The following is a 72,089-nucleotide window of genomic DNA, read 5'->3' as shown; positions in this document are numbered from 1 at the left end:
AGGGGTCACCAGTGTAGGTATATTAAAGGGAGATTGTCATCACCCATGGAACACAAATTCATTAATTCATTCATCATAAGTACTAATATAGGACAGGCACATAACATTTGGCCAAATGTAATTAACAGAAACATCCCTGACAGTGATGCTGTCGCAGAACATTTTGGCTAATCAGTTAAAACACTCGGCTAGGTGCACAGCATGGGCACATTGCACATACTCGAAAGATTCCCAATGGATGTTGTATGAGAGGCACAAATGCACGTTATAGGAGTTCAGTGTTAAAAAAACAGCCACATACGATGATTGCTTTCTGTGCAGCGCGGACAGAACATGAAATGGCGGGATAAAGGCAGAGCTTAGTGCCGGCTCTTAAAAAGGCTGTACGTTTTTGGTTTCAGTTGGCAGTCAGTGATGTGAACACAGCATGTGATACCAGTCTGAGACATCCCGAAAAATGAAAGCCCTCTGACGCCGGGAACAGACTGTGATATTTTAACTTTTGTTCGAGTTTCCTCTCCTCGCTGACAGCCCTATTTTCAAATGACTTTCTCGATAATGACAGTTTTCACAAGTACAGAGAAATGACTTCCAAAAACACTATTTGTCATTCTGCCTCTCCAGCTTCTGTGATTCCACACTCACAGGGGGCGGATTAATAGCAGAAGGAGCTCCTCATGGGGTGCTGAGCTTATTTTTGGCTATTTGGGGTAGGCTGCCATAACGTTTGGTCCACATGAGGGATTCACACCAAATTTGCATGCCCCCTTTTTCCCAATATCATGAGAATCCTAAAGGTACCCAGGGTTTGTGGATCCCCATTAAGGGAATCAAAAGGGAAGGGAAGCAAAAATATAGCAACATGGTCGGTCCGCAGGGAAAAATGGGAAACAAAGTGCTTGGGAAAAAGTATATAATTTATTTCCTAAAAAGTGCATCTAAGAAAGGTTGGCTGTGCTATAATCACCATGTTCCTAGCGTTCCGGAAAATGCAGAACAGGCATGGAAAAAAACTATGCTCACCACATTTTTGGCATTTTTTTAAAGGGTAGTTCATTTGTCAGAATTTTTCTACATTCAACCTACTTCCAATGTATCATATAAACCGATGTGAAACCCATGTGAGATGTCGGGAAGCTATACATTTCTGAAAGGTAGGCAAAATTCCGAATTCAGCAAGTGGTCATTTGTGTAGATCCCTCAAAGTTCGCTCAAAGAAAGTAAAAAAAGCCATTTGTGACAAACGTTTCATCTGTAACTTCGTTCCCAATAGCCAATTAAAAAAAACATTACAATGATACATCTGCTAGACTCTGGTTCCAGGGACATATAGAGTTTGTATGTTCTCTAAGAACCTGAGAAACCCAGAGCCAACAACTGGGCTGAGCCTTACAATGGTCTTTAGGTTTCACCTGCACAGCGCAGTCTTTTGTGTTTAATAAAAAAATAAAATAATCCTTAGATCCTGCCCTCAGGCCACATATTTCTTACCATTTGTAGGCTTTGCCTATCACTCTACTTTTCTTGCTTGTGACTGGTCAGCAGTCACTATTGATGTAATCAGGCAGAACTTACTCTCTTTTTTCCTCTGCTTCGGCTGTTCCCTGGAGACTGTACCAAGTATCCTTTCCAATTTGCGGTCAGTGGCTGCCAGCTAGTGGCCTTCCACTGGCTGCATGCTTCAGAGGTCTTTTTTTTCTTTTGTACCTCAGTCTATAGGGTCCATGTGTTTGTTTAGTACAAACTCAACCAAACATAACAGAGCGCTTTACATGAGCATCAGTTGTATTTCAGATGGAGAGGGAGAGATTACGTGATTTGCCTTGATTTACAGCAAATTTTGAGCTGACGGCGAGACTCAAACCCAGTTCCCCAGCTTCAAAGTTGCCTGCTCTGGTAATTACGCCACATCCGCTCTCATTCGCTTCATTGTCTAGTTCTGCTCCCTCCCTCCCTCCTCTCCTGCACCTTCCATGTTGTCCATTTTAACCACTGTTTCTTCAACAGAGAAAGATAAAAAAGTTCCCAAAACCATGCCTTCTTCTTACCAGTTTCATTCTCTTAACATTAAGTGACATGACGAAAGAGTGGCTTTAATCATTGAAACACTGAGTCTAATTTGAAGTCCCCTTTGAAAGGCTGTGATGATTTTATGTAGAAGAAGGATTCCCATAGCTGCAGTTGCCACCCTGTACTTTGGCAGGTGTGGAATGCCCCCCTGGTCTGCTGCATCACCTGTGCACCTTGTGTGTCTGGCAGTGACAATGGGAGTTAGGATGTGTGTAGGTGGGCTGGTTTCTTGTGGACTCCATGCCCTCTTGGATGTTGGCAGCCCCCAGTCACGCAGGAGAACACAGAGGTGTGTCACCTAGGATAGCTATGGAGAGCCCAGTCATCTGTTTTAAGTAAAGTTTAGTTTCAAGAAAAGCATGGATGGAAGCTCAGAAACACAGGACTCTACATGCTAACATGATTCAGTAAGACTGTTATCTGAAATCTTACTCTCCTGCCCCCAACTCTTTCCCGTTCATTACTTTTGAGCTAATATTTTAATCTTTTCTGCTCATTCAGCGCATTCATTATTTGTTTTTGTTGTAGGCCGTTGTGGCAATGTGAAATTTTACCACAACTAAAAGTGCCGGAGGAATGTTTCATGACGTACTGCAAAAACCATGAAGTCACACAAGGTGACGTACCAGGATCCCAGCTATTATTAGTGCAACAGGCACAGTTGCACCCGGCCTTGGTATATGACTGTGTGAGGGCCCACTGCACTTCAATCATGTTGTTTTTTAGGTTTCATCTGCACAGCGCTTTTGTGTTTAATAAAAAACGAGCATTGGCAAAGCCAATAGGTTTTGCCTATTGTCCATGTCATGCTGCTTTTTTTAACTTTAAGTTATACTGCACAGCAGCTCAACTGCTCCGAAATATGTATAAAAAAACAGTGACAAAGTAAATAGAATTCACATAGGCGGAACCCATTGGCTTTTTCAATGCTTGTTCATTGTGTCATAAGAATAGAGCAATTTATATGGTAAAATATGAAGACTGAAAATGGGCACCAAGGAAACCTGTGTATTTCAGAATCACCCACCAGATGCTCAGTTGAGGAGCAGTGGTTGCTTGTACATCTCTGAATTTATGGGTACCCATAGAAGGATGTGATTCAGAGGGTATTTTGCAAAATGTCTTCTTTCTTACACACTGATTTTCATTTAGAAGGCACAAATACATAGAAATCCTATTGGTAATAACAAATATTCTACTATTCTATAGTGCCACACATCTCCCAATAAAAATGGTACTACACCTGCGTGGCTTGGCCTAGCACGTTTGACACAATACACCAGAAAAAACTGGCCAGGATTGCTGCAGATTTTGGGCTCTAGCTCAGCCGCCACCCAGGAATCTCCCAACCCCAGACATTTCTTAACACTAGACATTCAGGAGAGTCCAAGGTGGCATGACTTGCATGGCTCTCACCAGGTAATTTTACCCAGAATCCCTTGCAAATCTTGAACTTTGGCTAAAAGCACAGATTTTCCTCATACCTCTGTGACAGAAAGTTCTAGAATCTGTTGGGAGCCACAAATTTCCTACCACCCAAATTCCCTTAAGCCTCCCAAATGAAATGGTACTGCACTTGTGTGGCTGGGTCGAGCCCCTGCAACAGGAAGGGGCCCAAAACACAGATTAGGCACATCAACTTTTCCCACTAAAATTAACCTGTTGTTTTTGCAGTTTGCTTGGCTGTGTATTGTGGAGCCTAGCTGAACCAGCCCCTAGGGAAACTTCCCAAACTGCACGTTTCTAATTACTAGAGACTCAGGAGAGTCCAAACTCTCACCAGGTTTTCATACCCAGCAGGCCTTGCTAACCTGAAGAAATCCTGCTAGAGGATTTCAATTGACCCTGGTTTGATTTTTTCCTGCCACAGGCACTAGGACCAGCCACACAAGTGGGGCAGCATTTTTAATGGGACAAGCTGGGTAATGCTGAGTCGTAGGAATGTTGTGTATTCCTGCTGATTTTGGAAGTTTCTATCACAGAAATGTAAGGAAAATGCATGAGGTTTGCAGGCCATTGTGGGTAAGGAAGTGTCATAGGCTCCATGCAAGGCACACCACTCTGGTCTCTAAAGGTGGTGAAAGCAGCTACCCCTATCACTGATCTCTCCATGTATGGTGTTGGCCCACCCAAACAAGTAGGGTACCGTTGGTATTGGGATACACGTGGGACCTCTGGGCAGTAACATTTTGTGGATCCCTGCAGATTCTGAAAGTTTCCAACACAGAAACCTGATGAACATTGTGTTTTTGGCTAAACTTTGAACTGATGATCGTTGAGACAGATGTCTGAAGTGGGATGGGTCCCCTGTGATGGATTTATTAGGATGATGCGCTGTCATCATATGTCCCTTTCGTGTCACAACTTTGAAAGATTCAGTATCAAAGGGAGGATCTGTTTTTACCTTTCACTTTTGTTTGGTGAGAACTAGATCACCTTTATCGAACACGACCACTTGAGTTTGACAACGTCGATCTGCTCACGTCTTCATATGATGTTTCCAAGCAGCACCTGTAGCATAAATCACATCATCGTGTAAGGTTTGCTAAGGGTTCCACTGTGGTAGTTTGGTTCTCATGGCTCTCCTGAACATCAAAGAGGCAAGTTTCTCACTTGAGCAGAATGGGGCATTGACTGATAAGCATGGAGGGCTTGTCATAATGCCTGACTCAGATCAAGTTCCTCTATTGATGCACGTTGAATCATCCTTTTCAGGGTCACCATAAATTATTCCACGACACCTTTGACTTGAGGCCACAAAGGTGTGCTTTTCTAATGTTTGCTGTTAAAATCAGCTAAAAACTCTGAACTCATTGCTGCTGATCGGTGGACCATCATCAGACTTCAGAATATCTGGTATGCCACCCACTGCAAAGATGTTAGCTTGCCCCTCAGTGACTTTGTCATGGGTTGTGGATTACGTCTTCTACCAGAGGAAACTTGGTATGTTCTACAATAATCACCATAAGGTGACGGCCATTAGCCAGAGGCCCAAAGAAGTCAACAGCAATTCTTTCCCAGATGTGTGCAGGGAGATCACCATTGCCAGGGGATCCTGGGTCATCTTGGGAGAGAGGCAGTTACATAAATGGCACTCCTTTAATTCCCTCTCCACTTTTTCGTCTATGTGAGGGAACTGCACGCGATCCCTCAATGCTCTCTTGGTGGCCACAATGCCCTGATGGCCTTCATTGGAGAGTTCAATCACTTGCTGTCTCAAACTCACGGGTATGAAAATCCGGGATCCTCTTAGCACAATCTCTTCTTTGGTGACAGACATTTCATCTCGGACATTGCAATATTTTTTAAATTCCAAATTATCACTTAAAGGTCGAACACTTCATCTCCAGGACTGGGCTGCAATAATGTTTTGAAGGGCACACATGTCCTTATAAGCATTGGTAGCAGCTATGATCTGATCAATGGGTGCTGAGCAATGAAGGAGGTGCTGAACAATGAAGCTGATGTACTCCTCAGCAGTTTTCAATGTTAAACTGTGTGTAGGGGTACTCGTAAAAAATAATCAGCAGGGTTTTGATTTTTGCCTGGCTTGTGCACAATTGTATAATCGTACTTTTGTAGATACAACCTCCTCCTCTCGATGTGAGGGGGAATCTTGGCTTTGGGATTGCCAAAAATGGTGAGTAATGCCTAGTGGTCAGTGACAATCATGAAATGCTTTTCATACAGAAACACATGAAAACGTTCACAGGCTCATACCACCGCCAGACTTTCCTTTTCCTGCTGGGATTTGGCACTTTCTCTTTCAAACAAACTTTGACTGCCACAATGTGTCATTGAGCATTCATATGTTCGCTATGCTGAGCAAGGATAGCTCCTAACCCCACCAAACTCACATCAACAGTGATTCAGTGTGAAGTTTAGGCTCAAAGTAAGTCATCTCAGTCATGTTTTCAATTGCATGTTTTATATTTTTGAAACTGCGCTCATATTCAGGGAGCCATCGAAACTAGACATTTCATTTTCTGAGGTCTTGCAAAGGGGCATTCAATGTGGCAAAGTCACAAATGTATCTTGAACAATGACTGGGCATGCCCAAGAAAGGCCTTTCCATGGTGACATCTTGTAGAGATCTGGTTTTCTGATAGTGCTCATGCTTTGTAAGAATCAGGAGTCATGCCTCCATCAGAAAATACATGTCCAAAAAGCCTGAGCTTTGTTGTGTGAAATTCACACTTTCCAGGATTTAAGGTGAGGCCTACATCTGTAAGTAATTGACACACTTGTTTGAGGGCTTTATCATGCTTCTTCTGTGTTGCACCAAATTCCAGTATATCATCACTGTAATTGAAGGCATGTATGACAGGCTGAATAATCCTACATATTGGAATATTTCTGTGGCAGAGGACACTCTAAAGCTTAATCTTTTGTATTTAAATAAACCAGCATGATTTGAAAAGTGGTAATATGCCTGCAGTTCTCTTCCAGTGCAAGCTGATGGTAGCCCTTGTTCAGGGCAAGATGGGAACAAACTTTAGCTCCATTCAACTGCATGATCATATCTGCAATGTGCAGACCAAGATGTCTCTCTGGCTCTCTCTCTTTCTCTCTCACTCTCTCTCGAAAACTTTGTTGGCTTGGTGCTTATCCACGCAGATGCACTCTGCACCTCCACTGTCCTTTTTCGGCACCGCAATACCCATAGTGTAGGACCAGTAGAGCACTCAATAATGTCATGTTTCAGCAAAGGTTTGAGTTCCTTCTCATCCATTTCTTGTAGGTAAAATGCTATTCTGCGGTGTGGCTGTGCGAGAGGCCTGACTTCTTAATTAATGTGAAGTTGCACCTTCATCGACTTCAGCCTCCTAGACCATGAAACAGTGACGGGAACTGATGCACAACTTCAAATTGTGTTTTTAAGTTGCTATTGATGGCTATCAGCCCCATGTCAAAAGCGGTTGTAAAGCTTTGTAGCCTGGGGCCTACACAGATATCTTCTTGTGCCCCAGGGTTGCTATGAATGTTCCTAGACTCTGGAACGGTATGGAAGCAGCCCATGTGTACACCTTCATACTTGACTCTTTGAGTAGGGGTACAGGCAATAGACTGTGAAATTGTTCAACTAGCATGATGTTGATCGATGCACCACTACCGATTACAAAGGCAACCGTTGACTTTAGGTTGATTTTTTGGGGCACTGTTCTTGCAATTTCTTTTGCTTTCCCAGCTCACTTGATGCTGCCCTTCTTTCATCTTCCTTGCAAGGGGCAAGGCCCACTTGTGCATGTCATTCTTTTTTATCTATGATCATTGCACATTCACCCTCTTTACTGTCACTCGATGTCGAGGAACTCTTGCAGGACGAACTTGATGATGATCAACATTGCTTAGTTTCGACCTGTTGAAGTTGAGGTCATTTATTGTCTTTTTGGGTGTGGTGAGACTGCTTCCGGAACATTCTGTCGTCCATCTTCTCTACATGTTTGTCCAATGGCTGGACATTTATTCTCATGTGGAAATGCAAATCCACATCGGAAACACAGTCTTTCTTTATTTGAGGATGTCGAATTACAGGCAACTCGTTGGCGCTGGTATCTACTCTATACGACCAAATCCGATTCACCTTTGGGTGTTTCCAGTTCCATGTAGGTGGCTCGCTGATTGGCTTGTTCCTCAGATCTAACAGCCATCAATACCTTTTCTAGACTGAGGATCAGTTGCAACATTCTTCTTCTGAATGAATTCGACACACAAATATCAATGACTCTGAGGTGCATGGCTGCTTCATCATTAAATTCACTAAATTTGCAGTGTTTGATGGGTACATCAAGTCTTTCAACAAACTCATACGTTTCACCAATTTGATGTCTGTCTTGATTGTAAAGGTACCTTTCATAGTCGACGATTGGCATTGGGTTGAACTTGGCTCCTAGTGCTTCTTTGATTTGACAGTAAGACATTGTCTCAGTCTATGAGAGTTTTTATCACTTCTTTCACGCCTTCACCAGTGAGATTCTTTAATTATGAAATTATTTTCTCATCATTTGTTTCTTCGAGAGCATCTATGAAATCATCGAAGGTGTCAATCCATGTGGTCCACTGGTGCCAATGCTCTTTTTTTGGTATAGAATGGTGGCGTTGTCGCGTAGGCTCTCATTATCCTAATGAGACTACTGGACTTTGAGCAGCACGATCGTCCACAATGTGGGGGACTTAGTCTGACCCACGGTGAATGACGCTTGTCACTCCAAATCCAGGTTTTGCTCCGGCTAACTAGCAGTGCCTCATCTCTCCCAAATGGTAGAGACAATTGGGCAGCCGAGCGCATGACATATCAGTACTTCTCAGGGAAGTCGTGGTCACTCAGGTCACAACCGGTTCTCTCATACACAGTTCAGTCTCATATATAAATGACAATAAAGGCAGTATAAGTTTTAAAGATTGATTTAATAAAATGACTGCATTTTGGATAGCAAAGCGTGAGCTGCAATAACCAGGACTACACAACACAGTAATATTAAAATAGGGACGAGGAGAGTGAAACACAAGAATAAGGCTATCATAGTGTCGCTAGATTATTCTCTCTCTAAGTTATATTTCGAGCACAGCATGTTAAGCTCTAAGCCTGCCTTTCAGGATCCCCCGGGAGGACATCAACCCTCATACCTGGGCAAAGGCCTATAATCTGCGTCAGCATCTGCAACGAGGAATTCAGCATACAGTTGTGGTTCCAAGGCTGGAATCTCCCTCTTGACGTATACTAGGACTAGAAAGTGTTTTTATAACTAACACAGCAAATGTTCTAAGAAAATGTCCCTACGTAAGGATGTGTATTTTCTACGAATGTTGGAGACTAAACTTCTACCACGTTTACCGGCAATGTCCCAGACTGTAGCCTTGACTGAAGCACAGGACGATCAAGAATGCATTGTTTGAGAACACAGTGCTGAATGAAGCTAAACAGTGTGATAGAAGAAATAAAAACAAAACTGTAAAAACTGGTTATTGTAAAATAACAGTGCAAAGCTGAATAAAATATATCTGGGGCAAAGTGCACAGCGGCCTAGTATGTAAAACTAACGTGCATGGAGCTATACTTAAAATGGCTACACAACAGCGTAGGTTAATAAAATGCAGCAGAACCATACTCCACATCTCTTGCAGCAGCTACGGGAAGCCTTCACTGCCTTGAAGACTTTTTGAGCTGTACTGAAAGCCCTGGATGTCAACTTCCTTTGTCTTTGGCGGCTTCTGGGAACAACATCCTTGTGAGCACAACTCCGGTGTTCGCTTTCAAGTCACCTTACCTGATTTTGAGGTTGCATGGCTGGTGAATAAATTCCATTACTCGTGCCTGGTTGTCACTGCCTTATAGCATTATGTCTGGCTGTCGCTGACTTTGAAACTGTACTTGGTTGTCACTGTCTTCTAGTATTATTCCTGATTGTTGCTGCCTTTTATGTTATACCCGATTGTCACTGCCAATAGCATTTTTGTGTATGATCGATTGTTCAGTGTTGTGGCGCAGCACCTTCTTTTTTCATTTGCCTGGTTGGCAAGTCTTGGCAGCCTTTTCCAACAGCGCTCCCTTGATGGGCCTTCAACTTCTCCATGAGGGCTCGTATTGGCTGGAGTGGCGCTTGCACTCCACATATGCCAACTGCAGGCTTCTCTGTTTCAGCTTGGGCACATGTGGCATGCACAAGCACTTTGTTGTTTCTTGCAAACTCTCTGGGAGAGCACTTCTGTTTCTTCTGGGCCCGTATCCCCAACTCGTCGCTAGTGGTCACGTCCACCCAAGCCCAATAGCATAAACAAAAGCACAACAGACATGGAGCTCCTAGTTAACCTCTTTAATTATCAGCATACAACATGTAACTAACTCTCAGTATCTCAATAACTATTGGGACCACACCCTGACACCTCCCAGATCGATTACGTAATTTCCTTTATAAGTCTGCCCCTAGTCACAGGGTCCTAACACGTACAGTTCTAAGACACTACAAAGTCAAACCAGTCTGGGCTCCCTTGGTTGTCTAGTTTTCAGAAATGTGTGGGTTTGGTAGGTTTCACTCAGTGAGTGGCGCTAAGCTCCAAAATTCACAGCTACCCACATTGTGAAAACAGGGTGGTGCTAGGCCCATTAACAAAAACTGGATTCCATTTTTATGTGGAAGCACGTGGGAATGATGGTTGATAAAAGCTCAATCTCAATGGCATTGCCCCGACTCTTGAAAGATACCACTTTATTGCACAGTGATTCCAATTATACCTTTAGCCCCTCCAAATATACTCTTTGTGAGACAAGGAAATGTACATTATTTCCTAATCAGTGTGTTTTACATTTTTTGTGAAAACCAGCAATCTTCCACAATGCTTAAACCAAAGTGGCCTTTGTCTTGTCATACATAAGTGGGAACGTGGACTACTGAAGTTTTCTTTTGACAGAAAGAAATTATTCTTTACTTCATATTTTTCTGATTTTTATGAGCTATTTCATAGGAAGACATATATTGGTTTTCTATATACAGAGTTGTTTAATCTAAAACAGGGCCATCAAAATGTACTCAGTTACACTGAAACATTAAATTGATTGACACTGAGACTAGGTGGCCAGAAGGAAAGATTACATCTATATTTTGTCAAGGCATTTGCAGTGAGGTGGAAGATGTCTCAGTATAGGTGGTTAATCCTCCTACCAAATGTGATGAGCAAATAGAGTTAGTGGTACAGTTGGATCATCGTTTGTTGGAACGTAAATCAGAAAACTATTGACTTAAATCAGAAGAAAGCAGACTATTGGAAACTCCTGACCCAATGTTATAGGTGGTATTAATTTGGCTATATCAAAGAAGAGAGTAAAAACTGCATAAGTAAATCCAAGACATAAGTGACGTTGCTGCTGCTTAAAAATGTGTTACAGCAGGTGGAAAGCTAAATTTCACAACAAGGAAAAGAGCTGCCTTTTGAGGAAATATCATAACTTAGGTTTAAGGTGGGTTGTAAATACATTGCAGTCAGATGTGGCTCACGTGATAATTCCTACATAAGGTTTAATGAGGTTCCATAGGCAAATTATTTCTGTGGTTTGTTTTGGGAATCCTCAAGAAAATAAATATCCTATAGGTGCTCCCCAGTTTAGTTTAAGGTGATTCTGAGTATGCCATAGTTAGCCCTACATAATCATTTATAACAAGTGGGCTGCCAGGACAGGGCAGGTAAATTCGAAATATTGTCAGAAAAGCTGTATGATTTAAAGGCCATCAATAAAGAACTGTCCCTCCATGGTCTTTGCAGAAGTGGACATTTTCCCAGTTGTGGGGTGTACCAATTCTTTACTGCCTGATTGTGTGGAATTTAGTGAAGGCTTTGACAAGATAAAGGGAAATGTGTTACTTTTGCACAGACATTATGATTGCATGACAGATTTAGACACAAGTGCACAAATTCCTTGTAGTCAAGTGTATACCATACTGAGTCAGAAACAGAATATCTCAGAAAGTTTCTAGATGACAATTTGTCTGAAGGTTTTATTAGATGTTCAGAGTCTCCAATTTCTTCATCATTATTGTGCATGGAAAAAAGAGACAGTTGAGGCCATGTGTAGATTACTGAGCTCTCAGTAGAATTTCTGTGAAGAATCGTTACACCTTGACTTTGAAATCTGTTTCATAAGATCAGAAAATATTCACTAAGTTAGATGTAAAAGGTCCTTCCTCTTTAGGTTAGGTCATAGAGGGTGAGGAGAGGCTGTCTGCTGTCTGCACTAAGTTTGGAATGTTAGAATAGCGGATCTTGCCTTTTGAATTGTACAGTGCTTCCTCAGATTTTCAATATTCTACTGATGAGGTATTGAGGGCTTGTTAGATGTATTCTGTATAATGTGTTTTGTAATGTCTACCTAGAAGGTACATTCACACCTTAGAAACTGAAATTTCACATGTTGGGAGAATGTTGCAATATTTAAGGGAATCTCACCTTTGTTTGCTAAAATTGATAAGTGCCAATTTCACACCATTAGTGTATTTTGTGCTACCTCATTACACCAGAGGGGTTAAGGATTAATGAACAGAAATTGGGAGCAATAGTGTGATGGGCCACACCCCTCATCAGTTTATGAAGTTCAGTGTTTTGGTCTTTACCAGTTAGATATGAGGTTTACTCATTCATTTTATGACATTTTAAGGTCCATCACTAAGTTACTGTGGAAAGGAGTACCTTTTGTTTGGCTACTTGAAGCAGAACAGGCATTCAGTTTTTGAAAGAATGTTTTTTCTAGTTTTCCAGTTTTGCAACATCCTTATGTAGAATGCCCCTTCCTTATTGAGACAGATGTGTCTAATCATGCAATGGGAAATGTCTTATCTCACAGAGATCCAAGTGCAGGCCAGGTTCATCCTGTAGCTTATTTTTCACATCAATTTGCACCTGTAGAGTTAAATTATAGTATCACTGACAAGGAACATTTGCCCATTATGAGATCTTTTGAAGAATGTAAATAATCTTTAGTAGGAACCAAATATATTATAGGAGAAGATACAGATCACAGAAATGTACAGTTTTCTTGAACCAGCTCGGGCACTTTCCCAAGGCAACACATATGAACTTTGTTGTTTCTCCATTATTTTGTGATAAACTATATAGCAAGTACTAAGAATGGGAAGGTTGATGCTTTAATAATTTCACACCAGTTGCAGGTTGAAGATCAAGTGACTGACAACCCACCATTAATTGTATCTCCAAAAGGACTGAGAAATCATTCAGTTGCATTAATCAATGTAGATTAATGTTTTATAAAAGTATGTACAGAAAGTCAACGGATAAAGAAGTTTGGTTAAAAGAACAAGTAAATAGACATGGAAATAATGGATTGTTCTATCATGAAAAAGCTGTTTAAGCATCAAATCAGTTAAGACAACGGACAATGAGCTGATGTCATGATTGAAACATCTCTGAATAATGCTATTGCTAAACATTTCTGTAATTGTTTGGACTCTGTCATCAGTAAGATAGTGTTTAGTGTCCAAGTCTATATTCTTATGTTAAAACCTGTATCCCAACATGTTGAACTTGTGTCTAAATCAAGAGATGACATTGTTAAACCAGTGGGGTTGTTGAGAGCTTTGACTTTCCACTTAGACCTTGACATAAGGTATAACACAAAGCATTTATGTATTGAGAAGTCTTTTGCATGCAGGGTCATCATTCGCACCTATTTCCTTTGGGTTAGTCTTCATCAACATCCTTTCCTTCTGTGCAAGAACCTTTAATCAAGTTAATATATAGCAGAGCTCTGAACTAGAAGTCTTGAAAAATATCCAAAAATGCATTTAAGTTTTATGCTAATCATAAAAACATCTGGTATCCCTGTATGTTGTAAGCAGGGAATTTGCATTAGAAAAATCTTGTGGTGCCATTTGTGATGCAATAAATTGTGAATTTAGTTACTTTAATATTAAAACGGCCTCAGTCTATGAACATTCACCCAGTCTTTCATGGGTCTTTGTTAAAGACTCCTCTTGTAAAACCAGATCTTGCTTCATATCATTTTCCAATTAACTTGAATTCAGAAAATTAGTATGAAGTGTGTAAGAGTTTGGATGTACAAATGTGCAATTATTTGATTGATTGGGCAGATTTTGGTTTTGAAGGGAGAGAATGAGAACCAGCTTCCAATCTTCATGCTCCATGAGGTCATTCACCTTTCCTGGTTCTACTACTGGCTGGTATACCTTAGCATGTGGGCCTTTAGTGTGGTCCATGAGATACAGAAAAAAACATCACTTCCATTTGATCCATTGCACAAAGTTAGTGCAAACCTGTCAGCCTCCAGCCATATCATCTCATCAGTGCTAATACAAGTCCATGGTTCTTAAAATGAAGGGCCATTCTACACAGACAAATACTTTCTCTGCATCTGGTGAAAGTGTAATCTTGTTGTCAGCATCGTTTCTAAATTGCCATGGGAAGTGGTGTAGCAAGCAGCAATTATGGACAAATCTCACTTGAAATCAGAGATGAGGTTAAAGTTTGAAGTCTTGTGACCAGAATTATTGCCAGGATTTTCATTTCTGTGTTAATTAATTAGATTAGTCTGTCATTGGTGCAATGTAGGGGATATTTGCCCAGTTTTGGAATTGATGAAATCAGAGCACCTTTGGATTTTCAGTGAATGCCATCATCTTGTTCAGCATCCTCGAATACTCTGTTGTATCATGGACAGTTGTTGCTTTTCAATTGCGTAATACTTTATGGGAAGCCCATTTTCTAGCTAAGCCTTTCCTGACTTCTTTTGGTTTGATCACATTGAGTATCTATTTTACAGCAATGCTAGTTACACTTGCACACTTGCCTCGGTAGTCAGGCTCGGTAGGTTAAATATTTCAAGAATTCATTTGCATGGGCTGTGTCCTCATCTTGTCTGTCGTGTAGCTTCTTCTTTGAGCTTGTCTGAATGAGTAACTGGGTTGTTAGTAAAGTAAAAAATGATCGGAGTCACTGTGTGCTCATAATGCATCCATTCCAGGCTGGCTAGTGGGTATTCAGCCTTTGATGTAATTGTTTTTCCAGCTCTCACAAGAGTACCCTGTCTAAGCCTCGAATATATTTCCTTACTTCATCACTGAATCCCTGTATCCACCTGTATTCTTCTAATCCCTTTTCTTTGTTGCCCGAAAGTGCAAAGATCTCATTATAGATTTCTAATCAAAGCCTTTACTGGCACCCCTCAAACCTGATCAGAAGTGACAGGATCTCCATTGTCCTCAAGGTAAGATTTCACATTTGCTTGTTGTAGCTTTTGGTCTACTAGGTCTCTCTACTTCGTGGTTTTCAGTTTTCACCTCTTCAGTGGGTGGTGATCTAAAGTCAGTTGCACAGAACCATGATGAGAGATGCCTCCAAACTAATGTTGCTCGAAAGCAGGCCTGGGAGAAATGTGGGGCTGAAACAAGAAAACAATCTGTTCTAGTAGACGTATCCTGTACACAGGAGAAGATTGTGTGCAAGTTTACCCTCGGTGGGCCAGTCATGAAGGCTCAACCAATCTCCCAGCATACTTCTTTCGTTATTACCAGCTATAGCTGGCCTAGTGGTAGACTGAAACCAAAACAATCGACCATGGTGCAGTGTCTCTCTGAATGAAAGACAGAATTGTATGAGGATGATAGAAAATCTCTGCAGGTGGGGGATTTCGGGAGGTGCGTAGACAGAAGGGGATCTTAGTCTAGTTTAGAAGCATATCCCCTTCCATAAGGTGGGATATATGCAGCCCTCCCCTAATGATAGAATGTGTTTGTATGCTACTAGGTTAACATATTATTGGCCATCCTACTCAAACTTGGAAAGGGTTAACATCCAAGTTCAGAATAAGTGCGGAGTAATAGAGTGGAGCTATTACCCCTTACGTTTTTGCTCTGAAAGCACTCAACATTCAATTGAAAAAACAAGACAGCAATGAGGGGTTACAGACCAGTCTCTTAGGATTAAGAGCTATGAACAGCAATCAAATAAACGAAGGAGGCTTCTGCCCTGTTCAGTTGCCATCTGCTGCTTTCTTCTCTTTCAGTGATGATCTGGATTTGTTCCTATGTCTGGATTATGTAGTATCCTTAAGATTATGTCTGTCTGCTCATCTCCAGCCTGGACAGTGAGGGGTCTTAGCATCTGCAGGTATGCATTGTGCCATTGTCACTGATGTGATTAGTAGAGTTGCTTTACACTTTGCATTCATCGTCTGTGAAATATCCACTACAGATAAATTGAGCAAGTCAAAGTGGCACTCTAAGTCAGCAGGTTTGTAGAATTCTTTCGATGTGCCATCTAGAGTCACCAACATAGTGGCCATTTCAAGCAGGCCATATTGAATGTCTCGTTTCGTCCATATTGGATGGCGTGCCAGGAACTGTTCTAGTTTCAAGCTTTACTCTTTCAAATATTCATTAGAGATGGAAACGTCATCATTCAGCAGTTGGAAAGGGCCACTATCATCCGCCTGACATCCTCCTGGCCAAAGAACCTAAAAAAATGGGGGGTGACTAATCCTTGTCAAGCGACTTGTAACGTGCGCAGATACTCCCAGGAGTGTTCTAGCACTAAACACCTTTCATAGCGTAATAAAAGAACGTATCTGCATGGAAAGCCATGTTTTCAACCTTTTTTTTTTTTAATCTGCCATATTAACTTGTGTGCGGAGCTCGAGAGGGAGATTATTCCATGCCGCTGGTGAGTGTAAGCCACCGACCCCAACTCTAGCACAGCGAATTCTGAGAATACCAGCAAGTAATCTAATGGCAGACCACAGGGCACTTGAGGGGGTGTAGAAGCTAAACCCTAGTGTAGTATTCTTATTAGGAGTATAGCTTGTTTCAACTGTGATGTAGCTTGGAACTCTTCTTGAGGAGTTCGAGTAACTCCTTGTTCCACTCAGTGCAGTTATTTCTGTGGACGTGGAGCTGATCGGAGGCCTCGGTCGTGGGTTCGTTTGTTATAGGGATCTTTTCCAGAATAAATCTCATTTGTCTCAACAAACCTCATATGGACATCCTGTGTTTCCTTCGACTACACTACATTTTGGTACCAGGAGTGGGGTGACGCAGATTATCCGAACGACAAACTCACCGGCGAAAGGAAAATATAAATAAATCTGAGGACAAAAGTAAACGTACCTTCGCACTCTGAAGATTAAGAGGAGAACTGTGAGTTTTTATTGTGTGTGGCTTATGTCATGGAGTACAACTTTCGTAATTGCGGCACAGTATTGAACTTGTTGTTTTTTTTAAGGTGCACGCGCTCTACGTTCTACTTGACGCGCGTGCATTTTGATTTGGCGCGTGCATCATCACACGCGTCTGAAGTGGTGCGCACATTCAACCTCTCGCGCACCGCGCACTGCATGTGGATGTGGAGCTGATCGGAGGCCTCGGACGTGGGTTCGTTTGTTATACGGATCTTTTCTGGAATAAATCACATTTGTCTCAACAAACCTCATCTGGACATCCTGTGTTTCCTTTGACTACACTACACCTGTTCTGAGATGAACTGCCCTGGTCTGGTAGAATGCCCCACTGACCATCACTAGTACATTGAACATGATTCTTTTCCTGATAGGGAGCCTGTGGAGGGCACGTAAGTGGGGAGACATATGTGTTTCTAACTGGCAAATTCAAAAGAAGTTGAGCTGCCGCATTCTGGACCACCGGTAGCCTGTCAAGCAGGCATTCAGGGTGACCAAAATTGAGGTCATTCCCATAATCCAGCCTTGAGGTTATCAATTCCTGGATGACCGTTTTTCTTTTTCTTGTCAAGAATGAAAGGTACTGTAAGAACTTTTTAAAAGAATGCAGTAGTCCAAAACAAGTGGCTACCACAGACTTGATTTGTGGCATAAAGGACAGATTATTATCAAATTCGACTCCTAAATTCTTAACAGTGCTTCCAGTGGACCTGGTGGGTGGCCATCTTTGGGCCATAAATTCTGCCGTCTTTCGGGAGGGGGCGGGGTATTACCGAAGAATACGATTTATGTTTTATCTGCTTTGCACTTGAGTTGGTGTATGGCCAACCAATGGAAAACCGCAGTCAAGCAGGCTTTAATTGAAGCTCTAGGGATCTGTTCTCCCTTCCCACACAAGAACACCAGCTGAGTATCATCAGCGCAAGATTTAACTTTTGCCCCCAACGCCTCTGCTAACTGGGCAAGTGGAGTGAGACACACATTAAATAGAGTTGGGCTCAGAGTGGAGCCCTGGGGAATGCCCACTGTCACTTCATGAGGCTTTGAAGAGAAAGGAGGAATCCAAACCTGTTGACTTCTGCCTGATGAAAAAGGAAGCAAGCCAGTCCAAGGCTCGACCCACCATGCCAATGGATTGAGGACGCTCTAGAAGCCTATTTTGCGGGACTGTGTCAAAGACTTCTGATACAACTAACGTGATCAGCACTGCCTTTCCTCAAGGTCTAAAGTGCCTTTGATGTATGCTGCTACCTCCTTTAGCACTGTTTCTGTACTGAAGTGAGCTCTAAAGCAGACCTGGCTGAGATGGAGCAAGTTGTTGGTTTCCAAATAGTAGAAGAGCTGCTGATTAACATGCTTTTCCAATATTTTAGACAGGGCCAGAAGTAAGGAAATAGGCCCTTAGTTGGACTGGACTCCTGGGTCTGCTTATGGCTTCTTTAACATGGGCAAAATCTTAGCCTGTTTCCAGGGCATGCTACCGTAGCTTTTGTCTGTGACGCATTAAGCACCTTATTCACCAAAGGGTTAATAGCAATAGTCCCTAAAGCTATCAACTTGGGAAGGCACCATGGATACCTTGATTCAAGGTTACTTAAGACTGTCAAAGATCTTGCCAAAAAAATCCAATATGTCTTTCCTTACTAGCTTCTCCAGTAAGCCATAAAACTGCACATTATCTCATCTGGTTTTTGTTGTGGACAGGAGGATTTGACAGCCAGTAATTCCTCAATATTTCCATTAAGACTGTGGGTTTTGCCATGGTGAGTTGAGTGACAGGTCTGCATTTGTTGTCATGTGTTTCAGAAAAGAGAAGCTGTCTGCAAGGCTTCTGATGGGAATGCAGTGTACCCACTGTCTCAGGCGAACATAGATTATTTCGTTTTTCATTGGAACTGAAGTGTAATTGTACTGTTGATACACAAGGGATACAGTGATGTCACTGTGCAGTTGCTATCCATGTGCCTTTCACAAATGATATGATGATCACAGGCCCTTCTGTATATGACTAGCTGCTTGAGCAGAATGCACCACCTAGCAAAGAGTAACCCTTATAGGTGTTGTACTCTTGTGCTTTCCTTGGGAGGTGAGTTACCCCATATAGGCTCAGATTCAATGTGATGGAATCACTTAATTTTCTATTCCACACAGGGAGACAGACCATCCATTGGTGTCTGTCATTCTTTCCTTTAGGTCTTACATCTCTCAATTTAAGATGGCCATCATGGAGATATACAGTAACAGCATGCTGACCATTTCAAGATGGTCACCAGCAGTAGGATCAATTGTTCTTTCCCAACTGTGAGGGTTGTTCCGCAGGCGTGCCACCTATGGCACCATCACTCCACTCAACCTCTCTTGGGTCACCACATTATGCCTGTCCACCAGTCTAATCAGCCTTGTCCATCCACAGAGGTAATCCATGACAGAACCAACAGTGGCACTGAGCACCGGCCTGTTTCATTGCTGGACTTAGGTCCTTCAATCTTATAGTGCAGTGGTTCTTAACCTTTTGACTTCTATGGACCCTAACTTTATCATCAGTGGAACCCAGAGACCCCCATTGCATCATGATTGGAATCTGGGGACCACACTCTGAGTCATTACTGGAAGCCAGGGACCCCAGCTGAAACATTGTTGATGCTTTGAACTGCAAAACAATACCCATAAAATACAGAAACAAGCATTCATCAATCACATACACAAATGATAACACATTTTATTTAATTTGCAAATAAATATAAATTAAATTAATAAAATAATTTTAATTGAAAGGTTGGAGCTTTTCTAAATTCAATTGAAGCCACACATTATCCATTCTATATTCTGTGTGACACACTTGTAGTGCTCCTACCAATCAATCTGAGAATACTAATTTCATTTTGGGCCCCCAATTTCAAATTTCTTGGCATTTACAGTATGTTTTGAAATTTTCACTTGTACTTTTAGTCACTTTATTTATATACACTTTGTTAATTTGTTAATATTACTTAATTTTCTAAGCAGTCGAGGAGGGTTTGTGGACCCCCAGCGGGCCCTGGACCTCTAGTTGGGAATCACTGTTCTCTACCTCATCCTCCTGCACACTATGCAAAAACCTCAGCGCAGAGGTAAGTGTTTCATCTTTCTCTCTCTTCTATCACTGAATGTTACTTCTGTTAGTCAGAGTGGTGCCTTTGTGTTGGGTCTCTTGCCCATCTTGCAAACATATGTCTACTATTGGATCCCAAGGTGATCTGACCAATGTTTCAATGCAGATGCACAGTTTTCTCATCAATATTTTATTTGAAAATGTTGCAGTGATATTATCAATGATGTCATAGAATATGTCATGAGAGATGTAATATGTGCGGTAATTAGCAGGGCATGGAGAGGGTGCAAGTTATAGTTCCCTCAGAGCACGAGTTATAGTTACCTGATATAATTATAACTAGTGAATTTCTGTGTTTTTTTAGTCTAAAATGTTGTGTTGTTACTGAACATTTCTCCTAACTATAACGTTGCTTTAACCTCCCTTTTTTTAACGTTTTGTTACCCTACGTAAAGAACACCAGGATTTGGCTGCAGTTAGCCAACCCCACCCTGTGAGGTGGCCAACACTCCCCCCCCCCCCTTGCAGGCAACCAGCCCCACACTGTGCATGCCCTTTGGCTGTGGAAAACCGTTGGGTGGACCCCTGGCAGCAATCCTCATTTGGTACATGGCCCTCGACCATGGGCAATGGGTCATGGCCACAGGCAGCCAACCCCACACTTCCCTATGGCCAGCTCCTGTGACCAACCCACCAGAAGGCAGCAAACCCCCCTGCAGCCTGCCAACCCCACCACACGCCACGCATCGCCTTTTGTGATGCAGCGTAGGGTTGGCTTTTGGGCCCTGCGGACCACATCCCTCAGGGCTAAATTCAACAAAAATGGAAGGGGGGCACATCCTCCCAAAGCCGTAATAGGCCCCAGGGACCCTATGCCCTGGGGCCGAATTGCAGAAAAAAGGGGAGAGAACCCCCCCCCTACACAAGCCTTATCAGGCCCCAGGGACCACATCCCCTGGTGCCAAATTGCAGTAAAAAAGGAGAGCGGGCCCCCTCCCACAAGCCTTTTCAGTTCTGAGGACCCCATTCCCTTAACCTATATCTGCACCGAACATCTTCCTTCCTGGGGCCTGACGCGCCACATTTTTTTAAATACACAGGAGCCCGCGCATTTTCTAAAAACAATTGCTGCAGATCCTCTGCAAATTCTCAACAAAATAAAAAAAACACTTTTGGCCCGAGGAGGGGTCAGGGTATCCCTACTCTGCCCGCTATGTCTTTTTTCTCCCTTTTTTTAAGGACTTGGTCCTGAGTCCTGCATCCTAAGATGGCTGCCACCACTCCCAGCAGGAGATCTGTTGAATCTGAGGAGGCTTTGCGTCCCTAGCTGTTTTGAGCATTAATTGCTACTACGGAATGGATTTACACCAAATCATAAAAAGCATTCATTCTGGACCAAGATCTGGCTTTCTGCCACATTTGGTGTAATTCTGTGTACTGGTTTGGGGTGTAGCGGTGTCTAAAATTCCAATGGAAAAATGAATGGGGAAATGCGTTTTGGGACCTCTCTTTTTTCTCAGCCCCCTCTTGATGGATCACCCTGAAAGTTTCCATGGACAAATTAGTCAAAAAGTAGCACTTTCTGGGAACGTTTTGTGGTGATTCATGGAGAGTCGTCAAATAGCACCAAAGCCCAACACAAAAAAGACATTTCCTATGGAAATGTGACCCACATACCCTATATATATAAATGTATATATATATATACTGTATATATATATATATATATATATATATTCACTGAAAAAACAAAGATTACAGAGACGTTAATGTTAGGCTCATATTTTAAATGTTCGAAACCATAGGAATTCACCTGTTAGAGTTATCTCAAGTAACTATAACTCGTGCGTTAAGATTGCTATAACTTTTGCCCCGCAATGCACAGTTTATTTGTCAAACATTTTACTCCAAATATTACTTTGATAGTATCAATGATATTATCAAAGATGTTATGAGTGCCGTAACTTGTAATTAGCAGTGCATGGCGAGGGTGTGAGTTATGGTTACCTTAGGGCACAAGTGAATTTCTATGGTTTTTATTCTATTTCCTAGCTATAAAGTCCCTTTAACCTTTGTTTTTCTTCAGAGAATTTCTATGTTTTTTTTTTAAAGGAAAGTAATTTTCATTACTATATGTTACTCCAACCACTGCCTGCGGCCATGCCCTGTGGCCAACCCCTCTAACAAATCAAACCTGCGCTGCGCACAAGCAGGAGTTGGGCACAGGACTGCATGGCCGGGTCTGTGAGTGGATGTGTGAGTGTCTGACTGGGTCTTTCAGTGAGTGTATGAGTGTCACTGGGTCTCTGAGTGAATGTGTGAGTGTCTGACTGGGTTTTTCAGTGAGTGTATGAGTGTAACTGGGTCTGTCCGTGGGCCTGTGAGTGGGTTATGAGTGACTGAATAGGTCTCTCAGTGGTTGTACAAATGTCTGTCTGGATCTCTTAGTGCGTGTTTGAGGGTCTCAGTGGGTTTGACAGTGTGTGAATGTATGTACTTTTTTATTTTTTTTGCCAGGGTTCGCAACTCAGTCACGGCGTTGCGCAGAGTGCCACGCTGAGCGCTGTGAAGGAGTTGCAACTCCACGATCTTGACCAAAAGAGGGCTTTTAACCTTTTTAAACTAATAAGGGATCCCTGAGACACACATTAATAAACCTCATGGGGTCAGAGTACCTCTATCCTGGCCCCTTCTTTTGTTTTCAGCCTGTAATTCCATCCCCAGGGACCACGCTCCAGTTCATAAAATGGCAGCCAGAATTTTCTGCACAGGTTGCGACCAGCTAATCACAGTACTGTTTCTGCTGCAAGGTTTTGCAACACTCCACAAAGGAGTCGTGACAGGTCCACCTCCCAATATATACAAATTTGTTTTTCACTTAATAACTAAAAAAGCACTGACCTGATTTATTCCATATAACAAAAAGGACTCATGCTGGACCAAGATCTACCTTTCTGCCAAACTTGGTGTAATTCCGTCCAGTAGTTCAGGCTGTAGACGTGTTCAAAATCCCTATTGAAAAATAATGGGTAAAACGCCTTTTGAAATCCCCCCTCTTTTTTCCCTGCCTGTTGGATCACCCCAAAACTTTCCAGACAGACTCTGAAGTGAGCGTCGTATATTCTTGGAAAATACTGTGATGATTCTTTAAACATCGCTAAAGTCAATAGCAAAACAAAAAACAATTTTTCTATAGAAACAGGCCCTAACTGTAACAACCTACAGGCGACCTTCCCTAGGTAATATGTATATATATATATATATATGTATATATATATATATATATATATATATTCACTTAAAAAATCAAAGGCTACAGGGTTGTTATAGTAATGCTCACATTTTAAACATACAAACCCATAGAAATTCACCAGTTATATATTTATATATTTATATTATTAATTAATTACATTTATATATCAGGCTTTTAAAATTAAAATTAAAACTAAAATTAAAACTAAAATCAAAATCAAAATTAAAATTATTAGGTATAAGTGGGCAATATGTGGACATCAAGAGTAAAAGGAAAAAGGAAAAAGGAAAATTGAAAAAGAGAAAGAGAGAAAAAAATAGCATACATGGGATTTGTTTTGTATTCAAGAATTGTAGACTGTGATTACAATTAATTAATTTTTTAGTGTTCACAGGTGTCCAGACTATATTTGTGATAATGTATTATAATATGAGAGAAATATATAATGTCACATTTTTAGTTCATAGTTTATTTCAAAACATGCACAGGATTAGGAGTTTCTCATTTTTAAGTTAAAATTGTGACGTTATAAAATGGCCGCTCCATTTGCACTTCTCTTGAGCTATGCAATGAACATCAAAGAAGGACTATATGGTTTAAATAGTTGAGTGTAAAATGTCTGCCAATGTCCTGTTGAAGGCTTCGGCCGAAACGCGTAGACATTTGGTTGGGACAGCGTGTGTGTCTTTTGAATGGTGGGCACATTGTCAATCTTCTTTTTGTGCCTTTTGTACCAACTTTTGCTGGTGTGATTTACCTGCAATCTAATCTTTTTTCAATAAATAGCAGCCGATTAATTTATCGATAATAAGTGGTTTTTTGAGTATTTTACCAGCTGGTATTGAATGATGTGCAGCCCTTGGTGTGCGATTTAAATACACCATTTTTCTGGATATTTTTGTTCCGCATTATGTCTGGTTCGCGGTAGGGCTAGCACGCCGCTTGGAGTGCGCGTGATACAACGTTACCAGACTTGCTTTCAAAGGAGGATTCTTCACGCTGCACCGCGTCGTTTGGATACATTGTAGCTCCCCCGTAGAGATTGCTGTTGCCATCGTAGCAAATCTTTCCCCCTTGGAGGTAAGGAGGATTGGTGCCGGGGGTAGCCGAGATTCATTCATTGGTTGTATTACGACGCTCGACTCGGATAGACTATTATAGTCGTACATCCGAATCATTCATTTGAACTGTGTCATATTGCACAGATTTTTTCTGTGTAGCCAGCGCTGCGAAATACGAACCACTAACGTACATCGGCGTGCTTTGTGTTTCTTTGAATTTTTCACACACGCTGTCCGTATAGTAACGGTCCGGCATTTGAGTTTGGTTGAACTCTATTTATTTTTGTTTTGGATTCTAATTTTTGAATGAAGCGTTTGATTTTTTCTTTCTTCTTCGTTTTTTCTATCTGGAACTCTGTATTGGGACTGATTCTGAATAGACGACGGTTTTTTCACATATTTTTACACTGGTAACCTGGGCCTCTTGGTACAATTTTTTGGACTCATTTTATCAGTTTTTGAATTGTTTAATGCATCATGGCGAATCGGAAAGCCCTGTGGGAACAAGCTGCCACTACTCTATTTGATAATGTTTCTGGAACCTCAATGCCTTCGGACTTATCTACATGCACAGCAACCACCATTATTTCTGAACTAGAAAAGGCAAGAATCTTAGAATTAAAAAAATGGTGGGAAATGACCTCATTGACCAAATATATACAAAATGGTCGTGTGCCACGAGGTCTCAGAATTCTAATATTGCCTACCCTGGGTGATATAGATCCTGATCTTCTAGAACAATGGAGAGCGCATACATCTGAATGCTCAGTTAAATTGATGGACACTTTGATTATTCAATCAAAACGTCGTATGGAAGAACAAACCCATAAAATTGAACTTCTTACTAAAGAACTAGAAAAAATGGGTACCTCCTTAGAAATACAACAATTGTTAATGAAGATGGAAGAACGTATAACTAAAAAAGAGGATGAAATCAAGCTCCGCAAGGCCTCTAAATTCAATAGAGACAAGAAAGATTATGAAATAGGTAGAATTTATACATTTGCTCGTAAATATAATACACTTAGAGCACAAGACAAAGTTATGATGATGGACAGTCCTAATATAACAACTAATACAGCAGAAGACAGCTCGGATTTGAGCTCATCAGCTGACGAAGCTTCTGCTAATAAACTGGATTTTCACGGGGAAATGAGACTACTACGATCAATCACGCCACAATCAAACAGAGGTCGAGGACGAAGTCGAGGAGGTTCAAGACGCGGAGGGGGAAGAGGCAGAAATCACAAATATCAAGACTAGAGAGGACCTTTCGATCTGACAATTCCAATATCATTGTTAATATCTCTAAAGTACAGCTCACCTCTAATCAGGAGCGAATTCTAAATTTAGGATTACGTTTTTGTCCTGATAATCATTGGGATTATGTTGACACCAGAATAGAATTGTATAAATATACACGTAAGTTGCGGCTGTTGAAATATTTTTCCAAGACAACACAGGCCACTACATCTTGTTCCAACATTAATGTAGACACTTTATCTGGTTTTCATGTCAATGAAGCGCCTGATTTAGTAGAAATTGGCAGGTTGGGTTGTTTGGATGATGTTAGCAATGATATAGGTGAAGACAATAACACTTTGACTGATATGGGATTTGTTACTAATAAGACCGTTGCCAGTAGGCTTAAGCCCTCCAGCAGATTTAATCCTCAATTACCGACTGGTAATATGATTGATTTGTTCTATGAATTGGTAGTTGATGACGTTGATCGGTTTCGGAATGATTGGAAAAGGGTTAAAATGAAAAAAGCCCAAAGAGTGAATTTCTCAGCCTCAGATTGGAAAGATCTAAATGAGCTTAAATCCAATAACACAATTATCATCAAACCCTCCGATAAAGGACGGAATATTGTTATTATGGATATTAATAGCTATATGAAGGAGGCTAATCATCAACTTTCCAATAAACAACATTATCAAAAACTAACTACTAATCCTACTAATGAATATCAAACCATCTACTGGGAGATGCTTGATAGCTGGCACACTAAAGGGCTAATTGACCAAAATGAATATCTTTATCTCAAAGTTTTGTTTCCTAGAATCCCTTGTATTTACTTTCTACCAAAGATTCATAAAAATACAAAACATCCTCCTGGTCGACCTATAGTGAGTATGAACTCATCCCTATTAGAAAATGCCTCCCGTTTCTTGGACCTTTTCTTATGTCCTTTTGTCACCGAATTGCCGTCTTATCTTCGAGACACCAATGACTTTCTTGCTAAGATTCACAATGTTCCATGGCAACCCAACTATCTATTGGTAACCATGGATGTGACTGCATTATACACTTCCATCAAGCATGAATTTGGCATTCAAGCATGTTGTCACTTCTTGGGCACTCGTAAAATTGAATTTCTTCAACATACTAACATGCTAATTAGCATGTTAAGATTTTGCCTCACCCACAACGCCTTTCTATTTGACAATCAACATTACTTGCAGAAACAAGGGACTGCAATGGGAGCTTCATTTGCTCCTACGTACGCCAACCTTTACATGGGCTGGTGGGAAAAGGAGATAGCTTGGTCTGACTCTAATGGTAAATACATGGAACAAGTGATACTATGGGTCAGATATATTGATGATCTCTTTCTTATCTGGGATGGTGACGAGATTTCTCTCAAACAATATGTTGATATCTTGAACAACAATGAGCTGAACATTCACTTAGACTTGAAATATAGTGCACAAACTATAGAATTTCTTGATGTCCAGATCTCTATTGAAAAAGATGTCTTACAGACAACCATTTTCCGTAAACCAACAGCCTGTAATTCAATCTTGCATGGCAATAGTGGTCATCCAAAAGCTTTGAAATGGAGTATTCCATATAGTCAATTTTTACGGGCTCGTAGAATCTGTTCTAATGATGATTGCTTCAAGACTTAAATCATGACGATGACACAGAGATTTTTAGAGAGAGGATATCCTTTGAAGATCCTTAAAGATGCACACTTGAGGGTCTTGAATATGTCTCGAGAAAAATTGCTTTTCAAGCCTGATAACATTCATAATCAAGATCAAAATAAGGTATCATCACCTAGACTGTTCTTAGAGTTTAATTCTCAACATTCGCATTTAAATAATATCATACAGAAAAATTGGCATGTTTTGAGACATGATTCTGCCATCAAGGACAGTATAGGTCCACATCCATGTATCACATATCGCAAAACTCAATCTTTGGGTAACCATCTTACCAGAAGCCTATTTCAGAGTCCCAAAACTAATATCTCATGGTTGGCTAAAAAAAGCTTGGGCTTTTGGAAATGTGGACATTGTAAATCTTGTTTGTATGCACAGAATACTCAGACATACACCACGTTCGAAGGAAAAATTTGTGACATAACTGAACGTATTACATGCAAAACTGAATACGTTGTATATGTCATTGAATGTGGGTGTCGCAAAAAATATGTGGGCAGTACCATTCATAAACTGAAAGTCAGGTTCCTGCAACATCTCAGAGCCATTAAGAATCATGATCCATCTTATCCTTTAGCTAAACACTTTTGGGATGTACATGAAGGTAACTGTAGTTCCCTAGCATTTTATGGTGTTAAAACCATTGTGGCCCATCCCCGAGGAGGCAATAGAATTGCACATTTGAGACAAATGGAGTCCAAAATTATTTTACTTTTAGGTACAGAACACCCTTGGGGTCACAACTTGGACGCAGAGCTTCATGTACATCTGTAAGTTTTTAGATTTTCCCATACAGATATATATACATTTTTTCACATTTTTTCACACATAGATTTTCTCCAATAGAAAACATGAAATGAAATTGATGACTTTTTTAGAATATTGTGTTTTGTTAGGATCCTTACTGATTGACTTTATCATTATTGTTATTATTATTATTATTAGCATGTTGCCGGACTGAAACTTAGTGTATTTTGGTAATAATTTTTTATTAATAATTTATTCACTTTTAGGGTGTTATACTCATTCATTTTATTCCTATACTGTTGCATAGGTCTTTGGGGAGGATAGCGGCGCACATATACATTCTCCTGTTGCTGAATTTGTGGGGTTTATTTACAATTTCCTAATCGATAACAATTTGACCTATGATATGGATCTATTAATTAATCTCTTCAGATTCCTTTTAGAATATATTAATTTATAGGACTATGACTAATTTAATGAATTATGATGATGAATATCCATTTATTTATTTATTCCACGTTGAAATCCCTTTTACCTGTATTTTATTTTGTATTTTTAGAATTTACTGAATTTACTTTATTTATTTGTCATCATTTGTCATCCATTTATAGCCTGTATATGGAGTGGATGTATTGCAATCAATTGGCAGTACATATATTTATATATTTATATATTTATATATTTATATTATTAATTAATTACATTTATATATCAGGCTTTTAAAATTAAAATTAAAACTAAAATTAAAACTAAAATCAAAATCAAAATTAAAATTATTAGGTATAAGTGGGCAATATGTGGACATCAAGAGTAAAAGGAAAAAGGAAAAATGAAAATTGAAAAAGAGAAAGAGAGAAAAAAATAGCATACATGGGATTTGTTTTGTATTCAAGAATTGTAGACTGTGATTACAATTAATTAATTTTTTAGTGTTCACAGGTGACCAGACTATATTTGTGATAATGTATTATAATATGAGAGAAATATATAATGTCACATTTTTAGTTCATAGTTTATTTCAAAACATGCACAGGATTAGGAGTTTCTCATTTTTAAGTTAAAATTGTGACGTTATAAAATGGCCGCTCCATTTGCACTTCTCTTGAGCTATGCAATGAACATCAAAGAAGGACTATATGGTTTAAATAGTTGAGTGTAAAATGTCTGCCAATGTCCTGTTGAAGGCTTCGGCCGAAACGCGTAGACATTTGGTTGGGACAGCGTGTGTGTCTTTTGAATGGTGGGCACATTGTCGATCTTCTTTTTGTGCCTTTTGTACCAACTTTTGCTGGTGTGATTTACCTGCAATCTAATCTTTTTTCAATAAATAGCAGCCGATGAATTTATCGATAATAAGTGGTTTTTTGAGTATTTTACCAGCTGGTATTGAATGATGTGCAGCCCTTGGTGTGCGATTTAAATACACCATTTTTCTGTATATATATATATATATATATATATATATATATATATATATATATATATATATATTCACTTAAAAAATCAAAGGCTACAGGGTTGTTATAGTAATGCTCACATTTTAAACATACAAACCCATAGAAATTCACCAGTTATAGTTATAGTTATCTTAAGTAACTAAAACTCGTGTCCTAAGGTAACTATAACTCGTGCCGAAGCCATGCACAGTTTTTTTGTCAAAAACGTTTACTGCAAATATTATCAATGATATTATCAAAGACATCGTAAGTGCCGTAATTTGTGGGGTAATTAGCAATGCATGGTGAGGGTGCAAGTTATAGTTACCTTAGGGCACAAGGTTTTGTTCTGGTGGGTCCCTGTGGGACCCCAGCAGCAGAGCTAAGGGCTCAGGGTGTCCGTACTGTGGCCCCTTTCTATTTGTTTTGCATTTTTAACTGGGACTCAGCTCAGGCCGAGTCCCAAGATGGCTGCCAACACTTCCCGGTTTGAAGTGGCAGCCAATCAGATCTCAGTACAAGATCGGAAGGGGTTGTGAATCCTTTGCGTTCCTAGATATACAAATTTGGGTTTTCTTCAGTTTCTCAAAAACCACTGAACAGATTTACACCAAATAACAATAAGGGCTCTTTCTGGACCACGTGCTACTGTTCTGCCAAATTAGGAGTAATTACGTCCAGTGGTTTTCGTGCTATCACTGTTCAGGTTTTCCTATGGGAATTAACATTGGAGATGCTCTAAGTCTTCCCCTTTATCTCGGTCCCTGCTTCATGGATCACCCCAAAACTTTCCAGACAACAGCTTATGCAACTGTGGAATTTTGGGGGAAATTGTTGTGAAGATTCGTAAAGCGGCGCCAAAGATATAGGCAAACAAAAAACAGCCTTTTATATAGAAGCTAGGTCCTAACTATAACTACCTAGTGGCGACTATGTATATTTATTACTTATATATAGAATATGTATATATTTATTACCTGGCGGTGGTCGCCAGTAGGTAGTTATAGTTAGGACCATGTTTCCATAGGAAAAGATTTTTTTTATGTGCCTCTATCTTTGGCGCCATTTGATGGATCTTCACAAAATTTTCCAAAAGAAGTGTGCCGGTAATTCTTGTTGCACATGTAAAGTTGCAGGGTGATCCCTCAAGCAGAGTCCAAGGAAAAGGTGTGGGTCAAGAAAAGTGTGTTTCCCATGTTAATTCCCATAGGGGTTTTGGCCACGACTACAGCCCGAACTGATGGGTGAAATTACCCCAAATTTGGCAAAAACCTAGGTTTTGTTCAGCAGATTGTGCTTTATGTTATTGGTGTAAATCCATTCAGTAGTTGTTGAGAAATGTAAGGAAATGCAAATTTGTAAATCTAGGGCTGCGGTTCCTCCCCGACGACTTTGCAAAGAATAACAAGCTCATGCAGGGAAATGCACAGCTTTAACCAGGAAGTGTTGGCAGCCATTTTGGGACTCGGCTTCAGTGCAGTCTTACGTGCTTGTTTTTACGTAAGCCCCCGGGTGGGCCAGGTCCCAAGGGCATTCCTCCTTTATCAAATTAATGGGGGGGGGCACACGTGCCCCCCCATGGGCAATTTTATGTCCCAGGGACCTCCCTGTGGCTTTTGTTAATTATGCTCGGGGGCTTTGTGGACCCCCCAGGACCCGGGGACCACCACCTCCCGGGGGGGCACAATGTAAAAAATACATAAAGGACACGGACGGATCATCACCTCCCCAGGGTCAAAAGTGAAAAAAACATAGGGGGAGCAGCACAGTTCCCCCCGACCCTTCTTCCCCCCTCCCGCCGGCCCAGGGGATCCCCACCTACCGGGGCCCAACTCTATTTTCAAAAAATGAGGGAAGGGGGCTCAGCTCCGAGGTTGTCCATTAAAACAGAAGGAGGGGGTCCACGTGGTCCCACTTCTGGAGCAATAATGGCCCTGGGGATTGCCAACCCCAGGGCTGGCTCCTGCTGTGTACCAACTTTTCAAACACTCACCCCTAGTCACAGATCTGGGTTTAATCCATTGTTCTTTTGCTCACAATGTCACCCTAGATCAGGTAAATGAGTATGCACTAATGAATAGGTTTCATGACATTCTTGTGTTTGAGTATGAACTGAATCCCCACATGAATGAATATGCACGAAATCCTAATTATTATAGCGTCCTATGTAACTGCGTATGTACTGCGTATGTTTCCATGTGTTTGGATGTTTTTTTAGTCCAGGTGCATTGGACGTTTGTAGTTAGATGTGTATTGAGCCAAATAACATAGATGTGTATGTTCTTTGATGTGTGTTGAGTCCAGATACTGTAGCTGAATGTGCAATGAGGTCTTGTTCCTCTATATGGTCATGTAAACTCGGTGATTTGCAATACCCTTATTATGTAAAGCAGAGGTTACTTTATCCCATCTAGTACCAGCTTTGTACGTCATCTTGGCCTCGTCCTGGTTCATAATGTTAGCGGGTGCAAGACTGAACACAACTCTATACCCTTCTGCCTGGAAAAGCCATGACCTGGGAAGACCATGGCCAGTTAACTAGAATGATGTGACCGCTGAGACCAGACCTTTCATTAACAGATCTGGATCCGAAACTCTCATCACATGCTTGGCTATGAACAGGGGGACATTGTTTGTTTGTTTTCCTTGCGTTATTTAATGTCTGGCCTTAAGCACTATTAGGGCGTGGAAATGATGCGAATTCGCCACATGCTCAAATTAGCTAATGCCTTCCGGGGTAACACAGCAGCAGTGTCTGCTGCACTAATGACAGGCTCCGGATACCTTCCCCGAGTGTTTGGTGGAATGTCCCGAGAAGAGAAAAGTGTGTGTTTGGAAAATGCTCACCTGTTTTAGCTGACTGCCTGCTTGCCTTCCTTGTGATTATAAACTATCTATTTACCTATCAGTTTTATTTGTTTATTTCACGTTTTTTTATAGGAAGATAGGAAAACAGAAATGGCAACAGATCAGAAGAGCTGAAATGCATAAGGCATATTAGAGGTATGCAGAGGGATGGAGATAAGCAACAAAGGGCCTGATTTGGAGTTTGGCACTCCATCTCAAATGCAACAGAATGCCCTCTGCATCACACTGAATTTCTTCCCTCCTCATTTAGAGTCGGATGGAACTGAGGTACATCGGTGGCGGAGACTTCTCTGTCTCAGTTGCTGACATACACCTTGGACGGTCCGATGGAGTAAGGGCAGTTAGAGCTTTTGTCATTTAAAATTACGTTCCCACTATAGAGTGAGCTGTCAAATGAACAGTTTTCACTGTCTACCTTCACAGGTAAAGTCTGGCAGTAGGGTGGCAGTGAAAACTTTTTAATGACCTCCACACCGTGGAAAAAAATCTCCCATGGCAAACAAGTCTTTTTTTATTTTGTTTTAAAAAATAACATCCTGCTTTGGGATTTTGTTATATGGCTCCATCATGCAGACAGAACCATCAGTCAAATTTTCAATACGTTTACAAGGGCCTGTCCTAATGGTGGTGCAAAGCAAAATATGTCCACTTGGCTGCTGGATATCTCCAAATTCGGTGTGGCGGGTACTACCTCAGGGTGACGGCATACTTTGTTTCATCAGCCCGCCCGTGTAAATCCCAAATGCTAAACTCTAAGTCAGGCCAATCGTAATTAAGAGCCTGACTTTGACTTTGGCAAACAGGTTACTCCATCTCAAGGGTGACAAAGAAATTTAGTGGAGAGGATCCATATGTGCTGAAAGTCATATAAAAAAAGAAGAAACTGGAAGCTATGTATGTATGTATATGGTATTTCTATAGTGCGACCCTAACTATAGTGCAGCCGAGTGCTGTACACAGTCAAGGACAGGCGTAAAGTCAACAATGAATAGGAGGGGAAGCTGGCTTGCAAAAGATTAGTGCACTGTGATGTAGTATTCTTTAAGCAGGTGAATCTTCAACTCTTCCCTAAATTGGAGCAGTGTTGGGGGAGTCCTGATGGATATGGGTTGTTGTTCAAGATCACAAGTTTACATTTCTTAGTCTGCAGTCTGATGTTGTCCGAAATGCATGTGTGCCGAGACTTACCAGAGATGAAATGTTTATTAAAAATTGTGATTGTGCATTAATATTGAAAATCTATATGCTAAAGTTTTGCTAATGAATCATTAGGCTTTAGTTAGCATGAGTCGAGGCCTAGCTACCTGACTCTCATATTAAATGTGTTTTTCTAACGTGCAGTGTGCTGACTTGCTGAAGGACATGAACTCTTGTTTTTCGCCAAACTTGAAGCTGAATGTAACTGTAGTAGATCCGTTCTCATGAAATTCGACTTGGTTGTAGAAACATTTTAGCTGAATGCAACACTGTATACCAGTAGCAGGTACAAGGTCGCCTGAACCAGTACAGACAATGGAGCCACTGACCGAAGATGTGAAAAGGACCACAAGACTATGAAATTATACCGGACATTCCACCCGCTAAAGACGTCAATCATAAGGACCAATAAAATACGTGAGAACTGTTATGGGGTGACAAATTCGATGAGCTAATGTTAAGACAATTGGTTAAAGATAGTGGGGAGCAACCTCTTGTCCAACCAAATTTTAGGGGAATGTACAACGAAAAGGGGATAAAAACCCTTGACACCAGGAAGTAAAGGAGAACAGGAGGGATAGGAGAGAGTTAGGGGAGATGCTGATGGGATTTGCTATGACCCAAACACTTTGTCACTCTGCATAGAGACTTTGCTGTTTGGTTCTTAAAACCATTCATGCCTTAGAAATTGCCCGTTTACACTTTACCTCCTTATGAGGGAAGTGCCCCTTTTACCCGATTGCTGAATTCCTGGCTGATGGCGAATCAACTGATGTCCTGAGGACGAAGACCGAACCTGAGTGCTGACCCAAATACGGAGGGTAACTATATGACAATGAAATTGTGATGGTCTGTTTGCTTTTCCTTTCTACCAACTGCTTCTTTTGACAGAGACCATAGCTAGATGTTTCCTAAATTGGTGTTACTAAATTGTTTTTGCATGAAGCCCAACATGCCATGCTAATTTGAGGTTAGTTGCGAGGGGATCACAAAACTGGCGCAAATAGACAAATGACCAAATCTATGCTTTGTTGAATAACATTATGATGATACTCTGCTAAAATAACCTATGCTGACGCCGTGTTATATTCTAATGTTTGTGATTCTTGCTTTGATGAAATCTTATCAGAGTTGCCATATTGTGACCATGCTAATGTGTTTCTTGGTTTTGAGACTAATAAACTTGCTAGTAGAATTGTAATCAGTAGGGAATAAACTTCACAAAATCATATTAAACTGGTGTGGTTATTCATGACTGAAAGGTCATGGTGGTCTTTCGAGTTTATTAAATGACTTTGAACAATTTGAATTCTCGTATTACTGTGAAATTTGATAGCATTATTGACATATTGGTTGACATGTTGATTAGCTATCTCGTCCTAAGGTGTCTTCAATCAGTGTCAAAAGATTAATTGGCCTAAAACGAGTCCCAAAGCGAGTAAATTGGTCATAAAGGGACGCATTAACAGTTTCTGGTAGCAGAGCGACGGTTTAGGCCCTTTCGGGCCCTAGGATGGAAGACTATTGTTTTAATAGTTTTTCGAGATAATGCAAATTGGAGGTATGATGCGTTTCTAAATTCCCCATGACTTTCCCGGAATCTCTGCCTAAGTGAGTTGGGTATAATCTCGGCGTTTTAGTATGTGTGGTGTAGAAGTTGCGCTTGCTCTGCATATGCATATTGCAGGTGTTTTGTGAAGTTTGTGGGGATTTAGGTCAGGTAATGTTGTTTTAGTAGGAGTGGGCGTACTCCGCAGTATGAGAGTAAGGAAGTCAGCGAACTTCATGTGAGTGTGGTCCTTTGTGCTCAAAATTATGCATGTGGTTGTTGTTGGTGATGTACGGACCCGTTGTGGTCTAAGACTCCGGAGTATATTGACAAGTGTAGAAGACACTTGGGTTTATGTTGTAATTTGTGCGGTTTAATAGGTCAATCGGGCGTGGTTGACAAGTCGAGTATGAGTCAAATTGTGTGAATGAAACCTTACATAGAGATTTGGCAAGTTCTAAAGTGCACTAGGGCAAACCATTGACAAGTCGAGAGTAGGATTTGCGGGTCGAATTCTGCTTGCGTATGCGGGAGCTGAGAAGGAGAGAGCAGCGGCCGAGGCTTCAAGTGAAATCTCTGTAAAGTTCTGAAGCGATTGTGTTACCCTTCCTGTAGTAAACGTACAAATTTGGGTTTTGTTGTTAAAGGTGCTCGCAATATATTGCATTCGTTTTGTGTGAGGAGGACAAGCCTCAAGGCTTTGTCAGCTGCAGTGTGTGTGAGTGTGACCTCAGTGGTGCTGCGCTGGGATAGGTCAGTTGCAGAGAAAGGTCACGCACGCATTGGCAGCCGTCCGTGAGAGGCAATAGGTTGAGAAAGGTGGGTGAAGAGTGTTCTGGGAATTAAAGTCACTTCCTGATTAGATTCTAAACAAAATAAAAGACGCAAACAAAAATACGTTTTTCAAGGCTTTAAAGAGTGCCTGGAAGGGAGATACATATATTATGGCGAGTGAAGGGGAGCCTACACCGCCTGAGGGTACTCCAGCTTATATTGTAATGGAGGAAAAGGGAGTCACGCCATGTCTTTGGATGAAGCAGTGGCGCAAATTAACAGAGAAGGAGGGATGTTTAGCGTTTCCAGAGCATGGAACGTTCAATACAAGAATCTTAGAGAACTTGAGGTGGATGTTAAGTGTTCAAAAGCCGCCTCCGCGACCAGCTCAGTATGAGGCATTAGCAGTCTGGGATTTAATGGCCATACGACAAAGACAGCAAAAATTTGAAAGGAGAATGAAAAGGGCAGAGAAGACTTTAGCTGAGGCTAGATGGGACAATGAGAGCAGAATGTGGAGAAGGGGAATAGTTGACGGACTTAAACTGTTTCTGGCAATAACCCAGGAAGATGGGACACAGGGAAAGAAAGCCACCTGTAAGACAGACAAGGGCTCTAGCAAGTCAATGGAGACTCAGAGGTCTTGGGTAGATGAAGATGATTCAGATGATGAAGAGTTTCTTAATCAGTTGTTACATGATCGCCCGCCACCATATGCTATAAATAACACTGCTCCGAGCACTAGTGCGGGTCCTGAGGATCCGGCACAGAGTAAGGGAATTACAAATACTGTGCAGACAAGTGATACAGTTTTGATACAAAATGGTGTCAGTGTACCCATTGCACCAGACACGCAGATACAGTTGCAACCTCCGCCACAGATTCAAAGGATTTATCCAGATGTCCCAGTACTAGAGACAAATATGAGTCTGATGGTGCCGCCTGATCCGATATATACGAGATCAAAGCTAGTGCAGATTGAGCCAACTCCGCAATTGCTGCCCCAGCAACAGCTGGTTCCGAGTTACACTTCAGTTGCAGGACCGCAGTTAGTACCTACAGCACCCATGATGAATCAAGCTATGGGAGTTAATGCTCCACAGGGTTTGGGGGTTGGTCAGTCCCCAGCTGCCATATTATTACCAATTACTGTTGGTCCACCAGTACCGCTGTATGCGCAGGGTAAGCCTGGCGTGTGTGATCAGGGAGTGATGACCCAAGAGGCAATAAGAGGAGGGTTCACAGGAACTCCCCAACTAATGACACCAAGAGAACAAGCAGCAGAAGGACTCAGGTCTTATCCTAGACCTCAGTCCGATTGGGGCTCCTTTAGAGACAATGAAGCAAGCAGGGCTAATTGTGCTAGCCCCACAGACCCTGAGTACAAGTACGACACAGACACTATTGATGCAATCAGGAAACATTTTGTTGCAAGGCTTCTCCGCGCAACAGTTAAATGAGTGGCTAGAAAAGCTCAATGCTTCACAAACTACTGCAGTGACCGCATAGAAGTCAGAAAGGGAAGAATACCTGAATTTTGTGAGACTGGGTGTAGAAGCTGCGGAACTAGTGAAAGGAACAATGGGAGTGAACAGATTAGAGTCATACACAGAAGCAGAATTGAGGTATCTGTGCCCCAAAATCACTAAAGAAGTGGGCAAGGTGTGTCAGAGGTTGGCAAACCTGGCAGACAAATTCGGCATAGATATTAAGAATGCTAAACATTTGAAAAGAAGCTACAGATTAGACTTTGATTCTAAAGATTTTGATCACATGAGGTCTACCGGAATGAAAGCGCATCTTAAAGAAATACTGCAAAGTGCACAAATTTGGGGAGCCTTAGAGAAATGGGAAGGCAGATGTGCAAAGAAAAGAGATAAAGAGAAAGGCGAAGGTCCGGAACCAAAACAGGCTAAAGCCGCACCGTACACGGGGACAATAAAAATGTTACCAATGAGAGAGACAGCCGGAGGGGTGCTAGTCCATGAACCATGGTCCAGGGGAGACATCCTGTCATTCACAAGTGATTATCCCAGGTTGAGGGAGAAGCCAATAGAATGGTACCAACAGACAGACAGGTTTGTGAAGCTTGCAAAATGTCTCTGGGAGGACTTGAATACACTGTTTGAGATTATAGTTCCACCCGACTTATGGCTTGAGTGCAAGAGAGGTATGGATTGGCCGACACAGGAACCGGCAAGGGATAAGGTGACTGGAGCACCATCTGAGGAGGTGATGAAGTATTATCATAAAGTGATTGAGTTTTTGAAGCAGAAAGTGTTGCCGAAAGTGACTGATTGGCAGAAAATCGATCGAACATCACAGGAGGCCAAAGAATCGATTCATGCATACTATGAGAGATTGTTGAAGGCATTCAAACATTACAGTGGCACTGAGGTCATTGAGCCAAAAGACATGAATCATCTTGTGTTCAGGTTTGTTGAAGAGCTGAGACCAGAGATTAGTCAGATGATTAAGAATCATTTGATCTGTTGGCAAGCAAAGCCGATTGATGAGGTGTTGCAGTATGCAAAATACTGTAGTGACGAGATTGAGTTGAAGCAGAGAAAATTGAAAGAGACGGTGATGGTGATGCAGATTAAGGCAGCGCAAGCAGGGATACAGGGAAATGGGGTACAGCAGGTGATACAGCCGCAACTGCAGGGAAATGGCATGTTTCAGGCACAACAGAGAGGTCGAGGTTTTGTGAACCGTGGTCCAGACCTGAATACTGTGGTGGTTCAAAATGATGTGCAGGGGATGAAAAAGGTGTCACCATGTCACACATGCGGGGGCGTGGGGCATCGGAAGCGGGAATGCCCAATGGTGGTGCAGGATGGTGTTGTTCAACAAAGCAATGATGTTGGTACCTAAAAAAAAATGTGAGGGGTCCAAAAATGAGGGGTCAAAATCAGAACTTCCAGAATAACATGGTACAAATGCAGGGGTTACAGCCCATGCAGCAAATACAAATGCCGCGTGTCCAACAAGCACAGATGCAACAGGCACAACAGCAGGTTCCCATGGTACCTAGACAGCAAATGCAGATACCATTAGCTCCGATGGGACAGCAACAGGTGATGCCTCCTCAAAAGGTCACAGGTCACAGGCCAAATGATGAGTCAAAATAACACAGTACAACAGTTCCCATTGCGTGGTGAGGATGGAATAAACAATGAATGGTCGGATGATTGTTCAGACAGTGAGGAGTGCAGGCTTGCAGCGACCCTAGAAGTAGATCAGAGGGGGCCCAATGCAGAAGGGAAGGTAATGGGTCATAAGGTTTCATTACTAGTTGATACAGGAACTACACGCTCTAATGTCAGAAGTGCAGAGGTTCTGAAATTACCACTTTCGGGGCGTACCATAAGAGTGGTAGGGGTAGCAAATCAGTTTCTGACAAATCCGATTACAGACCCGGTCCAAGTTGAGATAGGCAACTTCCAGGGATTGCACAAATTTGTAGTCTGTGATTCTAGTGCCGTATGCCTACTGGGAACAGAATTGCTGTGCAAAATGAGGTGTTCAATTACCTGTTCCAATGAAGGAATTGAGGTGCAGACAAACAGTGATGATGAAGGGGACGATGGACAATTTCCAGAGTTAGAGATGGAGATTCCAAATGAGGAATTCCCTTTGATAACCTTATTCCCAATGCTTACAGTAACAGACTTGCCACCTGAGTTGCAGGGGACAGTGACAGAGAAAGTGTGGGACCTGACTGGAAAGGAAGTGGGACTAATAAAAGGAGTAGAACCGGTCAAAGTACAGGTATAGCAGAATGCAGTTTCCCCAGGTACTGCAGTACCACATGGCACAAGATGTCCTCATTCAGGTAGCGCAAATAATTGCGGACTTTGTGAAGCAAGGGGTTCTGAAAGAAGTGCTGAGTAGCGCTTGTAATTCACCAATAATGGGTTTGAAAAAGTCTTGTGGGAAGGTCCGGATTGTGCCCCATAGTGCCAAATCCAGCAGTGATTATGTTTCAGGTTCCATGTGATGCAGAGTGGTTCGCAGTTGTGGACTTGTCCCAAGCATTCTTTTCGGTGCCTCTTCACGAGGATAGCCAATTTCTCTTCAGTTTCAAATTCCTGGATAAGGGGTACAGTTGGTGCAGAATTCCTCAAGGGTTTTTTGAGTCACCTTCCATCTTCAATCAGGTATTGAAGAAGGATTTAGAGTCGTTAGAACTGCCTTTCAGTTTGACTCTAGTACAGTATATTGATGATTTGTTAATTGCATCCAGAAGAAAAGACAACTGCAGGTATGACACAATTTCCTTACTGAACCATTTGGGAAAGAACAGACATAAAGTGTCCCCAAAGCTGCAATACTGTCAGAGAGAGGTGAAGTACTTAGGTCACCTGATTGAGAAAGGGTCGAGAAAAATATCCAAAGAGAGAGTGACAGTCATATTGCAGGTGAATCCCCCGACTAGCAAAAGAGATGTCAGAATGGTGGGATACTGTCGTCAGTGGATTCCCAACTTCTCGATTATCTCTAAACCGTTGGTGAAACTAACAGGCAAGGAAGTTCAGGATGACCCGGATAACATAATCTTATCCAAAAAAGAGATGAAGGCATTCATGGAATTGAGAGAATGTATGTGCAGAGCACCAGCTTTAGGTATGCCTGATTACACAAAGCCTTTTCTACTGTTTTGCCATGAACGTGATGCATGTTCTTTGTCTGTTTTAACACAGGTCCATGGAGGTGCAAACCACCCAATATTTTTCAGCTACTTTGGACCCAGTCGCAGCAGCCTTACTGGGTTGTTTGCGTACAGTTGCAGCAGTTGGTCAAAGCCTCACACAGTGTGAAGGCAAAGTGATGGGACATCCCTTAACAGTAATGGTTCCTCATTCAGTTGAAATTCTGCTAACCCGACCCAAAACACAGCATATGACAAATGCTAGGTTAACTAGATACGAGACCATTATACTGGGGTCTCCAAATGTGTCCCTCAAGAGGTGTACTGTATTGAACCCGGCAACTTTACTGCCTATTGAAAATGCAGACATTAATGATGCCGAGGAAGTGGAACATGATTCTCTTGAGGTAACAGAACTGTGCACCAAACCAAGACCTGACATCAAAGATACTCAGTTGGAAGAAAATGACTACATTATGTTTGTCGATGGTTTGTGCTTGAGAGACTCAGTAGGAGTACTGAGAGCTGGATATGCCGTGTGTACAATCACCGGTGTTTTAGAAGCTTCCTGGATTGAAAGAGTGTACTCTGCTCAAGTGGCCGAATTAATTGCCCTTACTAAGGCACTATCTATACTGACAGCAGATACGGATTCGGGATTGTACATGATTTTGGCCAATTATGGTCACAAAGGGGTTTCATGACCTCTTCTGGTTCACCAGTGAAAAATGGTGAAAAGATTAAGGATTTGTTGCATGCGATTCAGTTACCTCTTGAAATTGCCGTGGTGAAATGCAATGCTCATGTTAAATCACAAGACTTTGTATCAATGGGAAACGGCTATGCAGATCAAGTCACAAGGTTTTGCGCATTGAACTGTATATCGTTCCGAGATCAGTGGGAATTGTTACCTGAAACTGAGAATGAAACATGTTAGAATTTTGCATTAAGGGTGGTTGACACGCTAAAATCACTGCAGGGACGTGCTGGCAAAGAAGAGAAACGCTCATGGCAGAGAATGCACTTTGTACAAAGAGCTGATGACTTATGGGTCTCAGAGGAGGGGAAATTGGTTTTGCCAAACTGTCTTCTGCCACAGTTTGCGAGGTTCTATAATGGCCAAGCCCATATAGGGAGAGATGCAATGATCAGGTTGTTCAAAATAGATTGGTTCAATCCAAAATTCAGACAAGCTGCAGAAGTTATCTGTCACAGGTGCGTCATCTGCCAACAGATGAATGCAGGAAAAGGGACGGTGGTGAATTTGAGCCACGTTGGGAGAGCTGGCGGTCCATTTAGCAGGATGCAGATGGACTTCATTGAAATGCCTGTGTGTGGAGGACTGAGATATGTGTTGGTGATTGTGTGTGTTTTCAGTCACTGGATTGAAGCTTACCCTACACGTCGGAATAACAGTCTCACAGTAGCAAAGCTGCTGCTTAGGGAATTAATACCACATTTCGGATTTCCGATCTCTTTAGAATCAGATACGGGCAGACACTTTGACAATGAGGTGATTAAGCTCTTGTGTGCCGCATTGAACATTGAGCAGAAGCTGCATTGTAGCTACCGCCCTGAAGCATCAGGACTAGTGGAACAGATGAATGGTACCTTGAAATCGAGAATGGCAAAAATGTGCGCAGCTACCAATCTGAAATGGCCAGATGCATTGCCCTTGGTACTGATATCAATGAAAAATACACCTGACAAGAAAACAGGACTATCTCCTCATGAGATTCTGATGGGTCGAGCTATGCGATTACCCGCAGTACCTGCAAATGCTCTTGTGAATATCACAGATGATATGGTGTTGGACTACTGCAAGGGTCTGGCTGATGTGGTCCGCTCTTTTTCTCACCAGGTGGAGGCTAACACATTGCCACCGATCAGTGATCCAGCTCACACTCTGAAAGCCGGTGACTGGGTTGTTGTCAAGAAACACGTGAGGAAGTCGTGCTTGGAGCCGAGTTGGAAGTGGCCATATCAAGTAATACTGACAACCACTACTGCTGTGAAATGTGCAGGCATTCCGAATTGGATACATGCCTGTCACACAAAGAAAGTGACGTGTCCAACTGACGAAGAGCTTGAATTGTCCAAAACAACAGCTGTAGATAAGGAAGTCTCAGGGCCGGAGAATATTCAAAGGGGAACTGAGACTGAAGGAGAGCCCACTGAGGGCGGCTTAGTCACTCAAAGTGAGTTCTAGAGAGGTGACAGTGAGCCTATCTCAGCTGAGGTAACAGGGGAACCGACACAAAGACAGGTTCTCCCAGAAGCAGACGGATACGGGTTTGAAGTTAAACCCGTAACAGACCCTGAAGGCGAGGGGGAAGAAGCAGAGGGAGGTCAAAGTGAACTGACTCCTCCTGAGCCGGTCCATCAAGAGAAAACACCATAGCACAAGAGTAGGGCGCTGTTCAACGTTCTGAAAGGCCAAGCAGGAAGAAAACGCATAAAGGAGATAACTGACCAAAGCAACAAGCTGCAGGAGAGAAAGTGGTCCCTTGTGATACAATAGAGGAAGAAGTTGACACAACCAGAAAAGAGGATCTTAGTGAAGGAGAGTTACAAGGTGAACGAAAACTGAAAAGAGAGTCGCAAATAGAAGGTACGCAGGTCCTGAATGAGCATATACAACAACAGCTGAATGGAAACAAGAATTCTTGGCATTCTGTTTTGATCGAGAGGTACCAGGTCAATACTACGGCACCTGAATTCAACCCTAGAAAGAGACTGTGTTAAAAATATTGAAATTAAAATCGAAAGCTGAGAAGCTGAGAAAAGAGACTGATAAATTACCGGATGTGACACTGATAACCTGAATTGACTCTGAAAACCGATTACGACAAGCTGCTAAACATTTGACAAAGGGGGTCCTGGAGTGAGTGAAACGCTGTAAATACTCGCAGAGAGAGAGAAACTTGGCACGAGAGAGAAAAAAAAAAATAGCTTTTATGTCATCCTCAAGTTGATTGTTTGCTTTGTATTATTCTGCTATCTGATTCTTTACAGATCATGAGTTTCACTAAAAGTAAGAGTAAAAAGGGTAAGATGTGTGGTTGGTTAAGTGCTTTTCTAGGTATTGTATGTGCAATAATAATTACAGGTGTGATTGTGGGAATGCCATGGATGGATAAGAAAGTGACTAAAAATGCTTCAAAACCTGAGACTGCTACACTCACACCATGGGAGAAGTTTGAGCAGGATGCAAAATACTTGCACGAGGGAACTAATTCAAGAGGGGAACTATCTACTAATGTCTTCTATCACTTGTTGAATGAGTATGTTGACACAATGGATGCAAAGAATGGTTATGTGTGCACGAAGATTCCTTCGTCAGTGCAAGAAGGGGTTACTTACCATAGCTTGCCACTAACTTACGGGATAAGCTGTAGTTTGCTGTTAACAAGATTCTATGATCAAGAGCATGTGCAATACTTCTACTCTAACTTAGATGTAGATTTTTATTTTGTGTCTGTGATTGAGTTTTTAAATGAATTAGCTAAAGAACACAGCATAAAATTAGTTAGGGGTTTCTTTGAGCCGACACTGACATTTGGAACAGCTTATGCGCACCGCAATAATCTAACCTGCTTACTAACGCCTGTAGAAAAGAGCTTCTTAGATCACACTGATGATAGACGAAAGGCATTAAAGAAAAGGCTAGAAAAGGGATTGGAAAAACGCACGCTTGCAAATGATGATGCTTACACTGCAATAAAGACACAGGGCAAGTTAGCTACAGATGCATTACATGTAGGTAGGCTTTGTATATATAGGCCGAAATCTGAGCATGACACTTTATTTGTGGGAACGAGTGAATGCAGGCATGTGTTTTTGTTTCAGAGTAAATGGACATTCATGTTAAATGGACAGGATCTTGCGATCCCTGAGATCTATTATATATGTGGACTTAATGCTTATTACCGTCTTCCAAAGGGATGGTATGAGACATGCTATTTGGGAATAGTTTTTCCAAAGATTTACCAGATTGATGACTTAAAGCAAATTCCTAAAATGTCTGAATTACAACACACTAGACCAGTGGTTCCCAAACTTTTTCGATCCCCGGCTCCTTTGACCTATTGGCCGTGTTGGCCACGGCTCCCCATTATGTTACTTTTTTTTGGCGGGTGGGAGAACGTAATCCCAGCCTGTACCTGTACCTACACTATTTACAGTTTGACTTTTTTATTCTCTCGTTCAGGTTCCTGAAAACCATTTATTGGAAACTATTTTTGTTCTTTTGTCATAGGGATATTATTAATGGTACTTTGGCGCCCTCCGCTGGTCACAATAATTAATGCAGGGGGTTTTGTTTCCAATACCACGGTGAAAAGCTACCAATTAAAAGCACCTCCGAGTGGTTTCCAGACTGTGTGCGGCGCCCCTGGCTAATTTTGACGGCGCACCAAGGAGCCGCGGCGCACAGTTTGGGAACCACTGCACTAGACAAAAGAGGTCGCTGATGACATATTTGGAGCCATAATTCCTTCAGTAGGGGTTATCTTAAACTCCATAAAGATTCAAAATGTGTCTACTATTGTCGAAAACATGCTGACAAACTTCACAGGGACTATACTCCTGATGGATACTGAACTTGCTGCGGAAAGAGCTATGACTCTTCAAAACCGGCTTGCTTTAGACATTCTTTTAGCAAAGAGTGTCGGAGTCTGTAAGATGCTTAATGAGCGCCATTGTTGTGCGTTCATACCAGATAACAGCAAAAAGATTAGAGGTATGCTTACCAACCTAACAAGAGATAGTGCAGATTTGAAGGAGCTGAAAGAACCTGGAGTTTGGGAGAAAGTTGGGAAAGGAAAACCAGAGTAGGGAATTGGTTTAGTAATATTTGGAATGCGGTTCTTGCAAAAATATTAGGGGGTCTACTGATTGTTCTGATTTGTTTATTGGGATTATGGTTATCATGTAAAGTTAATGAAAGAATTAAAATAAATTTGACAAAACAAACAAAAGAAATGAAGAAAATGAAAGGGAGAAAAAGTTTAATGAAATTTGGGAAAGCTCACACAAAGGACAGGATGTTGAAATGCGTATAATGCAGAAAGTGAAAGGTTAAGAAGGGAAAGGTTTGTGTGATAAGTGTCATCAGAGGAGGGACTGAGAGAGCGTATCTTATATAATCTATATTAACATGAAATGATTCTGAACTAATGTACAATAATGCCCCATAGAAAATGTATTAATGTATTGTGCTAAAACGTGCGCTTGCTGCCAACATATACAGGGACTAATGAAACTGACTAATAATTATGAAATGTTTATTAAAAATTGTGATTGTGCATTAACATTGAAAATCGATATGCTAAAGTTTTGCTAATGAATCATAAGGCTCTAGTTAGCATGAGTCGAGGCCTAGCTGCCTGACTCTCATATTAAATGTGTTTTTCTAACGTGCAGTGTGCTGACTTGCTGAAGGACATGAACTTTTGTTTTTCTCCAAACTAGAAGCTGAATGTAACTGTAGTAGATCCGTTCTCATGAAATTCGACTTGCTTGTAGAAACATTTTAGCTGAATGCAACACTGTAGAACAGTAGCAGGTACAAGGTCGCCTGAACCGGTACAGACAACGGAGCCACTGAACCAAGATGTGCAAAGGACCACAAGACTATGAAATCATACTGGACATTCCACCCGCTAAAGACGTCAATCATAAGGACCAATAAAATACGTCAGAACTGTTATGGGGTGACAAATTCGATGAGCTAATGTAAAGACAATTGGTTAAAGATAGTGGGGAGCAACCCCTTGTCCAACCACATTTTAGGGGAATGTACACCGAAAAGGGGATAAAAACCCTTGACTCCAGGAAGTAAATGAGAACAGGAGAGATAGGAGAGAGTTAGGGAGATGCTGATACGATTTGCTATGACCCAGAGACATTGTCACTCTGCATAGAGACTTTGCTGTTTGGTTCTTAAAACCATTCTTGCCTTATAAATTGCCCGTTTACACTTTACCTCCTTATGACGGAAGTGCCCCTTTTACCCGATTGCTGAATTCCTGGCTGATGGTGAATCAACTGATGTCCTGAGGACGAAGACCGAACCTGAGTGCTGACCCAAATACTGAGGGTAACTATATGACAATTAAATTGTGATTGTCTGTTTGCTTTTCCTTTCTAGGTACCAACTGCTTCTTTTGAAGGTCATAGCTAGATGTTTTCTAAATTAGTGTTACTAAATTGTTTTTGTATGAAGCCCAACATGCCAATGCTAATTTGAGGTTAGTTGAGAGGGGATCACAAAACTGATGCAAATAGTCAAATGACCAAATCTATGCTTTGTTGAATAACAGTATGATGATACTCTGCTAAAATAACCTATGCTGACGCCGTGTTATATTCTAATGTTTGTGATTCTTGCTTTGATTAAATCTTATCAGAGTTGCCATATTGTGACCATGCTAATGTGTTTCTTGGTTTTGAGACTAATAAACGTGCTAGTAGAATTGTAATCAGTAGGGAATAAACTTCACAAAATCGTATTAAACTGGTGTGGTTATTCATGACTGAAAGGTCATGGTGGTCTTTCGGGTTTACTAAATGACTTTGAACAATTTGAATTGTCGTATTACTGTGAACTTTGATGACATTATTGACATATTGATTGATATGTTGATTAGCTATCTCGTCCTAAAGGTGTCTTCAATCAAGGTCAAAAGATTCATTGGCCTAAAACGAGTCCCAAAGTGAGTAAATTGGTCATAAAGGGACGCGTTAACAGGTGCATAGTGTGCTTTAGAGAGAATAGTTACTATGCAGAGTTTTTGAGCACAAAAAAAGCATCACAACATATAATTTCCGTCCCTGGCTGCCAATGCGCTCCCCTTAGCATGTCTGAGACCTGGGGTGTTTTTTTCCGGCACTGCATTCTGGGGCATCTGCATGTATTCGATTGCATACTGAATCCAGCATGCCACTAAGGAGTTGAAATATTCTTGGGCCCCTATAAAGAACAGAGCAACCATTTGGCCAGATTTCTGTTTATTAGGAGTTCCAAAAAAGTTGTTACAAGAGTGCGCGGGGTTCAAGAAGAATCAAATACACATAGCACCCTTCCAGCAGAGTCAGACAGGCCATTTATTTCACCGGACATAAGGGGGCTGGGGCCTCTTGAAGACTACTTTTTAGATGGAGTGTAAGCGTTCGACCTGGTGTATACTTTGAGCATACTTCTTATGGTTTATAGCAATTTCATTTGTTGGTTGCAGTGTCCTCTAAAAATTCTTGCATGCTAGTGGTCAGTTGTGTCTTTTTGTCTCTCCTTTTTCTGTTTTTATGGCAGTGACCAACTATGGTATTATTCCACTATGGTTTCTTTATCTGTTGCTGTGATGGACTATTTTTGTTATTTCTTTGGTGCTCCCCTTTCACTGAGGGTGTTTTAGACTGTTAGCTGCCTGAGTTTTATTGCAGCTTTCCATTCCTTCCATCTCTCCCATGCCACTGACATTTGTTTTGGCTTTATTTCAGTGCTGTCCTTGTTTACCTCTGACTCCTTAAATAATCTTATGTTACAGAAGAAGCACCAGGTTGTTCAGGTCAATGCTCACAACAGCCACAATATGACCTTTCTGGTCACTTCTCTAGCTAAAGCTAGAAGCAATGATGTGAAATGTGCTTAGCCTCGCATCGCATCTCGAGTCTCCCTCTCTAGGGCCCCTCCCTGCCAGCACTCATGACATTGCACACAGGGCATTGCTTATCTCCTTTAATGGGGCCATAAATCTTCTCAGGGTGCTCTGCTTGTTGAAATGCAAAGCAAGAATGCTTGCAAGACTTTTCATTCTGTTAAATGAAAAAGAAAATAATTTTCCAGTCTTATTTTCCAATTTCTGTTCAGACGTTTACACAACTCGAGGTAGTGCAATCATCTTCTTGTCTCTCCTCGAGGGCTTGCGATTTCTGATGTCAGAAGCTGCCAGTGACCACCAAAACATGTCAGGAAAAGATGAAATTATGAGACAAGGTTAGCCAATCTGTGTGGCAAGAAAAGTCCCTTTCTGAATTTACAATGCCAATAGCTCTAACTCAAGAAAATGCAAGACCTGTTGGCTTGCAAATGTTTGTTAAAGATTGTGGCCACCTCTGGTGTCTCTGTCACTTTCCCCAGGACCTCAAGGTTATTTTCAACAGGCACAGGGGGCTTCAGGAAATAGAGAAGTAGTGGGAGAGGAAAGATGGAGAAAAAAGTGATCAGAGAGAAGGGGGGGAGAGAGAGAGAGAACTGATTAATGGAAAGAGAGAGTTTGACGTGGAGGGGAAGGAAGCGGGGTTGGCTTGACCATTTTTGCCAGGGCCACTTCTGGTACCCCCTTCCTGCCCTGCCTCTCAACTCTTCATATGAGCTACATTGTCAAAAATGTACCTGAAGGGGTTTCTGCACATTGCAGGTTTTCTCCTGAGCAGTAAACTACCATTCCCCCTCAACACACAGAAATGTGTGTACTTGACCTAACTTGCTGACTTCTTTAAAGAAGAGGCCACTGCAGAACACTGATGGAACACAGCCGATGCTAGGGTCCTGCACTAGCAACTACATATTACACTAGACTGCGCAGAGCCCATAAACATGTAGCTAGCAGCAGTGCTTTAAATGGGCCGGTACTATCCAGTACAGAGTACCAGCACTTTTTTATTTTATTTTATTTTATAAAAGAGTTTGCAAAAGGGATCGAATTGCAATTTCTACAGGAATGAAAGTATTGGAGTATATGGAAAATGGGCTTATTGCAGCATTGTGTGGTGACAGGTAAGAAGAGGATTTGGTGGATAGTGGTGGGCTTGGAAGTTCTCACAGAATGAACGAGAAGGATAGGAAGAAAATCATCATGTGTTCAATTGGTATTTTTACTCATTTTGTGTGATTAATGCCACCTTATTCCACATCTATAGTGAGAATATTTCTAATATTAGGTGGATGGCTAGTGAACTGATAAAATTCATATTGTGGAATATAAACTGTTGGTGAGTTACCATAAAAAGGTGAGAATACTAGAACACCAAAGCTCCAAAAGTGTTGTATAATGCTTTTCCATCAAACTATCTTCTTGATTCAGAAACGAAGAAATATTTCTTAGATAGATAGCTCATGGGTATTATATGACTCACTTCAACCCGCAATACGCAGATGGTAACACTTCTGAAAATTCAGAAAATTGGTCCAGACACCTACATTGAAGCCTCCTTCTATGGCCCCAGTGTAGCTGAACCAACCATACTCCAAAGGTTCTTTGATGATTTGCTAGGGTTTCTGTGACCATATATGATAACAACGGATTTTAAAGTTATCATAAATTAAGTGTTGGATCATTTATCTGCTGCACCATATTGTATGAGCCTAATGCATTGTGGCATAGGGGCAGATCAAGAGTTTGGCGGATGGAAACACCAGTCCACCAAACTCCAGACGGGGTGGTCGCCACCCTGATGGCGACTGCTTCACAGGCCCCATTACTCACCAACACCCTTGAAATGCGCACTGTCTGCATGGCAAACAGTGCACATCGAAGGGTGGTGGGCAGGGGGCCCTCTGTGTCCTCTGCACTTGTTCTCCAAAAGCCTTTTCATGGTGGTGGTACCGCCATGAACATGCTGACAGAGAACCAGGTTGTAATCAGCAGGGCGGTGCTGACTTTAGCGATGCCCTGGCTGATTACAACCTGCACTCGCTGTCAGCTTGTCGGGATTGAAGATACTGGCGGGGATGCCAATAGGTTGGCGGGTCTGCCTGCCAACCTTGTAATGTGGCGGTCAGACCGCCACATCCACGGGGGTCCGTCCATGGCATTGGCAGTCCTCCGACCGCCAATGTCATAATCAGGCCTGTAATTTCTTCAAGGAGCTTAGATCAGTTGTGTGGAGAATGAAGAATGTTCAACATAGAAAATACAAGTTCCACTTTAAAAAAATGAAAAAAAGACTAGATTTCTTTTAGATCATTTCCTCTAGGGAAATAGTTAGAAATGCATAGAATATTTTAGCCCTACAAGAGCAGAGAAGGGGGTGCTCTTGATCGCACTATTGCTTATGGACTCTGTGGTGGGTGAGTTAATATCTTCATCCAATGAAACTTTCACAAATAATTTCGATTTCTCCCAATTCACATGATGTAGAAAACCTATATGCCTTTATGAGCAAGATTGTAACACAAAAATCTATATTAACAGTCAACAAGTACATAAAGAATCAGCTTAATTTTGAAAATTCAAATGCAGGAGATTCTGGCTACCTTGAACAAGTTTACTGCTAGATCAACACAGGACATTCAAGAAGGGAAAAATATGTGAAATTCAGTTGGAATTAAGTCGTAGGTAAGATGAACCTAATTGGAAAAAGCAGGAGGCTATCAAAATGCAGTATTCTCAATATGGTGAAACTTGCAAGTCTTTTTTAGCATGAAAGCCTAAAGCAGGCAAGGGAACATATCATAACTAGCCAATAGCTGATTCAAATAGCAATACTAGAGGAGGACATGCAAAGTCATATTACCTGAATATTTTGAGGCTATGTCTAGAGACCATTTTAGTCCTGATCTGTTTACAATAAATGGCTGCAAAAGTTGGATTTGCCACAGTTAATTGTTAGGTAACAGAGGAAATTTGAACTTTCTATAACGTAGGAGGAGGTCAGCTTACACATAACTTTGATCATTGGTCTACTGTTCTGCTAAGGATATCTATTATTGGACATTGTGTCAATTGTGTTTGTTGACTTCATCTGAGTTCCTTGCTTGCTCCTGGGGTGTGCTTATGCTGAACAACCTAGTTACCGTTGGAGAGTCAAGTGGACAGATTCGGGAGCCAGGTTATCTACGTGGAGTACAAGAGCACCTGCTATCATGACTCTACAGTCTTAGGGCATTGTCCCTGTCATGGAAAGTTCCCAGGGACTAATGATTGATCCAAAAGCCAGAGAAAAGGTCATAGCCATGCTAGGTGTGAATAGTGGTGTTGAGTGTACTTTGCTACATGCTACATTTTCATGAATCTAAAGAATTCATTTTATGTGACGAGAATCATATGCTGACACAATCTTAATTTGCTTGCAGCGATTCATACTGTCATATATTATCTCTGTTTCATGGTGTAATTTATACCCTGCCACATGTGCTGTATTCACTTTTCATACAGCCACTAATACCAATATTGAGCCTTTTTCTAAGCCCTCTTACTCTTCCAAATAAGGAATCAAAGTCACAGAGAGATGAAGGAAATTTCTAAGGATTACATAGTGAAGCTAAGAGTGCCATGAAGACTCTTCTGCCCCCAAATGCTTGTGTTCCCTTAACAGCCAATGCCCATCCAGAAATTGTACTGACGCAGTCCCAAAGTGGCAATTTGTTTTCTTAAAACTTAAAGTATATGGGCCAACGTGTGGGGAGTTTTCTCCTTTTGCATGGTGGCCATTCAGTATTTTCCTTGACCCTGTCAGCCATGCCTTGCATGGCAGACAAAGGCGAGGATATCAATGATGGTATCTCCACCCTCAGTCTTTGTGACATGGTAGCAGACAGGCTGTCAAATCACAGGTTTACAAGGGCAAGACAAGAAGGGTTTCCATCACAGTGAAATGCGGCACCTATCCCAACACTAAATATAATGGGGAAAACTAGTTTGTTAGGTTAGAAGCACTGCCAATTTATGGCAGTTCTTCTACTCTGTCAAAGTCTACATGAGATGCAGTTGTGTATTTAAAAAGAAAACCTTGCTTACCATAAGTTACCAAAACGGCTGCTGCTAAGTAAATAATGACACAATTTACAATTACCCCATATATTGCTCTAACATTCTTGAGTTGAATATCCCAATAGCAGATCTGCACATCTGGCAAAGCAAGACCCACAGTCCTTTAAGCCATCTTCCAGACGAGGAACACACCTCTTGAACCTCAGACAAAACAATAAAGTATGCCATTGACATTAGCCACTTGAACCTTACTGAAATATGGTCATTAGATATATTAAGCAAATTAGTTCTGCTGAAAAGTAGTAAGAGACTGATTGAACCACTGTTTCAACATAAATTGAACTTTTTTAGTAGTGTTTCTAAGATCGACAAACAGTAAGGTGCTAAGATCCATTACTGTCTGAATGCTAAGATATTTAATTTCCTCTACAGCTCCCAGGAATATATACTCTAGATTCAAAACCATTATGTGAGATTGATGCTTAGTAACAAAGTATCCTAAAAGTTGACCAAACTCATTAGTTATCTCCTGTACTAATATTGGCATGAGGGGTATTATGCAACACCTGTATTGCCACAACCATCTATTTTCTAAAGACCTTTAGTGTGGGCAGGAGATATTAACAGTTGAAGTGATCGAAGGCTTTAGCAGCATCAAGCGTGTACACCGATAAAATGCTTAGCCAGCACAGGGGTAACCTGATCAGCAAGAAATGTAGAGAACGTGGAAGTGAGGCCTCTTTGCCTGCAAAATTGCTATTTTTTTATTTCTTAACACTCTCCCCTTTGTCCCTTACTTTAAAAAACAGAAGTCGCTGGAAATGTCTCCTCAAATAAGGGATGGACCCCCATTGTCCTTAACTACATGGCTCATCTCCATACCATGCCAAAGACTATACCTACCTTTTATCATTATTTCCAATGCAGTCTTATACACAATTACCTCAGCTAGACAATATATCCTAAATTGGCAGGTGTTGTGCCACCATTTCTTAGAGAGTTTTCTTTGGACCAGGACACAATGGCATAGATTGTGCTGTCTCCGCCAGCCTTCCTTCGGCTCACAATTTCGTGGTTAAAAAGCTGTAAGCTCAGAATAGGTATCTGCATGTTTTGGCAGATCCTTCAATTTCCCAGACTAAGCCACCATTAATGGTAGATAAAATATTTCAGGTCAAATTATGAAGTAAAAAACTCAGAAGGTGCTATCACCTTCTTTGTGTGAAGTACAATCCAACAGACATTTATTGCACTTACAGAATTATCTGCAATAATAAATCTAATATGGGAGTTCACTGGGATAACATTTTCCAGGACAGCATAAGTCCTCATCTGTCCCCAAAATTTAAATAGAGTTACTAAAGCCCTAAAAGTGCAAAAATAGATTCAAAAGTACACCAGCCCAGACTCAGAGTAAGTGAAGCACCACACATGGAAGTGGAGCACCATACATAATGTTGTGATGGATAATGAACTTAATGACTAAATATGCCGGGCACAATGTTAACTCTAATTGAATGTACTATGCTATGGTTGCCATTTATCCTACTATCAGAATGGTTCTAGGTTCAGGTGGGTGGCAGTTTAGTGTTTTGAGCCTCGGCAGCTGAGGTGCTGCCAAGAGACTTCAAGAGCCCAAAAGCCCACCTCCCAACAGTAAACTGGGATTCCCAGCACACACAGAAGTGAATGTAGGAAGAAGCTAGCCCCATTAAAGTCAATGTTCTTCAAAGTCCAGTTAGCTCAGCAGCTGACGATTTGATAGGCAGTGTTAAGGGGAAGCAGACAAAATTCAGGAGAGACCACTTAAGTGTCCTCACCGGTGTGAAAGTCAATATTCTATTAGTGAAGCCTTAGTACTGCATAGATCAATTGATGTACCAAATTGGGTCTGTCTCAGGATATTTTGGTGGCAGGGATACCTATTCACTCCGATGACTGCCACTGTAAAGTGAGCAACTGACAGGTAGGGTCCGCTTGCTACTGCATTTTTAAACTACTAAATCTCCAGAGGGAATCAGGTCATCCAGCCTGGGCAAATACAACACTAACCATGACCAAGGTAAATAGAAAACTTCCCTGTGGCTATCTGTGGTAGGGAAAGTGGTGATACAGGATCCTCAAAAAAGTATATACTTTCTGGACAGGTCAGAGCAATAAAGGCTTGGAGCCCTATGCAGTTTAGGAATGCAGGTATGTGCTTATTTTTACTTCTTGGATATATTTGGTTTGACTGTGGCGAGCTATCTGCAGACACTTGTGGATCTACGGGAAACTTAATTCTCAGGCCATCCTTCATAAAGATCTTGATGCCTGTTGTTAGAAATGGGGTCTCTAGTTGGTAGAGGTATCTTGTCCAAGTAGGGACCACAATCCTAGTCAGGGTAAATCACACACAATCCAAATTATCCTGTGCCCATCCTCTGGTAGCTTGGCACTGAGCAGTCAGGCTTAACTTAGAAGGCAAGGTGTAAAGTATTTATGCAATAAATCATGCAATAACAGTGAAAAACCACAAAAATGCACCACACAGGTTTAGAAAAATATAAGATATTTATCTGAGTGAATTAAGGTCAAAATGATCAAGATTTGAGAAGTACAAGTTGAAATATCACTTTTGCAATGATAAGAAGAGTCTTAAGTCTTTAAAAATCTGCAATTGCCTCTTGTGTGCAAAAAGTATCTGTTATACGTCAAAATTACATGCATCAAGACCACAGAGGAAGGTGTGCATGGGATTTCTGGGTGCACACAGACAATGCTTCGATTCTTTTCCACGCGTTAAGTGCTTTGCATCGAATTCCGGCAAGCAGGTTTGAATCCTCCTTGCGATGCGGGGTCCTTTGACTCCCAGGGACGATGAGTGGAAATCCTGGAGTGCTGTACGAAGTCACAGGTGCTGCGTCGATCCGGTGGGTGTTGCATCGGAGTTTCTGTCACCTGGCAGGCGCTGTGTCGAATCCTGACACTGGAAGACAGGCGGCGCGATTCCAGCTCAGTGACACAAACAAAACAACACCACATTGAACAATTCGAACAACACACACCTGACACCCATACACACACCACACTCACACCCACACACTCACACCAATATAAAACACACACCCACATTACCCACAATCCTTTACCGTTACAAACAATTGCCACGAGAGAGAGACAGCAAGACCACAGACACAACAAGAGCCACACACTACCTACATCTATACACCACCCACGCACACCACATCACACACGCCAACACATTACCATACACACCCTCACCTACACACCTCACACAACACCCATGGCACCACAAAGACACCCCCGATTCACAGAGGAGGAGCTAAGGGTTATGGTGGAGGAAATCATCAGGGTAGAGCCTAAGCTATCTGGAACACAGGACCAGCAGATATCGATAGTTAGGAAGATGGAGCTATGGCAGAGAATCGTGGACAGGGTCAACGCCGTGGGACAGCACCCCAGAACTAGGGATGACATAAGGAAGAGGTGGAACGACCAACGGGGGAACGTGCGTTCCATTGCAGCAAGACACTAACTCGCTGTACAGAGGACTGGCAGTGGTCCCCCACCTCCTCCCCGACAAGAAACAGCATGGGAGGAGCAAGTCTTGACAATCATGCATCCTGAGGGCCTGGCCGGAGTAGGAGGAGGACTGGACTCTGGTAACTCAACTCTTTACTACTATCACCTCCTACCTGCATGCCATCACATACCCCCACCCTCACCCACACTCCCATCACTCCACCACCTCCTACACACCCCACCATCACATCTCACTCATCCCAATGCCAAGCCCTGCATGCCATACCAATGCATGGACACCACTCGCAGCCCTGCATGAACACTTATCACTAAAGCATGCACACTAGAGAGAATCAGCTAGCCCAGCACATATCAACTTACACAAGTGAAGGACGCCAGGGCAAATACAACAAAAGAGGGCAAGCCACTGTTACAATATATGTCAGACACAGAAACAATAACACATTGTTTACATCCCCACAGGTACTCCAGCCAATGCCACCGGAGAGGAGGTGCAAGCATTATCCAGTCCCCCAACTGAAGAGGCTCACAGTGATGACAGCAACTCTGGTCTCCTAGATCTGGATGATCAACCTTGCCCATCAGGGACCTCTGGACAGTTGGTTATCCAGGCCCAGTCACACACCACCACAGAGCCTCCCCAATCTGGAAACACCACCACAGCACCTACCCAGCATACCCACACCTCTGTCCCCAGGACACGTCAATTAGCAATGTGTCCACCTCTTCAGGGACACCAGGGCACACCTCATACCCAAGACAATCAGGGACCTGAGGTCAGAGGCAGTGAACACATGGTTCAGGGGACAGAGGCACAGGCAAAAAGGGAGGAGTGCTGTGTTCCAGGGGGAGGACAGGCCAATGGGAACTGACTCCCCAGGAGGCACTTGCAGAGATCCTGGGAGCATTTCAACATTCCCAGGACACGATGGGCCAGATCCTGGACAATGTGCAGGAGAACAGGCGGCTGCAGGAGGGACAGTACCAGGGGATCAGGGAGGACTTGCAGGCCATCAACACCACCCTGGTCTCCATAGCAGGGGAGCTGGCAGACATGGCCAATATTTTGAGGGAGGCAGTCTCACAATAGCAGGCCCCTGCCACCAGTCAGGCATCTGAACTGCCTTCCACCTTCGCTGCCACTAGTGGACAGGAGGCCCCACCACAGGACCAACAGGCCACCAGCACCCCTTCCCCTGCAGAAGGAGAACCACACTGCAAACGTTCCCTGCGATCCGGACAGAAGCCAGAGACTATTGCCAAGACCTCCGCCATGAAATAAGACTCTCCTGATTGTCACCCTTGTGTCCCACTTTGTCACCCCGTTCACCTTGAACTGCCATTGCTCCCCTTCCTATGTCCCCTTGGACAATGCACCTGTGCTACAAACTGGAACAATACCCTGGAATTTCCTCCATCATCACCCCATCCCATTGCACTTGCCCCTCAATATCTTAGCACTTCAATAAACACACTCGGGAAAAATTGAAGTATGGAGTATGTCAAATTTTTTAAGTATGTATTTGTTTAACCAGGTTCAAACATTGCAATTCATCTGTACAGTAAACAAGCATATGTTAATAACCTGTAGCTGGCTGCAGTGATCACACCAGCAGCTATTGTGAGGCACCAACATCTGTAAAATGAGTTGGCAAAGGGTACAGTAAGTGGGCATAGAAGTGGGAAATAACAGCATGCCAGTGCCACAGAAATTCAAAATAATGACAATGAAATGTGAAGTAACACTGTCTTACCTGTGTGTCATTGGAAGCATTGTCTGATCACTGCTGTTCTGTTGTCCTCATCCTCATCCTCTGCCTCTTCATCCTCACTGTCCACAGGGTCCACTGCTGGCACACAGGAATCTCCAGCCTCCTCCTCCTGCAGAAAAGGCACATGACGTGTCAGGGCAAGGTTGTGCAACATGCAGCATGCCACTATTATCTGGCAGACCTTCTTGGGTGAGTAGCACAGGGATCCACCTGTTAGATGGAGGCACCTGAACCTAACCTTATGGAGGCTAAAGGTCCTTTCTATAACCCTTCTGGTTCGCCCATGTGCCTCATTGTAACGTTCTTCTGCCCTTGTCCTGGCATTCCTCACAGGAGTCAGCAGCTAAGTTAGGTTAGGGTAACCAAAGTCACCTGCAATATTGAGGGACAACATTTAGCCACACACTATCCCATATGGCCCATACCATACCCATACACCAACATATACTGGGTGGGGACCAGGGCTCACTTATTAGCCACACCCTGTGCCTCTGTAGTTGGGCCATCACAAATGGGATGCTGCTGTTCCTCAGGACAAATGCATCATGCACTGACCCAGGATACTTAACATTGACGTGGGAGATGTACTGGTCCGCCAAGCACACCATCTGTACATTCATAGAGTGGAAACTCTTATGATTTCTGAACACCTGTTCATTTTGATGGGGCAAATGCAATATGTGTTTCATCAATAACCTCAATTATGTTGGGGATATGTCCCATTGTATAGAAGTCTGCCTTCACTGTGGCCAAATCTTTCACCTGGGGAAAGTAGCTGCACATGTGTTTAATCAGGACAGACAACACTCTTGTCAGCACTATTGAGAACATTGGCTGTGACATTCCTGCTGCCAAGCCTACTGTCACTTGGAAAGGGCCAGTTGCCAGGAACTGGAGCACAGATCGAACTTGCACAAGAGGGGGGGATCCCAGTGGGGTGATGGATAGCAGATATCAGGTCAGGCTGCAATTGGGCCCACAGCTCTGTGATTGTGGCCCTTTCAAGTCTACAGGTGAGTATTATGTGCTGTCCTCCTTTGCTGCCAAGTCCACCAGGGGTCTGTACAAGGGGGTATGTCTCCATCGCCTATTCAACTGCAGCACTAGCAATCTATGGGGCAAAAGAGTCACAAAGGAGTGAGGAGGCGGTCACAAACTGAACAATGGTGCAACAAAAGTACATTGCTGTAGGAAGTTGTCTCTACTTATTCTATTTCAAAGTGAGAGTTAGTGTGCACAGAGTCCAAGGGTTCCCCTTAGAGGTTGATAGTGGCAAAATTAGATAATACTAATGCTCTATTTTGTGGTAGTGTGGTCGAGCAGTAGGCTTATCAGAGGTTAGTGTTAAGCATTTGTTGTACACACACAGGCAATAAATGAGGAACACACACTCAAAGACTTAACTCCAGGCCAATAGTTTTTATATAGAAAAGTATCTTTTCTTAATTTATTTTAGAATGTTAGACCTGGCAGCTTTTTGGCGTGTCTCCCCTGTCTTTTTGCCTTCTGACCTCCTGGTTTTGGACTCTGTTTTTGCTGGTTTATTGTCTCTGCGCACTTCACAACTGCTAATCAGTGCTAAAGTGCAAGTGCTCCCCATATAAATTGTACTGTGGATTGGTTTATCCATAATTGGCATATTTGATTTACTAATAGGTCCCTAGTAACATGCCTTAGAGGTGCCCAGGGCCTGTGAATCAAATGCTACTAGTGGGCCTGCAGCACTGGTTGTGCCACCCACATTAGTAGCCCTGTAAACATGACTTAGACCTGCCATTGCAGTGTCTGTGTGTGCAGTTTTAAACTGTCAATTCGACTTGGCAAGTGTACCCACTTGCCAGGCCTCAACCTTCCCTTTTACTACATGTAAGGGACTCCTAAGTTAGGCCCTAGGTAGCTCCAGTGGTAGGGTGCAGTGTATGTTTAAGGTAGGACATATACTAGTGTGTTTTATATGTCCTAACAGTGAAATACTGCCAAATTCGGTTTTCACTGTGCAAGGCCTATCTCTCTCATAGGTTAACATGGGGGCTGCCTTTAAATATCCTTAAAGCGCAGTTTCTCTTTGAGAGCAGATACAAATATGGAGTTTAGGGCCTCTGAGCTCCCAATTTAAAAATACATCTTTTAGTGAAGTTGGTTTTTAGATTGTTAGTTTGAAAATGCCACTTTTAGAAAGTAGGGATATTTTTTTGCTTAATCCATTCTGTGACTCTGCCTGTTTGTGGATTCCCCGTCTGGGTCAGTTTGACAGTTGGGCTGTTCATACCTCTCCTCTAGACAGTGACACAAAGGGGGCTGGGGTGTAGCCTGCATATCTTGATTAGCCATGTGTGCTGGAGGGAGGGGTGGTCACTTACACCTGAAAGGACTGTGCCTGCCCTCGGACAATGCCGTCTCCGACCCCCTGGTGAGTGTCTGGGGCCTGGCGTGGACAAGGAAGGATCTTGAAAACACTTGTGACTTTGCTTTGAAGTTTGCCAACTTCAAAGGCAGAACTGGGTATAAGAAGAAGACCCAAATCCCCAGACTTTTAGAATCTTTCGGGAATCAAGAGGAACCTCTGCCCAGGAGAAGAGCTGAAGGAGGAGTACTGTCCCTTTGCTGTGTTGCTTTGCTGGACTTGCCTGCAGTTGCTGCTTCTGCCCGAAAAGAGTGCAAAGGGTGAACTTTGCTGTGTGTCCTGATTGAGAAAATTCTCCAAGGGCTTGGAGTAGAGCTTGCCTTCTGTTGGAAGTCTCAGGGACACCAAAGACTTCAGCTTCCTCGACCTGCAGCACTGGAAACTGTGCGTTTTGTATTGTTCAAGAGGAGAAACCACTGTGACGATGCCAACGACGCCGCTGGCCTGCACCATGACCTGCTGATGCTGCATGGAATTGCTTTGCCCCGCTTCGCACCGCGACCCTGGTCTCACCGAAGCCATCATCGGACGACTTCACCGAGCCGCTGTTCACACCGCGATCTGTGGGCCCCACACTCTGGCGTCACCTGCTCACACCGCAGCCTGGGCATCCCCGATGATTTCGCTCCTGCTGACACCGGCACCGCTGCCTGCACCGTGGCGCGTGGACACCGCTCGTGAGGAGCACAAAGCACCGTCCCATCCTGCGCCGCAGCCCCGGTCCACTGACGCCAGCACCATCGGCTTCAGTGTAGTCACCAGGCATCCTTGCCTGCACCGTGGCCTGTGGACACCGCTCGTGAGGGTCACAAAGCACCGTCCCGCCCCGCACCGCTGGCGTGGGCCTACCGACGACATCGCTTCCGCAACGACGACGACGCTGCCTGCACCGTGACCTGTGGACACCGCACATTGCACAGCCCCATTTCACACTACAGCCCTGGTCTCACCGACGCCGCTGGACGCCGTCACCAAGCCGCTGCCTGCACCGTGACCTGTGGGCACCGCACGTTGCATCGTCCCGCTTCGAACCGCAGCCCCGACACTATTGACGCCAGCGCACCTGATTTCATCAGCCCGGAGTTCGATCCCTGAGGTGCATGACTTCAAGGGCCTGACGACTCCTGCACTGACTCCGGAACCGACGCCAGCGACGCCGCTCTCCGGAGCTCACCGCGAGGATCACGACACCCTGCAATTCCAAGGTACTGTTTGCGGGTCTTCCTAACACCGTAGCTGGCCCGCAACGCCGCGGCCAGCCTGAACTGTTGGTTTTGTTGATCACGACGCCGTGATAGCCCCAGGTGGAGCTATCGACTTCAAGGAACAGTAGTTTTGAGTACATTTTGCAGAATTCATATTTTTCTTTCTGTAGGTTGGATTTTTATCGTATTTGGTCTTGTTTCATAAATATTGGCTATTTTTCTAAAACTGGTGTGGTGTCCTTTTGTAGTGTTTTCACTTATTACTGTGTGTTATGTGCAAATGCTTTACACATTGCTTCTGAGATAAGCCTGACTGCTCGTGCCAAGCTACCAAGGGGTGAGCAGGGGTTATCTGAGCAGGTATCTCTCTTATCCTGACTACAGTGAGAGTCCCTACTTGGACAGGGTGCAAACCGACTGCCAACTAGAGACCCCATTTCTAACATAGAACCACAAGATTCAAGATTTGAGGTAAGTACATAATATGCAAGGTACTTCACACAGGTAAGTATAGAACTTTGATTCAAAGCAGTAGTACACACAGTTTTTGTTAAATTGGCAATAAGCTTTTTTTAAAGTGTACACAGTGCAAAAATCAACAGTTCCTGGGGGAGGTAAGTTTGGTTAGTTTTCTCAGGTAAGTAAAGCACTTACACAGTCAGTCTCCTGGGCATAGGCAGCCCACCACTGGGGGTTCAAGGCAACCCCAAAGCCACAGCACCCGCAACACAGGGCTGGTCAGGTGGAGAGGTCAAAGGAGGGCCCAAAACACATAGACACGTATGAAGAACAGGGGTGCACCGGTTCCAGTCTGCTAGCAGGTAAGTACCTGCGTCCTCGGGGAGCAGACCGGGGGGGGTTGTAGAGCACTGGGGGGGGACAAACAGGCACACAAAACACACTCTCAGCGGCACAGGGGCGGCCGGGTACAGTGTGCAAAGTAGGCGTCAGGTTTGCTATTGAAAACAATGGAGGGACCCGGGGGTCACTTAGGCGATGCAGGCAGGGCACAGGGGGGCTTCTCGGGCCAGCCACCGACTGGGCTAGGAAGAGGGCCACCTGCTAGTCATGCTGGTGCTGGCGGGTGGTTCCTCTCAGTCATGGGGGCAGCGGGTACAGTGCTTGGTCCAGGCGTCGGGTCCCTTGTTACCGGGCAGTCGCGGTCAGGGGGAGCCTCTGGATCCTCTCTGCAGACGTCGCTGTGGGGGTGCAGGGTGGTCGACTGGGGTTACTCATGTGGTCGTAGTTGCAGTGTTATTTCTCTGGAGGTCGAGCCAGGGGCATTGGGTGCAGAGTGAGAAGTCTCACACTTCCAGCGGGAAGAGAGAGTTCTTTGGAAGTTGTTAGAAAGTTGCAAAGTTGTCGCTGTTTTTGAAGTGCTGCTGCTCTCAGGAGCTTCTTGGTCCTTCGGGTTCAGGGTAGTCCTCCGAGTTCTCAAAGGTCGCTGGTCCCTGTCGGATGCGTCACTGTGCAGGTTCTTTGAGTCTGGAGACAGGCAGGTAGGGCTGGGGCCAAGTCAGTTGGTGTCTCCGTCGTCTCTGCGGGGCTTTCAGGTCAGCAGTCCCTCTTATTTCTTCAGGTTGCAGAAATCTGATTTCGTGGGTTCAGGGTCACCCCTAAATACTAAATTTAGGTGTGTGTTTAGGTCAGAGGGGCAGTAGCCAATGGCTACTGTCCTGGAGGGTGGCTACAGCCTCTTTGTGCCTCCTCCCCAAGGGGAGGAGGGGCACATCCCTATTCCTATTGGGCACCTTAGGGGCTGTCCTGACTGGTGGGTGGCTCCTCCTTGTTTTGCTCATTATCTCCTCCAGCCTTGCCGCCAAAAGTGGGGGCAGTGGCCGGATGGGTAGGCATCTCCACTTGCTGGGATGCCCTGGGGTGATGTAACAAAAAGCATGAACCTTTGAGGCTCACTGCCAGGTGTTACAGTTCCTGCAGGGGGAGGTGAGAAGCACCTCTACCCAGTACAGGCTTTGTTCCTTGCCACAGATTGACAAAGGCACTCACCGCATGTGGCCAGAAACTCGTCTGGTTGTGGCAGGCTGGCAGAAACTGGTCAGCCTAGCACTAGGAGTCGGACTGGTGTTCAGGGGGTATCTCTAAGATGCCCTCTGGGTGTATTTTACAATAAATCCCACACTGGCATCAGTGTGCATTTATTGTGCTGAGGCGTTTGATACCAAATGTCCCAAATTTCAGTGTAGCCATTATGGAACTGTGGAGTTCATATTTGACAAGCTCCCAGACCATATACTCTTTATGGCTACCCTGCAATTACAATGTCTAAGGGTTTGCTTAGACACTGTAGGGGCCTAGTGCTCATGCATATATGCCCTCACCTGTGGTATAGTGCATCCTGCCTTAGGGCTGTAAGGCCTGCTAGAGGGGTGACTTTCCTATGCCACGGCAGTGAGAGTTGGGATTGGCACTCTGAGGGGAGTGCCATGTCGACTTAGTCATTTTCTCCCCAACAGCACACACAAGCTGTGAGGCAGTGTACATGTGCTGAGTGAGGGGTCCCCAGGGGGGTGGCATAAGACATGCTGCAGCCCTTAGAGACCTTCCCTGGCAACAGGGCCCTTGGTACCAGGGGTATCATTTACAATGGACGTATCTGTGTGCCAGGGCTGTGCCAATTGTGGGAACAAATGTACAGTTAAGAACACTGGTGCTGGGGCCTGGTTAGCAGGGTCCCAGCACACTTTCAATCATAACTCGCATCAACAAAATGCAAAAAGTCATGGGGTAACCATGCCAAGGAAGGCATTTCCTTACAATTGCATGCTGTTAACTTGAAATGGGTTGGTGTGAAGTGTCCTGTATGTCCAAATTTAAACAGTGACGCAGCAATTTTCCAGGGCCTGCCCCCCCTGAAAATGCATCCACTGTCCTGTGTGGAGGGACAGGTGGAAGTGAGGTAATTCCGCTGACTTCACTTCGGTGGAGTTGGAGAGACTGGTGGATGGGGTCCTACACCAGTACGGACTACTGTATGGGTCTCCAGACCAACAGGTGAGTACACTGTGGCAAGATGCATGTGGCATGAATGCATGGAATGGTGTGTGAAGGCCTCCTGTAAGGGAGGTGGGTGGATGTCCCCTGGTCGGCGTATTGGTTATGTGCTGGGCCATGTGTGTGGAAATGGTGATGTGAAGGGTTATGGTGGGCCATAAGTGTAACAGGCAGGACTGTCTGAGTAATACTATTTTCCTGTGTGTATTTCCTCTACAGGTCAGCGCCTATCAAAAGAAGGGTATATGGCGTACCATTGCCAAGAACGTGTAGACCCCGGAGGCCTACGGCAGACGGAGCACCCACTGTTGGAAACTGTGGGAGGACCTGAGACACTGGGCATGGAAGACAGCGGAGGCCCAGTTGGGGATGGCCTCCCAATGAGGAAGGCGTGCCCATCGAACCCTTACCACCCCTGATGGCCTGCATACTGGTGGTGGCCTATCCAGAGCTGGATGGGCGCTTGTGGGCATTACAGCAGCCACAAGGGGGTGAATACAGTGCCCATCATTACTACTAACACCTGGTGGGGAGGTATCCGGGTGGTGGATGTGTGTCAATGGGTGCCCCTAGGCCAGGCCTGACATTGCAGCATAGGTCCCATGGTGGCAAGGGTGCTGAAGGGATAATCCTGCTACCTAGCTCGTAGGCATCCACTACTGGTCAGGGCTGCATGGGTCCCAGGTGTGCTGAATTTGCCGGTGTGTGCCCCTCCCCATGCCTTGGTGGCTAGCAATATCACTGGTAGTGCAATGCATGGTACATAGGCCTGTTCCCTGTGTGTGAGGGTGGTGTGTACACCAACTGTGGTGTTGGTGCAGCCATTGACCAAGTGTATCCTTTGTCTCTTCCCCCCCTTTTTGTTTTGTCACCCTGTCCTTATGTGCATTAGCATCATCTGGCGGAGGAGCAGAGGCACCGGCGACGGAGGGAGCTGCATCCCAGAGGACCCAGGAGGCGGAGTCCACTGACGGTGAGGGCACCAGTGGGACAGAGGGATAGGGGAGCACCATGGCGGGGACTGGAGGGGACAGTTCTGACACAGATACCTCCTCTAATGGAAGCTCCCTGGTGGTGGTGGACACTTCTGTGACCACAACAGCTACAGGTACATCTGCCACCCCCGTACCGGCACCGCCGTCCCAGAAGCCCCTCATCGAGTTGCCCGTGCTCACTCGCCCAGGAGGGTGGGCATCTCCTTCGCCCCAGTCACCTCAGGCCCTGCCCCAGTGAGCCCTGCTGCCCTGAGTGAGGAGGCTATTGACCTCCTGAGATCCATCTCTGTAGGGCGGTCAACCATTGTGTATGCCATCCAGGGGCTAAGACTAATGCATTCTTGGAGGCCAGTCACACTGGCTTGGTGGCCCCAAAGGGATCGATCCAGGCTCTGGCCTTCTCTCTGATGGCAGCCATTGTCCCTGTTTCCATCCTCCCCCTCCAACTTCCTCTTCCCAATCCCATTCCCCTCAACCCCAACCTATCCCAAGCACACAGGCAGATGAGCATGCACACAAGACAACACACAAGAGTGTCACAGTCAAACACAAACACCACACTTCCTCCCACAGGCACTCACACAAACACCATCCAGATGCAGACATACCAACATCCAAAATTTACACTGTCTCCCCCTCCTCCTTCCCCTCGGCCTCCCTCCCAGTTCCGCCTACACCATCATCCACCACCATTATCACCACCACACCTAGCAGAACACACACCTCACTGGCAGACAACGCCACAACAGCCATGCACATGTCCCCCTGTGTCCTCTCCCACTGTGTCTGTCCCCCCCCAAGGTACACAAACGCAAGCACTCAGACACCCAACAGCCATCCACCTCACAACAGTACCTGCACCCAAAATCAGCAGACAGACACCTTCTACAACCACTCCCTCTTCCTCCACTGCCAAACCTTCTCCCTCTTTCCCCGCCAATGTCCCTAAAAAACTTTTCCTATCCACCATTGACCTCTTCCTTGGGTGGTAAAAACCCAGCCAAGCACCTCAGCCACCCAGTCCATGGGCCCAGTCATCACCACACCCACTTGTGGTCGGAAAGGATCCAGGGCACATGTCCTGAGGGTGAAGGAGCCTGCACCAGGCAACCTCAAGGGAAAGGAGCCTGCCACAGCTGCTGCCAGGAAGACAAAGGAGCCTGCCCCAGCTGCTGCCAGGAAGACAAAGTAGCCTGCCCCAGCTGCTGCCAGGACAACAAAGGAGCCTGCCCCAGCTGCTGCTAGGAAGACTAAGGAGCTTGCCCCAGCTGCTGGTAAGAAGTTAAAGGAGCCTGCCCCAGCTGCTGCCAGGAAGACTAAGGGGCCTGCCCCAGTTGCCAGGAAGCGCAAGGAGCCAGCACCAGCAGGCAGGAAGGGCAAGAGGCCTGGAGCAGAAACTATGACGGAGCCCCCACCCCCAACCATGGTTGTGCAGCCGTCCGAGGCTGCAGGGGATGGGCAGGAGCCTCCCCCCTCCAGCAGCAGCACCACCACCACCACCTCCAGTGGGTAGCCATCTGAGGCTTCAGGGGATGAGCAGGAGCCTCCCCTCACCAGCAGCATCACCACCACCACCATTGAGCATCCGGCACCACCAGCGGACGGTATGTAATCCGGCCTCCATGGGCTGCTGTGCAGCCTGCCCCTGGCAAATCCAGTGGGTATGCACCCACCTGAGAGACTGTGACCTTGCACCCCCCAGGATCAAGAGCACAGGGCACGATGCCCCTCCAGAACCAGTGGGTAAGACACCCACCCACCCCAGCCTCACCAGGATCAAGAGCACAGGGCATGATGCCCCCTCCAGAACCAGTGGGTAAGACACCCACCTACCCCAGCCTCACCAGGACCAAGAGAACAGGACAAGATGCCTCCTCCAGAGTATGTGGGCAAATCACCCACTTCAGAGACTGTGGCCTTGCACTTCCCAGGAGCAAGCACAGGGCATTTTGCTCCCTCCAGAACCAATGGTGTTGTTCCATCTGCCGGCTGAGGTGCCCCCCTCTCTCATCCCCCTGAGGTGCCTGCCTATTTCCCAACTGATGCTCCTGGAGTGTTCTCTTTGTGTTGAGGCTGGTGCCATGTGTGGCCTTGGAATTCGGCCTGTGGCCATATGGACAACATACATTGTGGACTGGGCTGTGTCCCTTTTTATGTACATATGTATATATCTACAATCTTGCCTCACTTATTTACCCTGATGTGTTGCTCTCTTTACATTCACTTTTTCTAAAATGTTTTATCCTTGCATTAATCATCTGAAGTACGGGGTAAATATGTTTTAGTACTACAGCTGATTGTGTGTATGGTGTTGCGTGTGTGTCACTCTCGTTTTCCTCCCCCCTCCCTTGTGTGCTAGGCAGCTGTACTCACTGTCGTCGTCTTCGCTGGCGTTGGTGTTCGTGGTGGAGCAGCACATAGAAGACCATGAGGAAGACATGCAGCTCGGGCTCCATGGCAGCGTGGTTGTTCCCTGTGTCTCCAATGGTGAGTCCTTTCACTTCTGTGCAGTGTTTCCGCCAGGCTTTTGATGTCATTGGTACCGCCCTGGAAAAGGTGGTGAATTGGCATGTCATAATATGGTGGGCGGAACATTTTTATTTTATTCAAACCTATGCAGACGCGTTTAAGCAGAAATTGCCTTTCTCAAAGCCAGTTCGTAAATCAATAGGTCTTTCATTTGATTTCCTTCAGTCCGTCTTCACTGACACGGGAGTTTGCACCAATTAGAACAGGGAAAAATGTGTAAAAAGGATATCAAATGAAAGACCTATTGATTTACGAACCGGCGTTGAGAAAGGCAATTTCTGCTGAAACTCGTTTGCCTAAGTTTGAATAAATTGAAAATTGGAAATACCAAGAGAGCTTGGAAGTTCCTTCAGGAGCATTGGAGTTTGATTTAAAACGGGAATGCCACCTTTCACGAAAAGCACCCGTTCAGTACAAGAGTTCGGCAGCCTCAGGTGGTAGGAGTGGTGAAGTAATTGAATAAGGCAAGCCAGAACCACCGCAGCCAAGGAAGGGAAAATTGCAACTGTTTGACACGAAGTCAGCATTACTATAATGTAAAGCCATCGTTACAAAATGTGGGCTTGCAGCTGTGAAAGACCAGACATGGCATGGCCGGTATGAACGAGGGTTACAAAGCTCAGGTTACACCATAAGTGGAACTGTTCTCACGATGTTAAAATTATGATTTCACCAACGCCATGCTTTGGATAATGTGCACCCTGTGGCTTGGTAAAACCTCGAAAATAAGATCTACTAAGGATATGAAAACGTCCACAGGTGTAAAGAAAACAAGGTTTTATGGCCTTTTGAATTATGCGAAGATTGCGGCAGTGCTTTATTTGTGCTTATTGTTTCTGGTGCTGAGCACGGGCACTTATTTTTGAGGGCCGGGGCTTACTCTTCTGCCTCAATCATTGGCTACGAGCAAAAGACACATATGGGAAAGATGGAGGAAGAGAAAAACGAAAACACGTCACAAAGGGAGAAATTAGAGAGCTGCAAAAGTGAGCTGAAGGGGCAGGGAGTGGCTTTGGATGGATTGAAGAGGCCCGAGATGGCTTCAGGATTACACCGCCTCGGTATTCCATGTTCGCACATTTAATTGCAGCAGCCTCGTGTTTAAAAGGAGTGCTTTGGGCAGCGGCACCTTTTTATTTACAAATAAAGCAGTGGATGGTGCCAAGGTGATTAAAGAACTGAATGTGAACCATCAGTCCGTTTTCACTGACAATGATGTTTGCACCAATGAGAACAGGGAAAAATGTTTTAAAAGGAAATTAAATGAAAGACCTATTGATTTATGAACCGGCAGTGAGAAAGGCAATTTCGGCTGAAATGCGTCTGCCTAGGTTTGAATAAATTGAAAATTGGAAATCCCAAGAGTGCTTGGAAGTTCCTTCAGGAGCATTGGAGTTTGATTTAAAATGTGAATGCCACCTTTCACGAAAAGCACCCGTTCAGTACAAGAGTTTGGCAGCCTCAAGTGGTAGGAGTGATGAAACTAATATATATATATATATATATATATATATATATATATATATATACACACATATATATATGCATATATATATATACATGTGTATCATTTGAGTGCGCGTGATTTCTACAACTGGAGAAACTTGGAAATCGCCTTTCACGCAGCACCGTGCCTTGGATAAATTGGAAGAGAAACGCAGCTGAACTGATACGGTAGGACTGTTTCTGTCCCCCGGGGGGTTGGAGAACGCCCGTGAGGTGAAGATTACGGCTCTCCCTGCAGTTAGACGATTGTACATTTGGCGTTTCTGTGTTACATCGAAAATTGGCACACGGCCCGCAAATTAAACGACAGAAAATAATTAACTTTGCCGGTTACAATACGGCCTTCCCGTTAAATTATACAACAAATCTCGAGTCTCGCTATCAGAAAGAATCAATAAGCAACATAAGTATTCAGTTGTTATTTGGTGGATATTTACACAGCGCCCTGTTATTTAGAATTCATACCTATATCCTTTTACTCTGCATGGTCCGTTCCTCTGGTAAACGGCTATAAATCAATTCTTTTTAAGTGATTATACATCCCAGATAGTATGGCTGAACGGAGAAAACTGTGGGAACAGGCTGCAGCTGAATTGTTTGACAATTCTAAAATCAGTAATGGGCCCCCGAGGGCTCAGATTCAAACCACCTCCAGTATTATAGGCCAATTAGAAAAAGCACAAATTTCTGAGCTTAAAAAATGGTGGGAGATGACCTCACTAACTAAATATATTGAAAGTGGTAGGGTACCCAGAGGTCTACGCATTTTAATCTTACCCACTTTAGGCGACATGGATCCAGATTTACTGGAGGAATGGAGAATGCAAACAGCAGATTGCTCAACGAAACTCATGGGAACTCTAATCGTTCAAGCCAAAAGACGAATGGAGGAACAAATTATTAAGATTGAACAACTAACTAAAGATCTAGAAAAGATATCTAATCAACAAGAAGTTTCCAATCAATTAGCTAAAATGGAAGAACGGATCAAATACAAGGAAGATGAAATAAAATCACGCAAAGCACATTAGTTTAATAGGGATAATTTGGATTACGAGCATGGACGAGTCTATACATTTGCTCGAAAATACGACACTGCAAGAACCAAAGATATGTCTAAAAATGGGGCGATGGAGCTGTACAACATGTATCCGCTGACGATAGCTCAGAGATAGAATCCTCTGCTGATGAGATACCACGAAACAAGCTGGATTTTCAGGGGGAAATGCGCCTTATGCAAATGGTCACCCCACCCCCTGGCCAAAACCGCAGACGTGGCAGAGGAAGCGGAAGACGAGGCGGGCTAAGAAGAAGAAGAAATCAATAATCACAACAGATCTGAACCCCATCTCTACCAACACATTGAATCATTTGAGTACTGTTGTAAATATCTCCAGCAGCACCTTTACTGACAATCAATTACGCATACTTGATTTAGGATTAAGCTTCTGCCCAAATATTCAGTGGGATTATGTCAATACTCGAATTGAACTTTACAAATATGTTCGTAAATTACGTCTAATCAAACATTTTTCCAACAAAGACATCAATCGAATGGCAGAGAATATTGACATGAGGGCTATGGCTTCTGGATTCAGTATTGTTGACAGCCCACAATTGATAGCCATTAACAAGCTAGCCAATGACAGTAATGAAGTTGGATGTTCTTCACATGATGATGTGAATAACAGTACTACCACACTTAATGAGATGGGATTCAAAACCAATCTTTATGACAATAGCCATCTAAAATTGCCAAGTAGATTCAATCCCCCGTTACCTAGTGGTAATTTGATAGATATATTCCACGAACTAGTAATTAACGATATTGACAAGTTTTGCAGAAAAGGTTTATCCAAGACATCGAGAATGACGAGCAGATCCAACTTTACCCAACAAGATTGGAAAGACCTAAATATGCTGGGATCCAACTCTACAATTGTCATCAAACCCTCTGATAAGGGTGGCAATATTGTCATAATGGACACAATTGATTACACCAAAGAAGCATTTCGACAATTGATGAACACAGATCATTATGAAAAAGTATTGATCAATCCTGTAACTCAGTATCAGGCGATATATCATGAGGTGCTTAATGAGTGGTATACTAAGCAACTGATGGATTATGATGAGTTCATTTACTTAAAAATTGATCATCTGAAAATTCCATGCATTTACTTTCTGCCTAAAATTCACAAGAATAAGACACATCCTCCAGGCAGACCAATAGTTAGCATGAATCAGTCGTTACTTGAAAATACCTTGCGATATTTAGATCTGTTTTTATGTACGTTTGTTACTGAACTACCCTCATATCTACGTGACACTAATGACTTTTTAGCCAAGATACATAACATCCCATGGCATAAAGATTACTTATTGGTCACTATGGATGGGGCATCTTTGTACACCTCTATTAAACATCACTATGGGTTACAGGCTTGTAGATACTTCTTGCAAACACAACCAATAGAATTTCTTGAACACACCAATATGCTCCTATCCATTCTACAATTCTGCTTAACCCATAATTTGTTCCTTTTTGATAATGAATGTTTTTTACAAAAACAAGGGACAGCTATGGGGGCATCCTTTGCTCCCACATATGCCAATGTATATATGGGCTGGTGGGAGAAGGAGGTGGCCTGGTCTGAGAACAATAACATCTACATGGACAAAGTGGTACTGTGGGTACGCTATATCGATGATCTGTTAATTATCTGGGATGGCACAGAACAACTATTGTTGGAATATATTAATGTATTGAACAACAATCAATTTAACATTTATTTGGATGCCATTTGCAGTAGAGACACTATTGCATTTTTAGATGTTGTATTGAAAGTAGAGAACGATCATCTACAGACCACCATATATCGCAAGCCCACGGCCTGCAACTCCATATTGCACGCCAATAGTGGCCATCCTATGGCATTGAAATGGAGCATACCCTACAGTCAGTTATTGCGGGCTCGTAGGATATGTTCGGATGAAAACAAATATGAATTTGAAGCTAGAGCAATGGTGGAAAGATTCTTAAGTAGAGGTTATCCTCGTAAA

The sequence above is a fragment of the Pleurodeles waltl genome, chromosome 6 (genome assembly GCF_031143425.1).
Source record: "Pleurodeles waltl isolate 20211129_DDA chromosome 6, aPleWal1.hap1.20221129, whole genome shotgun sequence".
Lineage (NCBI taxonomy): Eukaryota > Metazoa > Chordata > Amphibia > Caudata > Salamandridae > Pleurodeles > Pleurodeles waltl.
Note: the sequence above shows the minus strand (reverse complement) of the source record.